The following is a 72,089-nucleotide window of genomic DNA, read 5'->3' as shown; positions in this document are numbered from 1 at the left end:
CAGCAAGCGAAGATGCAAGCATATTGAAGGCACATAGCACACAAGCAACGGAAAGCAAGCGAAAGAAAAGGGTGAACGAAAAAGGCAAACAAAGAAAAGGGCAAATTGGTGAAGTGGGGGAGAGGAGAACAAGAGGCAACTACCAAACAAAGTAAATGCAAGAGATGAGTTTGCGACACCTACTTGGATGAGTTCTTGACTTGATCCTCCTCCCCGGCAACGGCGCCAGAAATTCTTCTGATACGGCAACAAAATTCCCTCCCCGGCAACGCCAGGAATTCTTCTTGCTACTTCTCTTGTTTTCGTCGGTTTTTCCCTTGACGAGGAAAGGGTGATGCAGCACAGGAGCAGTAAGTATTTCCCTCAGTTTCAGAACCAAGGTATCGATCCAGAAGGAGGGTCTTGTCAAGTCCAGAGTACCTGCGCAAACACAAACGATCTTGCACCCAACGCTTCAAAGGGGTTGTCAATCCCTTCAAGATTGTTTGCAAAGTGAGATCTGAAGGCGAAGAGTGCAACGAAGTAAAAAGTGTAAGGCTGGAAATATGGTGTGGAGTAGACCCGGGGGCCATAGTGTTCACTAGAGGCTTCTCTCAAAGTAGCAAATATCACAGTGGGTGAACAAATTACTGTCGATCAATTGATAGAACCGCGCAAAGTCATGACGATATCTAACGCAATGATCATACATATAGGCATCACGTCCGAGACAAGTAGACCAATAATTTCTTCATCTACTACTATTACTCCACACATCGACCGCTGTCCAGCATGCATCTAGTGTATTGAGTTCATGATGAACAGAGTAACGCCTTAAGCAAGATGACATGATGTAGAGGGATAATCTCAAACCAATGATGAAAACCCCATCTTTTTACCCTTGATGGCAACAACACGATGCGTGCCTCGCTACCCCTTCTGTCACTGGGTGAGGTCACCGCACGGTATGAACCCAAAACCAAGCACTTCTCCCATTGCGAGAATCATAGATCTAGTTGGCCAAATAAAACCCACAACTCGAAGAGAATTACAAGGATATGAAATCATGTATAAGAGAGATCAGAAGAAACTCAAATAAGATTCATAGATAATCTGATCATAAATCCACAATTCATCGGATCTCGACAAACACACCGCAAAAGAAGATTACATCGGATAGATCTCCATGAAGATCATGGAGAACTTTGTATTGAAGATCCAAGAGAGGGAAGAAGCCATCTAGTTACTAGCTATGGACCCGTAGGTCTATGGTGAACTACTCACGCATCATCGGAGAGGTCATGGTGTTGATGAGGAAGCCCTCCTTATCCGAATCCCCCCTCCGGTAGGGCACCAGAACGTGCCCCAGATGGGATCTTGCGGAGACAGAAGCTTGAGACGGCGGAAAAGTACTTTCGATGATCTCCTGATTTTTTGTGGAATTTTTGGGGATATATAGGCGCAAACCCTAGGGCAGGGCAAAGGACGTCCAGGGGGCCCACAAGTCTGTGGGCCGCGGCCTCCCCCCTTGGCTGCGGGGTGGGGGCTAGTGGGGCCCCTGGGGCTCCCCTGCCTTGTCTCTCAAGTCTCCTAATCTTCTTCCTTACGGAAAAAATCTTTTCGGGGATTTTATTCCGTTTGCACTTCGTTTCAAAATCTCCTCCGAAAGGGGTCAAAAACATGGAAAAAAACAGGAACTGGCACTTGGCACTGAGTTAATAAGTTAGTCCCAAAAAATATATAAAAGGCACGCAAAACATCCAAAGTTTGACAAGATAATAGCATGAAACCATCAAAAATTATAGATACGTTGCAGACGTATCAAGCATCCCCAAGCTTAACTGTTGCTCGTCCTCGAGTAGGGAAGTGATAAAGAATGAATTTTTGATGTGGAATGCTACCTAGCATAGTTGTCCTTTGCAACTTCTTTCACGTGACATGAATGTTCCGATCCGTAAGATTCAAAACAATAGTTTGCTATTGACATGAAAACAATAATACTTCAAGCAAACTAGCAAGGTAATCATGAACTTTCAAAATAACAAGGCCAAGGAAAGTTAACCCTACAAAATCATATAGTCTGGCTATGCTCCATCATCCTCACACAACTAATGTAAATCATGCACAACCCCGGTATTGGCCAAGTAATTGTTTTCGCACTCTTACTTTCTCAAACTTTTTATAACTATCATGCAATACATGAGTGTGAGCCATGGATATAGAACTATAAGTGGAATAGAGTGTGGTGGTGGTTGTGAGACAAAAAGGAGGAGATGGTCACATTGACTCGGCGTATCAAAGGGATATGGAAATGCCCATTGATAGATATCGATGTGAATGAGTAGGGATTGCCATACAAGATATGCACTAGAGCTATAAGTATGTGAAATCTCGAAAGGAGAACTAGTGGGTGTGCATCCAACTTTATTGCTCACGAAGACCTAGGGCAATTTGAGGAAGCCCATCATTGGAATATAAAAGCCAAGTTTTATAATGAAGATTCCCACTAGCATATGGTGGTGACAAAGCAAGAAGCTCTCAATCATGAAGAACATGGTGCTATTATGAAGCACAAGTGTGGAAAAAGATAGTAGCATTGTCCCTTTTCTCTTTTTCTCTCTTTTTTCATTTGGGCTCTTAGGCCTCTCGTTTTTTGGGCTCTTTGGCCTCTCTTTTTTTCCTCACATGGGACAATGCTCTAATAATGATGATCATCACACTTTTATTTACTCATAGCTTCAAAGCTCACAATGATGATGACTCTATAGGAAATGCCTCCGGCAGTGTACCGGGATGTGCAACGATCTAGCATGGCGTATGACGTTGGAAACATCTCGCTAGCTATCTTACAATAATGCAATGGCAATATGAGAGTGACGGCACAAGTCATGAGATGGAACGGTGGGAGTTGCGTGGCAATATATCTCGGAATGGCTATGAAAATGCCATAGTAGGTAGGTATGGTGGCTGTTTTGAGGAAGGCATATGGTGGGTTTGTGTACCGGCGAGAATTGCGCGGCACTAGAGAGGTTAGCAATGGTGGAAGGTGAAAGTGCATCTATACCATGGACTCACATTAGTCATGAATAACTCACATACTTGTTACGAAAGTTTTTATTAGTAATCGAAACAAAGTGTTAAACGCATACTCCTAGGGGAAGGGTCGGTAGGTGTTAACCATCGTGCGATCCCGACCTCAACACAAAGGATGGCAATCAGTAGATCAATTATGCTCCGACTTCCTAACATAGCGGTTCACCATACGTGCATGCTACGGGAATCACTAACTTCAACTCAAGTATTTCTAGATTCACAACACCCTACTAACATAGCTCTTAATATTACCAAATCCACGTCTCAAAACTAATTGAGAGGAATCAAAACTTCACTTTCTACTCAATGCACATGAAGATGGAGGTCTTTTGCATCCTCTTTGGGTACCTATCACATTTGGGACTACTTTCATAGCATAAGCCAACTACGAAGTCACGCACCGCCGTGATCTAAAAGATATAAGTGAAGCACATAGAGCAAAAGTATCTAGCTCAAAAGATATAAGTGAAGCACTATGAGCATTCTAGCAAAATCATGATGAGTGCATGTCTCTCTCTCTCAAAAAGGTGTGCAGCAAGGATGATTGTGACACAACAAAAAGAAAAGACTCCTATGATACAAGTCGCTCCAAGCAAAACACATATCATGTGGTGAATAAAAATATAGCTCCAAGTAATGTTACCGATGGATTGAAGACGAAAGAGGGGAAGCCTTCCCGGGGCATCCCCAAGCTTAGGCTTTTTGGTGTCCTTGAATTTGGCTTGGGATGCCTTGGTCATCCCCAAGCTTAAGTTCTTTCCACTCCTTATCTCATCGTCCATGAGAACATCACCCAAAACTTGAAAACTTCACAACACAAAACTTAAACAGAAACTCGTGATAACATTAGCACAAGAAAACAAACTACCACTTCTTTTGGTACTGTAGCAAACTTGAATTCTATCTATATTGGTGTTGGGAACTGTATTATCACTTTTCCATGGCTAGTACCACCCGATACTAACCATAGTTTCATCAAAACAAGCAACCAACTCAACAAAAACAGAATCTATCAAAAACATACCAGTCTGTAGCAATTCGTATACTTCGTATACTTCTGGTACCTCAAAAAATCTGAAAAATTACGACTTTCTGGGCAAAAGGCATATCAACCAGCAACAATAAGAATCAACTCAAAATCTCTTTCTGAATAAAAACGAAAAAATCATCTCGTGAGCGAAAAGTTTCTGTCTTTTTCAGCAGGATTAAACAACCATTACCAAGACTAGTCATAAAGGTTTTGCTTGGCTCAAACACAAAAAGAAACACAAAAAAACAATCACAACAGAATTATGATGGTGTGGACGCAACAAAACAGAAAGGAAAAGATAAATTCATTGGGTTGCCTCCGAACAAGCGCTATTGTTTAACGCCCTTAGCTAGGCATTGATAATTCAATGATGCTCACACAAAAGACAAGAATTGAAGCACAACGAGAGCATCATAAAGCATGTGAAAATCACATCTAAGTATAACATACTTCCTATGAATAGGCATTTTATAGGAAAACAAATTGGCAAGACAACCAATAGTTACCAAATGCAAGGAAGAAGAAAGAGACAATAGCAATCTCAACATAACGAGAGGTAATTTGGTAACATGAAAGTCTCTACCACAATATTTTCCTCTCTCATAGCAATTACATGTGGGATCATAATCAAATTCAACAATGTAGCTATCACAAAGGATATTCTTTTCATGATCCACATGCATGCAAATTTGACGGTCTTTAAAAATAGTGGGATTATCATCAACTAAATTTATGACTTCTCCAAAACCATTTTCAATATTATTGCAACTATCATTGCAACAAGTAGTGGACAAAGCAAAACTAGCATCCCCAAGCTTAGGGTTTTGCATATTTTTAGCATGATTGTCATTAATAGAATTTATAATGAAATCATTGCAATCATGCTTTTCATTCAAAGAGCCCTCGTGAATCATTTCATAAATTTCTTCATCACGATTTTCAGATTCACGCATCTCAAACAAAACTCCAAAGAGAAAGTCAAGTGCACTCAACTCACTAGCAATTGGATCAACATAATTGGATCTCTTAAAGAGATTAGCAAGTGGGTGAGGATCCATATCACTAGATTTTCAACAAGCGAAGATGCAGGCATATTGAAGGCACATAGCACACAAGAAACGGAAAGCAAGCGAAAGAAAAGGGCGAAGGAAAAAGGCAAACGAAGAAAAGGGCAAATTGGTGAAGTGGGGGAGAGGAAAACGAGAGGCAACTGGCAAACAAAGTAAATGCAAGAGATGAGTTTGCGACACCTACTTGGATGAGTTCTTGACTTGATCCTCCTCCCCGACAATGGTGCGAGAAATTCTTCTGATACGGCAACAAAAGTCCTTCCCCGGCAACGCCAGGAATTCTTCTTGCTACTTCTCTTGTTTGCGTCGGATTTTCCCTTGACGAGGAAAGGGTGATGCAGCACAGGAGCAGTCAGTATTTCCCTCAGTTTGAGAACCAAGGTATCGATCTAGAAGGAGGGTCTCGTCAAGTCCAGAGTACCTGCGCAAACACAAACGAGCTTGCACCCAACGCTTCAAAGGGGTTGTCAATCCCTTCAAGATTGTTTGCAAAGTGAGATTCGAAGGCGGAAAGTGCAACGAAGTAAAAAGTGTAAGGCTGAAAATATGGTGTGGAGTAGACCCGGGGGCCATAGTGTTCACGGGAGGCTTCTCTCAAAGTAGCAAATATCACAGTGGGTGAACAAATTACTGTCGAGCAATTGATAGAACCACGCAAAGTCATGACGATATCTAAGGCAATGATCATACATATAGACATCACATCCGAGACAAGTAGACCGATACTTTCTGCATCTACTACTATTACTCCACACATCGACCGCTATCGAGCATGCATCTAGTGTATTGAGTTCATGACGAACACAGTAACGCCTTAAGCAAGATGACATGATGTAGAGGGATAATCTCAAACCAATGATGAAAACCCCATATTTTTACCCTTGATGGCAACAACACGATGTGTTCCTCGCTACCCCTTCTGTCATTGGGTGAGGTCACCGCACGGTATGAACCCAAAACCAAGCACTTATCCCATTGCAAGAATCATAGATCTAGCTGGCCATACAAAACCCACAACTCGAAGAGAATTACAAGGATATGAAATCATGCATAAGAGAGATCAGAAGAAACTCAAATAAGATTCATAGATAATCTGATCATAAATCCACAATTCATCGGATCTCGACAAACACACCGCAAAAAGAAGATTACATCAGATAGATCTCCATGAAGATCATGGATAACTTTGTATTGAAGATCCAAGAGAGAGAAGAAGCCATCTAGTTACTAGCTATGGACCCATAGGTCTATGGTGAACTACTCACGCATCATCGGAGAGGTCATGGTGTTGATGAAGAAGCCCTCCGTATCCGAATCCCCCTCCGGCAGGGCACCAGAACGTGCCCTAGATGGGAGCTTGCGGAGACAGAAGCTTGCGGCTGCGAAAAAGTACTTTCGATGATCTCTTGATTTTTTGTGGAATTTTTGGGGATATATAGGCGCAAACCCTAGGGCAAAGGACGTCCAGGGGGGCCACAAGCCTGTGGGCCGCGGCCTCCTGTTGGGGAACGTCGCATGGGAAATAAATAATTTCCTACGCGCACGAAGACCTATCATGGTGATGTCCATCTACGAGAGGGGATGAGTGATCTACGTACCCTTGTAGATCGTACAGCAGAAGTGTTTAGTGAACGCGGTTGATGTAGTGGGACGTCCTCACGTCCCTCGATCCGCCCCGCGAACAATCCCGCGATCAGTCCCACGATCTAGTACCGAACGGACGGCACCTCCGCGTTCAGCACACGTACAGCTCGACGATGATCTCGGCCTTCTTGATCCAGCAAGAGAGACAGAGAGGTAGAAGAGTTCTCCGGCAGCGTGACGGCGCTCCGGAGGTTGGTGATGACCTTGTCTCAGCAGGGCTCCGCCCGAGCTCCGCAGAAACGCGATCTAGAGGAAAAACCGTGGAGGTATGTGGTCGGGCTGCCGTGGAAAAGTCGTCTCAAATCATCCCTAAAACCTCTGTATATATAGGTGGGAGGGAGGGGACCTTGCCTTGGGGCCCAAGGGGGTCGGCCGAGTCCAAGGGGGGAGGACTCCCCCCCCCAAACCGAGTTGGACTTGGTTTGGTGGGAGGGAGTCCCCCTTCCTTCCCACCTCCTCCTTTTTTTTCTCTTGATTTTCTCTTCTTGGCGCATAGAGCCCTTTTGGGCTGTCCCACCAGCCCACTAAGGGCTGGTGTGCCACCCTCAAGGCCTATGGGCTTCCCCGGGGTGGGTTGCCCCCCCCCCAGTGAACTCCTGGAACCCATTCGTCATTCCCGGTACATTCCCGGTAACTCCAAAAACCTTCCAGTAATCAAATGAGGTCATCCTATATATCAATCTTCGTTTCCGGACCATTCCGGAAACCCTCGTGACGTCCGTGATCTCATCCGGGACTCCGAACAACATTCGGTAACCAACCATATAACTCAAATACACATAAAACAACGTTGAACCTTAAGTGTGCAGACCCTGCGGGTTCGAGAACTATGTAGACATGACCCGAGAGACTCCTTGGTCAATATCCAACAGCGGGACCTGGATGCCCATATTGGATCCTACATATTCTATGAAGATCTTATCGTTTGAACCTCAGTGCCAAGGATTCATATAATCCTGTATGTCATTCCCTTTGTCCTTCGGTATGTTACTTGCCCGAGATTTGATCGTCAGTATCCGTATACCTATTTCAATCTCGTTTACCGGCAAGTCTCTTTACTCGTTCCGTAATACAAGATCCCGCAACTTACACTAAGTTACATTGCTTGCAAGGCTTGTGTGTGATGTTGTATTACCGAGTGGGCCCCGAGATACCTCTCCGTCACACGGAGTGACAAATCCCAGTCTTGATCCATACTAACTCAACTAACACCTTCGGAGATGCCTGTAGAGCATCTTTATAGTCACCCAGTTATGTTGCGACGTTTGATACACACAAAACATTCCTCCGGTGTCAGTGAGTTATATGATCTCATGGTCATAGGAATAAATACTTGACACGCAGAAAACAGTAGCAACAAAATGACACGATCAACATGCTACGTCTATTAGTTTGGGTCTAGTCCATCACGTGATTCTCCTAATGACGTGATCCAGTTATCAAGTAACAACACCTTGTTCATAATCAGAAGACACTGACTATCTTTGATCAACTGGCTAGCCAACTAGAGGCTTGCTAGGGACGGTGTTTTGTCTATGTATCCACACATGTAAATGAGTCTTCATTCAATACAGTTATAGCATGGATAATAAACGATTATCTTGATACAGGAATTATAATAATAACTATATTTATTATTGCCTATAGGGCATAATTCCAACAGTCTCCCACTTGCACTAGAGTCAATAATCTAGCCCTCACATCACCATGTGTATTACATTGTAATAAATCTAACACCCATACAGTTCTGGTGTTGCTCATGTTTTGGCCGTGGAAGAGGTTTAGTCAGCGGGTCTGCTACATTCAGATCCGTGTGCACTTTGCATATATTCACGTCCTCTCCCTCGACGTAGTCGCGGATGAGGTTGAAGCGTCGTTTGATGTGTCTGGTCTTCTTGTAAAACCGTGGTTCCTTTGCTAAGGCAATAGCACCCGTGTTGTCACAGAACAAGGTTATTGGATTCAGTGTGCTTGGCACCACTCCAAGATCCGTCATGAACTGCTTCATCCAGACACCCTCCTTAGCCGCCTCCGAGGCAGCCATGTACTCCGCTTGACATGTAGAATCTGCTACGACGCTTTGCTTGGAACTGCACCAGCTTACCGCACCCCCATTAAGAATAAATACGTATCCGGTTTGCGACTTAGAGTCGTCCGGATCTGTGTCAAAGCTTGCATCGACGTAACCTTTTACGGCGAGCTCTTCGTCACCTCCATACACGAGAAACATCTCCTTAGTCCTTTTCAGGTACTTCAGGATATTCTTGACTGTTGTCCAGTGATCCACTCCTGGATTACTCTGGAACCTACCTGCCATACTTATGGCCAGGCTAACATCCGGTCTAGTGCACAGCATTGCATACATGATAGAACCTATGGCTGAAGCATAGGGGACGGAGCGCATATGCTCTCTATCTTCATCAGTTGTTGGGCACTGAGTCTTACTCAATCTCGTACCTTGTAGAACTGGTAAGAACCCTTTCTTGGACTGTTCCATTTTGAACCTCTTCAAAACTTTATCAAGGTATGTGCTTTGTGAAAGTCCTATCAGGCGTTTTGATCTATCCCTATAGATCTTAATGCCTAGAATGTAAGCAGCTTCTCCTAGGTCCTTCATAGAGAAACTTTTATTCAAGTAATCCTTTATGCTCTCTAAAAACTCCATGTTGTTTCCAATCAGCAATATGTCATCCACATATAATATTAAAAACGCCACAGAGCTCCCACTCACTTTCTTGTAAATACAAGATTCTCCAACCACTTGTATAAACCCAAATGCTTTGATCACCTCATCAAAGCGTTTGTTCCAACTCCGAGATGCTTGCACCAGTCCATAAATAGATCGCTGGAGCTTGCACACCTTGTTAGCATTCTTAGGATCGACAAAACCTTCGGGTTGTATCATATACAATTCTTCCTTAAGGAAACCGTTAAGGAACGCCGTTTTGACATCCATCTGCCAGATCTCGTAATCGAAAAATGCAGCTATTGCTAACATGATTCTGACGGACTTAAGCATCGCTACGGGTGAGAATGTCTCATCGTAGTCAACTCCTTGAACTTGTGAAAAACCCTTCGCCACAAGTCGAGCTTTATAAACGGTCACATTGCCGTCAGCATCCGTCTTCCTCTTAAAGATCCATTTGTTCTGAATAGCCTTGCGGCCCTCAGGTAGTACCTCCAAAGTCCACACTTTGTTCTCATACATGGATCCTATCTCGGATTTCATGGCCTCTAGCCATTTGTTGGAATCTGGGCCCACCATTGCTTCTTCATAATTTACAGGTTCATTGTTGTCTAACAACATGATTGATAAGACGGGATTACCGTACCACTCTGGAGCAGCACGTGGTCTCGTCGACCTGTGTGGTTCGACAGAAACTTGAACTGGAGTTTCATGATCATCATCATTAACTTCCTCCTCAACCGGCGTCGCAATGACAAAGGTTTCCCCTTGCCCTGCGCCACCATCCAGAGGGATGAGAGGTTCGACAACCTCGTCAAGTTCTATCTTCCTCCCACTCAATTCTCTCGAGAGAAACTCCTTCTCGAGAAAAGCTCAGTTTTTAGCAACAAACACTTTGCCCTCGGATTTGAGATAGAAGGTGTACCCAACTGTCTCTTTTGGGTAACCTATGAAGACGCACTTTTCCGCTTTGGGTTCCAGCTTTTCAGGCTGAAGCTTTTTGACATAAGCATTACATCCCCAAACTTTAAGAAACGACAACTTTGGCCTTTTGCCATACCACAGTTCGTATGGTGTCGTCTCAACGGATTTTGATGGTGCCCTATTTAAAGTGAATGCAGCTGTTTCTAATGCATAACCCCAAAATGATAACGGCAAATCAGTAAGAGACATCATAGATCGCACCATCTCTAATAGAGTACGATTACGACGTTCGGACACACCATTACTGTGGTGTTCCACGCGGTGTTAACTGTGAAACAATTCCACATTGTCTTAAGTGAGTACCAAACTCGAAACTCAGATATTCACCCCCACGATCAGACCGTAGGAACTTGATCTTCTTGTTACGATGATTTTCTACTTCACTCTGAAATTGTTTGAACTTTTCAAATGTTTCAGACTTGTGCTTCATCAAGTAGACATAACCATATCTACTTAAATCGTCAGTGAAGGTGAGAAAATAATGATATCTGCCGCGTGCCTCCACGCTCATCGGACCACACACATCGGTATGTATGATCTCCAACAAGTCACTTGCACGCTCCATTGTTCCGGAGAACGGAGTCTTAGTCATCTTGCCCATGAGGCATGGTTCGCACGTGTCTAGTGAATCAAAGTCAAGTGACTCCAAAAGTCCATCAGCATGGAGTTTCTTCATGCGCTTTACACCAATATGACCTAAGCGGCAGTGCCACAAAAATATGGCGCTATCATTGTTAACTCTAACTCTTTTGGTCTCAATGTTATGTATATGCGTATCGCTATCAAGATTCAGTATGAACAATCCTCTCACAATCGGTGCATGACCATAAAAGAAGTTACTCATAGAAATAGAACAACCATTATTCTCTGACTTAAAAGAGTAACCGTCTCGCAATAAACAAGATCCAGATATAATGTTCATGCTCAACGCAGGCACTAAATAACAATGATTTAAGTTCATCACTAATCCTGACGGTAACTAAAGTGACACTGTGCCGACGGCGATTGCATCAACCTTGGAACCATTTCCTACACGCATCGTCACTTCATCTTTCGCCAGCCTTCGCCTATTCCGCAGTTCCTGTTTCGAGTTGCAAATATGAGCAACAGAACCGGTATCGAATACCCAGGCACTACTATGAGAGCTGGTTAAGTACACATCAATAGCATGTATATCAAATATACCTGATTTTTCTTTGCCCGCCTTCTTATCTGCCAGATACTTGGGGCAATTGCGCTTCCAGTGACCCACACCCTTGCAATAGTAACACTCCGTTTCCGGCTTAGGTCCAGCTTTGGGTTTCTTCGTCAGATTGGCAACAGGCTTGCCGCTCTTCTTCGAATTGCCCTTCTTGCCTTTGCCGTTTCTCTTGAAACTAGTGGTCTTATTCACCATCAACACTTGATGCTCTTTACGGAGTTCAGACTCTGCGACTTTCAGCATCGCAAACAACTCGCCGGGAGACTTGTTCATCCCTTGCATGTTGTAGTTCAACACAAAGCCTTTATAGCTTGGCGGCAGTGATTGAAGGATTCTGTCAGTGATAGCTTCTTGCGGGAGTTCAATCCCCAGCTCAGCTAGACGGTTTGAGTACCCAGACATTTTGAGCACATGTTCACTGACAGATGAGTTTTCCTCCATCTTGCAAGCATAGAATTTATCGGAGGTCTCATACCTCTCGATCCGGGCGTTCTTCTGAAAGATAAATTCCAACTCCTGGAACATCTCAAATGCTCCATGACGCTCAAAGCGACGTTGAAGTCCCGGTTCTAAGCCATACAAGACTGCACATTGAACTATCGAGTAGTCCTCCTTACGTGCTAACCAAGCGTTCTTAGCATCCTGATCAGCCGTAGCGGGTGGTTCATCTCCTAACGCAGCATTAAGGACATAATCCTTCTTCCCATCTTGTAAGATTAGCTTAAGATTACGAGCCCAGTCTACAAAGTTGCTTCCATCATCTTTCAACTTAGCTTTCTCTAGGAACGTATTAAAATTCAGGATGACTGTCGCGTGAGCCATGATCTACAACACAAATATATTCAAAGTGGACTTATACTATGTTCAAGATAATTAGAGTTTAACTTAATCAAATTATACGCTAAAATCCCACTCAAAAAGTACATCTCTCTAGTCATTTGAGTGGTTCATGATCCACTTACACTAGCTCAAGTCCGATCATCACGTGAGTTGAGTATAGTTTCAGTGGTAAGCATCCCTATGCTAATCATATCATCTATATGATTCATGATCGACCTTTCGGTCTCATGTGTTCCGAGGCCATGTCTGCACATGCTAGGCTCGTCAAGCTTAACCCGAGTGTTCCGCGTGCGCAACTGTTTTGCACCCGTTGTATGTGAACGTTGAGTCTATCACACCCGATCATCACGTGGTGTCTCGAAACGACGAACTATAGCAACGGTGCACAGTCGGGGAGAACACAATTTCGTCTTGAAATTTTAGTGAGAGATCACCTCATAATGCTACTGTCGTTCTAAGCAAAATAAGGTGCATAAAAGGATTAACATCACATGCAATTCATAAGTGACATGATATGGCCATCATCACGTGCTTCTTGATCTCCATCACCAAAGCACCGGCACGATCTTCTTGTCACCGGCGCCACGCCATGATCTTCATCAACGTGTTGCCATCGGGGTTGTCGTGCTACTCATGTTATTACTACTAAAGCTACATCCTAGCAAAATAGTAAACGCATCTGCAAGCACAAACGTTAGTATAAAGACAACCCTATGGCTCCTGCCGGTTGCCGTACCATCGACGTGCAAGTCGATATTTTCTATTACAACATGATCATCTCATACATCCAATATATCACATCACATCGTTGGCCATATCACATCACAAGCATACCCTGCAAAAACAAGTTAGACGTCCTCTAATTTGTTGTTGCATGTTTTACGTGGTGACCATGGGTATCTAGTAGGATCGCATCTTACTTACGCAAACACCACAACGGAGATATATGAGTTGCTATTTAACCTCATCCAAGGACCTCCTTGGTCAAATCCGATTCAACTAAAGTTGGAGAAACTGACACTTGCCAGTCATCTTTGAGCAACGGAGTTACTCGTAACGATGAAACCAGTCTCTCGTAAGCGTACGAGTAATGTCGGTCCAAGCCGCTTCAATCCAACAATACCGCGGAATCAAGAAAAGACTAAGGAGGGCAGCAAAATGCACATCACCGCCCACAAAAACTTTTGTGTTCTACTCGAGAAGACATCTACGCATGAACCTAGCTCATGATGCCACTGTTGGGGAACGTCGCATGGGAAACAAAAAATTTCCTACGCGCACGAAGACCTATCATGGTGATGTCCATCTACGAGAGGGGATGAGTGATCTACGTACCCTTGTAGATCGTACAGCAGAAGCGTTTAGTGAACGCGGTTGATGTAGTGGAACGTCCTCACGTCCCTCGATCCGCCCCGCGAACAATCCCGCGATCAGTCCCACGATCTAGTACCGAACGGACGGCACCTCCGCGTTCAGCACACGTACAGCTCGACGATGATCTCGGCCTTCTTGATCCAGCAAGAGAGACGGAGAGGTAGAAGAGTTCTCCGGCAGCGTGACGGCGCTCCGGAGGTTGGTGATGACCTTGTCTCAGCAGGGCTCCGCCCGAGCTCCGCAGAAACACGATCTAGAGGAAAAACCGTGGAGGTATGTGGTCGGGCTGCCGTGGAAAAGTCGTCTCAAATCAGCCCTAAAACCTCCGTATATATAGGTGGGAGGGAGGGGACCTTGCCTTGGGGCCCAAGGGGGTCGGCCGAGTCCAAGGGGGGAGGACTCCCCCCCCCCAAACCGAGTTGGACTTGGTTTGGTGGGAGGGAGTCCCCCTTCCTTCCCACCTCCTCCTTTTTTTCTCTTGATTTTCTCTTCTTGGCGCATAGAGCCCTTTTGGGCTGTCCCACCAGCCCACTAAGGGCTGGTGTGCCACCCTCAAGGCCTATGGGCTTCCCCGGGGTGGGTTGCCCCTCCCCCCCCCCCGGTGAACTCCTAGAGCCCATTCGTCATTCCCGGTACATTCCCGGTAACTCCGAAAAACTTCCAGTAATCAAATGAGGTCATCCTATATATCAATCTTCGTTTCCGGACCATTCTGGAAACCCTCGTGACGTCCGTGATCTCATCCGGGACTCCGAACAACATTCGGTAACCAACCATATAACTCAAATACGCATAAAACAACGTTGAACCTTAAGTGTGCAGACCCTGCGGGTTCGAGAACTACGTAGACATGACCCGAGAGACTCTTTGGTCAATATCCAACAGCGGGACCTGGATGCCCATATTGGATCCTACATATTCTACGCAGATCTTATCGTTTGAACCTCAGTGCCAAGGATTCATATAATCCCGTATGTCATTCCCTTTGTCCTTCGGTATATTACTTGCCCGAGATTTGATCGTCAGTATCCGTATACCTATTTCAATCTCGTTTACCGGCAAGTCTCTTTACTCGTTCCGTAATACAAGATCCCGCAACTTACACTAAGTTACATTGCTTGCAAGGCTTGTGTGTGATGTTGTATTACCGAGTGGGCCCCGAGATACCTCTCCGTCACACGGAGTGACAAATCCCAGTCTTGATCCATACTAACTCAACTAACACCTTCGGAGATGCCTGTAGAGCATCTTTATAGTCACCCAGTTACGTTGCGACGTTTGATACACACAAAGCATTCCTCCGGTGTCAGTGAGTTATATGATCTCATGGTCATAGGAATAAATGTTTGACACGCAGAAAACAGTAGCAACAAAATGACACGATCGACATGCTACGTCTATTAGTTTGGGTCTAGTCCATCACGTGATTCTCCTAATGACGTGATACAGTTATCATGTAACAACACCTTGTTCATAATCAGAAGACACTGACTATCTTTGATCAACTGGCTAGCCAACTAGTGGCTTGCTAGGGACGGTGTTTTGTCTATGTATCCACACATGTAAATGAGTCTTCATTCAATACAATTATAGCATGGATAATAAACGATTATCTTGATACAGGAATTATAGTAATAACTATATTTATTATTGCCTCTAGGGCATAATTCCAACACCTCCCCCCTTGGCCGCGAGGTGGGGGCTTGTGGGGCCCCTCGAGCTCCCCTGCCTTGGCTCTCAAGTATCCTGATCTTCTTCCGTTGCGGAAAAATTCTTTTCGGGGATTTTATTCCGTTTGGACTCCGTTTCAAAATCTCCTCTGAAAGGGGTCAAAAACATGGAAAAAAACATGAACTGGCACTTGGCACTGAGTTAATAAGTTAGTCCCAAAAAATATATCAAAGGCATGCAAAACATCCAAAGTTTGACAAGATAATAGCATGAAACCATAAAAAATTATAGATACATTGGAGACGTATCAGCTTCCATCAGAACTGGGTTAACTTCATTATGCAATGTGTATCAACTGTCAAATACAAGGTACGTATTAATGGGGACGACAGTGAGAGCTTTACATCGACAAGGGGTTTGAGGCAGGGGATCCGTTGTCACCTTATCTGTTCCTGTTATGCACTGAAGGTTTGAATGCATTACTTACACACGCTGAGGATAGTGAACATATAGTGGGAGTGAAAGTATGTAGAGATGCCCCACCCATCACAAACCTACTCTTTGCGGATGATTCGTTGATTCTTATGAAGGCCAATAATGAGAGTGTGATAGCTCTCAAAACAGTACTAGATTCATACTGTGCGGCTTCGGGACAATTGGTTAGCGCAGATAAATCTAGCATCTTCTTCAGTCCTAATACGAAGGTGGAAGTCAGAATACAAGTGTGTACGACTCTGAATATGTGGACTAAGGCCCTGAATATCTGGGATTGCCAGCACATGTGGGATTAGACAAAACAGAATGTTTCCAATTTCTGGTCGAGAGTATTATTAAAAGAATTAGTGGTTGGAAGGAAAAACTTCTCTCTGTTGGAGGAAAGGGGATCCTGCTCAAAGCTGTTGTCCAAGCCATACCCACTTATGCAATGTCGGTCTTTAAAATTCCTAAAAAAATTGTAAAGGAATTATTAACGCGATAGCGCATTTCTGGTGGGAAGACGAGGAAAACCAGAGAAGGATGCATTGGATGGCCTGGTGGAAGATGTGTCTTCCGAAAGATGAAGGAGGAATGGGTTTTCGTGATATTCACTGTTTTAACTTAGCAATGCTCGCGAAACAGGCGTGGTGTCTCCTTGACAGCCCTGATTCTTTATGTGCTACTATCCTAAGGGCCAAATATTATCCTGATGGTGACCTCATGAATACTAAATTAAGGAAAGGGTCTTCCTTTACGTGGCAGAGTATTATAGCCGGGGTGAATACTCTAAAAAATGGTTATATCTCGCGTGTGGGGAATGGACAAAGTATATGAATCTGGGATGATGCTTGAATCCCGAATTGTGCTAATAGGAAAGTAGTAACACCAAAGGGTAGAATTTTGCTCTCTAAAGTGGTTGACCTAATTGACCCTATTACAAATAGTTGGGACGAAGACCTTATTACACACACATTGTGGCCTATTGATGCGCAGAGAATTCTCTCAATTCCATTGCCACTAAATGATATGCCAGACTTTATTGCGTGGAGCTATACGAAGAATGGTATGTTCTCAGTTAAATCTGCATATTTGATAGAATGGAACCATCAACATGAAGGTAAGTTAAGACATGCCAATGGGATGGATCGTTCAATGGTAAATCCTATTTGAGAAAAGATCTGGAAATTATCTTGCCTCGCAAAGGTTAAGATTTTCATCTGGCGTACACTACAGGGCACTCTTCCTTGTCGTGCTACGCTTGCAGATAGGCATATGAAAGTTTCACCAATCTGTCCTCAGTGTTCTGAGGGTCTTGAAGATACTAAGCATTTGCTCTTTCAGTGCTCTAAAGCACGGGAAATCTGGAAGAGATTAGGAATAGATGATATTATTGAGAAAGCTTGTGAGATTGATAGGGCTAGTGAGGCGGTATTGGAATATTTACTGCTTTTACCTGACCAAGAATTGAGGATTATGGGACGCCATAACGTTCATGAAATGATAGCAATTTCTACATGGTATTTATGGTGGGAAAGGCGAAAACTGGTGCATAACGAGAATACTCAGAATGTGCATATGATATCTATGGGTATATTGGCTCTAACAACAAATTTTGTCAATGCATCATCCCCAAAGGCATCCATTAGAAAAGAGGGATGGTCCCATCCACCTAGGGGTTTTGTAAAACTTAACGTCGATGCTTCTTTTGATCATGATCTGTTACGGGGTACGATGGGGGCGGTTCTTCGAGATGGCAAAGGAAATTTCATTGCAGGGGGTAATAGCAAGATTGACCACTGCTCGGATGTATTGATGGCTGAAGCAATGGCTCTCAGATTTGGTCTAACTCTAGCGCAAAAGGTGGGATGTAACCGTCTTATTATCAACTCGGACAATATGGAGGTTATTGAGACAATGAAGGAAGGAGGACGATCTGCGGGAGCGGCGGCGGCAATTTTTGATGATTGTTTCCATTTTGCTTGTGATTTTGTTGCTAGTAGATTTGAACATTGTAACAGAGAAGCTAATAAAGTAGCTCATGAATTTGCTAGATTAGCTAAATTTTCTAGGCCTTCTGACTGGTTTGATGAACCACGAGATGAAGTTGTATCGATTCTTTTAAACGATGTTTTGATTATATCTAATGAATAAAGATCTTGTTTTCCTCAAAACAAAAACAAGACAACGATAGGTGGGTCCTGGGGTATCCCACAAGTCGGTATATGAGCCATGTAATAGTCAACTACTTTGATCCGACCATTTTGAGCATTTTTTAATGTGTGCTTCAGGGCCGGGCCAGTAGTGGTACAAAATGTGCGGCCGCACAGGGCCCATAATTTTGGGGGCTCAAATTTTGCATATAGCCGTGGTAGTATTTCTCAAATAAAATCCTACATGCTTTATCTCAACCTGAGTTGAGGCCATCGAGCGCAGGAGCATTAGTGCTCGATCGATATTTCTCAAAAAAAAAAACTTGATCGATAATATAAAAACGCTATCGTCGGTCTTAAAAAAACGAAATGGCTACAAAAGTTCATCAGGATGGTCTCGTTTCTCGGTCTGAAGACCGCAACAACAATCGCGTCTACTTCGCTATAGGAAACAGGATCATCTCGTCAACTTCGCCGGCCCGGCCCTGGTGTGCTTAGTGAAGAAGCGGAAAAATAACGGATGTTAGGGTGGGGCAAAACGAGTAGTACTAAGCAATGAGGGGTTTAAAAATAGAAATCCAGAAAAAAGGCCAAACCGGTCAAACTATGACCAAACCTGAGCTGCCAGGCCAAAGCTAGGAACAAAATTGTTTGACCGAGGCGTATGCAAGAACCATTTCTTTTGTCGTTATACCTCCCAAGGCTAGTGGACTACAGCAAGCTGTGACTGGGACAGATGTATAATACGCATGACATGGCCCTATTTCTGGGAGGAAAATAAGAACGGGACCCACCTGGTCTTGAACTACACTGTCATTGAAAGAATTGCACAATTTTTTAGTCTCAAAAGAGAAGGCAACCAATGTACAAGAATACGTATGGCATTCTACCTTTAGTTTGGGATGTGCATGCCGACCTGCGGTCATGTGTGCAAGCTGGGTCATTCATTCTCCCCAGGAGTCAAAAGGCCAACCTGGCTATACTACTCTACTCTCCCCCAACCGAACCGAACCAAACCAAACAAGTCCCTTGATTGATGTGGATGACAACAACAACCACTCCTACAATTCCCGCCCCAGCCAACAATGTATTGTAACTCGTCGGCCACGCGCACACGCACGCACAGCGCATGGGGAAGACGTCGTGGAGCGCATTGTTCGGCCTCGGCTGCTTCAGCTCCCAACGCGACCACGCCAGCGACGACTCCCGACCGCCCAGGCCGGCGCCGCTGCCTAAGGATGACGGCCTTAAAGCAGGCAGCGGCGTGACGCCGTCGCCGGAGGACCTGTCGGCGTCGCTTGCGGGCTGCGGGGTGGAGCCGTTTACGGTGGACGAGCTCCGGACGGCGACGCGGGATTTCTCGAACAGCAACTACGTCGGCGAGGGCGGGTTCGGGCCGGTGTACAAGGGTTATGTCAACGAGCGGCTCAAGCCCGGCGTGGGCGCCCAGGCAGTCGCCGTCAAGCTGCTCGACCTCGAGGGCTCGCAAGGACACAAAGAATGGCTGGTAAGTCGGTCGTTCTTTTTTTTTCGAAAATTAAACCTGAAGCTTCTTTTATTTTTTTGGTTTCTATGCACATACCACATATGGGTTCACATGCCTAGAGGAGCAGTAGCTACTCGCGTGGTTGGTTTGTACTCCATCCATTCTTAAATATAATTTCTTTTTTAAAAATTCAATAGAAAACTACATATGAAGCAATATAAGGGGTGTTTGTTTACAAAAAAAAATTAATGTATGGACTAAAAAAAATCTCTTTTAGTCCCATCTAAACCAAACATACACTACAAGAAATTTGTTCATTGTTGACCTTCCATTTTGATCACTAGATCGTCATTATTTATGTTTTATGACCTTTTTATGACTAAATTCAAAAGGTCAACAGTTGGCCGTCAATAATGAACAAACTTGACCTTTAAAAAAATTGGTCGTAGATCTCTATTGACCAAAAAAATTGTTTGGTCATTATCCATTTGTCTGAGCCACGTAGGATCTAATGTGGTTGAGATGACGTGACATTGCTAGTGACCAAATAAAATCATCATTAATTTTATAGCTGAGTTCACGAATCTAGCCTACATGGGCCTGGCCTAATATCTATTTTATTAAGAATGTCTGATTTGTTGGGTTGATCCATTATTTTGCAAGAAGCAAGCATATCTCAAGAGAGGCCCATTAAAAAATAAGTACAACAGAATAAAAGGTTGCAGATAAACTGTATATTTTATTTCAACAGCACATCACATTAAATACAATATATCATACATCGACTGCTCTACACATCAAGGTTCAAGGCTCAATAAGTGCACATCAAAATAATTTTACAAGTGTACATTAAAATAGTTCTACAAGTGTGCATAGCAAAATGACCCAACAAGTGCACAATCGCACATCAACATAGTTCTACAAAGATTGGATGAGAAGCACAAATTTTAGTTGATCGCACATAACATGAATGAGAAACGAAGCTTCTTGTGCCCTCCTTTTGCCGTCCGCTTCTTTTGTGTGCTTCATATCATCCTGGTAATTCAAATGATCAAACATAAGAAAGCATACAAAATATGAGCAAACGAAAGACAAATGGTGATTTTACATTCATCGGTGAGACTTGAAAGTTCACATTAATGAACCGAAACACATGACACTAAGATATGCTCCTATAGAAATTACAGATCTTGCAATATTGTTCTTGCGTTATCTCTCAACACTTTGTGCAAAAAAAGCACACATCAATAACTTCGAAGATCAAGATATGTGAATCATGTATCTTTAACATAGTACAATAAGCAACACAGCCATGAGCAGCACAATACAACACAACTCACAAACAACCAAACTGATTGCAAACTATAAGTTGACCTCAACACAAACAACATATGCATCCAAAGTATACACGGCAAAAACACAACCTCATATGTAAAACTTAACATAATTCATCAGTTTGAGTCTAAGGAGTAACAATCAACCATTTCATGTAGTGATCTCAACCTTTATTGTTGATGAGGAAAAGGCTAACAACTAGTTACAGAAATAAACTATTTGAATAATCTTCTCAAAAGAGTCTCAGCGATTTGCATTAACTATTGACATGGTTGCAGAAACTTTAGTAGTAAAGAGGGTAGCATGTTTCTTTAGTCTGTACTTGACTGGAATTACAATGTGAAGCACATGAACAAATCCGACAAACAAGCAACCCCATAAACGCTCACTTGAATCTTGTTTATACTTTTCTTACAGAACAACATGTGGGGGGAGAGCATTACCTTGATGGGATCTCAGTAGAAGCATACAACCTAGACAATGTAGACTAAATCTAGAGAATTTTTTTTACTTGTCCACAAGGGTGAGATTGACCTACACATTGCCAAACAACCCTTGCAATCACTTAGTTCAGATCTTCCCTACAAGGTGATGAGCATTCCACTACAGCAAACCAATAGAAATAAAAATCAAAATACAACCACTTTTAAGGAGACTACTACAAGGCAAGTTTAGCTAATATGACTTCCACAACATGCAAGAAAAAGACATATGATGGGGAACCCTTGAGAAATATATAATGAGCAGAGTATTCAAAGAAGGTCATATCTTCCACACAAGACTGATCAGAACAAGAAATATTCAAGTCTAGCTACTAATTTATTACTGAGTCACATAGCATCATAGGAGAAAAAAAATGGTTCAAGTTTAACTATGACATACATATAGGCTAAGGAATAGTAAGTCACAACCAAAAGCATTTTTACTTCAATTTATTTGCACATGCAAAATCATCAGGTGCTCACAGTTTAGATCAGGCAAGGAAAATTTGTAGCTCTCCACTATCGCTGGCCTGACTACACTCGTTCACTTTGCAGCCACTGATCATCTAAGTTATGCATGTTTGCAACTGCTATGAAACAGCTAGCTAGCTAATTTACGTCGTTGTAAACATGCACCACCCAAATATTGTCACAATATTTGCAGTACAAAAAAATACTTTGATCTATCAAAACTGTTGTTTCTAGTACTATGGACAAAAATACTGCAGCTTATCAATATTACAATTTCTGTACTACTTTGTTGTCAAACACAGCCGAAGTCTGCAATCTGCTTATTTAAAGGCAATTTTTCATGTGGACTTAATTCCTAAGTATCTCTTTAAGAGATGGACTGGACTAACATTCACATAAATTATGTACAAATAAAAATGATACAGTGATGGGTGGCTAACAAAAAGGGTTGATCAACATTAAAAAAATGTAAGCAGAACTACGTACACGTAAGGTTTTAAATAGCGGATTATGGATTTGGGTCGACATAGCGGATTACGGATTGCGGGCGCTGTTGCGGATGCTATGTCCTCATAGAAAAGTAACTCATATGTGTTTGCCATTATATACGTACGTGAGAGTACGCCATATAGATCCTAGCACTTTGCTTGCTAGCTTGTAAAACTGGCATAACCAAACAGGGGCCTTACGGAGAGATAGAAACTTACACACGATAAACAACATCCTCCTTACAAAACCCTCATCCTAGCAAATAATTCCACAAGTTGGTACATCCTAATTAAGTTTTCATGCATGTCGGTCTGGCAAGATGCAGGAAAGCAAGCTCCTCAAAATGACAACTATCCAAGTCTGAAAAGGTTGATAGGTTAATTACTAAGTAAGCACAGATCCACAGCGAGGCATGCACAAACATCTATAAGTGTCGATGCAAAACAAAGTATTGCAGAAGCAGGACAAACAATACTCCAAGCTCTGAAAAAAATAACAATTATACAATGAGATGAACAAACTATTCTCCCATGCTCTGAAAACATAATGAGATGGTACATAAGTGCTTTATTTTTGGCAACACTAATATAAGATGTGATAGGTCTAGATAAAAAATACCTCTTGAATTCTTGCACAACCATGATTTTCATCAAATATTCCTAACTTCGCATAATTAGTGAGCAGAGGAACAGTTCGAGGGAGATTCTACCCGCCGCAGTGGTTCGTCGTGGCCGTGCTTGAGCTCGGGCAGGATCTATTGGTCGCCCTAGGAGCAGACCGCTCGGGCCCCTCCTCCTCGAGCGGAGGAGCGCCGGCGGCTAGGTGCGCCCCTCCTCCTCCTCCTCCTCCTCGAGCAGGGCAAGGTCGATGCCTCCTTCCGTCGTCGCCGTATACACGCCATGGTGACCTACAACAAAGGGGTGGAGAGGAGAAGGTGAGGTGAGGAGTAAAGGGTGGATCTGGGCGTGGAAGGATGGGAAGGCGCTACCTTGTCAATGCCAGTGACGTATCACGTGAGCTCCGGCCTCGCCATCGTTGGTTGTGGCAGATTCCGGCAAAGAAACCCTAGTCGAAGGCGAGGGTGCGGGCCGTGAGGTGTGGATCTGGACGGAGGGAAGGGAAGGGGAGATCTTGGGGAGCTCGGGGTGATGTTGCACGTGGCCGGAGCTCGTCGGAGCCGGCCTGTATGGGTGGTGGCGGCGACAGCGAGGAGATAGTGGGTTGGGAAGGATAAGTTCGTGAGAGAGACAGAGAGATTGGTGCGGTGGCTTCTCCTTTTTTATACTTTTCTTCTTTAGATGGATGGATGGATGGGTGGATGGTGGGATTGCTGGGAATGGATGGTAGGATGTTTGCAATATCATCAATCCGTGACACGGTTGACTCCACCAATGAGAACTAAGGATATGCAATTGTGTGTTTTTACTTTTGAGAATTTAGCATATTTTTTACCGCATGTAAGGTCAGAGGCTTGGTCCCTCATGTCACTTGCTGGAGGTTGATGCCTGGGTTCCACATGTCAGTGTTGGTTCAAACTTAATACACCTAACACATGGACATGAATCGTTGGGAAAATGTTGATGTGGCTTGACACATGGACACACCACGTTGGTGAAATTAGTAAGGTGTCTGACCACGTCATTTTGAAGCATGGTGAACTAGTAGCCATGCTATATAAATTGGTTGTGATCGGTTAAACTATAGGTGTACATCAGTGTTGTCTATGTTATGACCATTTTGCATAAGAAAATTCGACCTTTCTTATGAAAATGGTCATTACAATTTACGACCTGGACCCTTCCAAACGGCTTACGACCATCTGTCGTAAAATGGTCATAGATTTATGACCAATGCACCCACGGTCACTACCATAAGGTCACATTTTAACATATTTTTTGTAGTGATAAGGGACTTTTAGGGACTAAAGGTGGGCATTTGGGACTAAAGAAATAAGTCCCTAAGGGAGAGTCTTTTTGGGACTTTTTAGGACTTTTTCCAACAGTGCCCCTGCTTTTAGCATGTCATTTAATAACCTCTAGCCCATTAGTAGGTGTAACATGGTCTTTTAGCATGTCATTTAATAACCTCTAGTCCATATTTAGTCCGTGGAACCAAACGGATAGGGACTAGGGACTTTTTAGTTGGGACTAAAAAAGTCATAGGATTTTTTAAACAAACAGGGCCTAAGTCTTTTAGGCATGTGCCAATGCAAATCTCTTAGCACAGTTTCATAGTCATTTTGCTTATGTGGCACTGTATTTAAGGAAGAGAGATAGTAAGGTTGTATCTTAGCTAACATACAACCTTGGCACGTGGCCACATGCAAAAAAGAGGTGCTAACCCAATCACATGCATGCATGAGCCACAAATCATTAAATTTACATACAACACATAAGATACAATGCATTGTACTAGTTGATTCTTATGTTTTTATTACGCATATGATTACGTGCTAAGAGATGATGCATTGGCACATGCCTTAGAGTATGTTTACATACATCCGTATGTAGTCTCTTAGTGAAATATTTAAAAGACTTATATTTAAGAACGTAGGGAGTAGTAATTTGAAAGCCTATGAACACGCCTTTTAATGCACGTGTTTATGGCATTGTCCTGTTGTTTCACTCCTTCTATCAATACAAAGATACACTAACTAGGCGTATTTACGAAAAAAAGAACGGAGGGAGTAGCAATATAAAAGCTTGTGTACGACTTATAAGAGGTGGCCTTTATGGTGTAATTTTGGAGGATGGATAGGAGTGCTTCCTTGTTCAACCCTAATAAAAATGTCTTCCCTGGTTGGCATTCGGTGTAATTTTTATTACTAATGTGAAACTTCCATCAATTTTGACACTAGTCAAACTCCTCCCTACGGGCGGCTCACGGAAAATGATAAGTGCTTAACGCATTGTGTCTAGAGTGCCTCCTTCTTTGGTGGGGGATCCAAGCCGTATCAATGAAGTTATGGAAGTCTCTCACACCACTAGACATCAAAGTATGTTTTTGGCTTGCACTCAAGAACCATCTTCGACGGATCACCTTGTGGAGACGCTGCTCTCGCACCCTACATGCTATGATTTTTGTTGCTAGGAGCCGGAAGAGGTGGATCATGTGCTTCTGAAGTGCGCGTTTGTGTGAGGGAATTGGTATCATATCTTGCTTCCTATCAAATGACGGTGCCTTCAATTTTCTCTTTTCGACGAACTATGGCAAGTACCACGACACTGCTCGAGTGTTATAAGAAAGTCAATTCATTGGTGATGTCACGCCCAAGATGCGACCCTATCCTTAATTTGGCACGAAGGCCTCGTCAGGGATAGAAGCGCATCTCGTCGTGTCGCAAGAATGGATATCGTTACAAGAACATGTACTGAAAAGAAGAGATATATAGAAGAGTTGGCTTACACTCGCCACAAGTTACATCAGAGTCACATCAGTACATTACATAATCATCAAGAGTAAGAGCAGGGTCCGACTACGGACGAAAACAAACGAGAAAAATAAGAACGACGTCCATCCTTGCTATCCCAGGCTGCCGGCCTGGAACCCATCCTAGATCGATGAAGAAGAAGAAGAAGAAGCAACTCCAAATGAACAATCAACGCGCTCGCGTCAAGTAACCTTTACCTGTACCTACAACTGGTGTTGTAGTAATCTGTGAGCCACAGGGGGACTCAGCAATCTCATTTCCAAAGGTATCAAGACTAGCAAAGCTTAATGGGTGAGGCATGGTTAAGTGGTGAGCTTGCAGCAGCGGCTAAGCATATATTTGGTGGCTAAACTTACGAGTACAAGAAATAAGAGGGGGAAGATCTACGCATAACGGACCTGAACTACTGATGATCAAATGAATGATCCTGAACACCTACCTACGTCAGACATAACCCCACCGTGTCCTCAATCGGAGAAGGAACTCACGAAAGAGACAGTCACGGTTACGCACACAGTTGGCATGTTTTAATTAAGTTAAGTTCAAGTTATCTAGAACCAGTGTTAAACAAAGTTTCCACGTTGCCACATAACCGCGGGCACGGCTTTCCGAAAGATTTAACCATGCAGGGGTGCTCCAACTAGTCCATCACAAATTACCACAAGCCGCATAGAAATCCTCAATCACGAAGCTCGCGATCTCGTCGGATTCCCTAGTGGAAAACCTCAACTCTGAGATTACCCAAAGCATCACCGGAATCCCGATGCACAAGTTATCTCGTCAAAGGTAAAACTAATCCAGCAGGGCCGCCCGGCGTGTCGACGATCCCGATAGGAGCCGCATATCTCGTTCTCAGGACACGACGGATGGAACTAGCTACGGGTGCCAAACCTCGAGTTTCCCCGTGGTGGCCCCGCAGGCAGACCGTTTGGGACTAATACCATCAGCACTGGCCCCCCCTGTTTATGTAAAATTACTCCTCGGGTTCATGACGCACTATGCATTTCAATATTAACAAAATTATTATGTTGGGCAAATGTAGAACCAATGTTGGGCCTTGCCAGACCAACTTTAATCTAAAACGAATTATCAAGGGGGTCCCCATAACAACCCCGATCGTGTTAGGAGCGCTCGTTTATGGAACATAACACCGGTAGCCGAAACTAAGGGGGCAAAGGTGGAACAAAACACCAGGCTAGAAAGGCCGAGCCTTCCTCCTTTTACCAAGTATATAGATGCATTAAATTAAATATCATTAATATGGTGATATAACTAGGAACCCATGTTTTCACATGGAAGCATCTGCACCTGCAACTAGCAACGTTAACAACATGGTAAGCAAGCAGTAACATAGCCAATCAGTGGTTTGCTAGGTCGAACAGGTTGAAGGTTATCATGGCATTGTTGAGAGGCTGATATTTAACAAGTGGTAGGTAACAAGACATAATCGATAGAAGCGGCAAACTAGCATGGCAATGATAGTAATGGTATCTGGGGAAATGATCATCTTGCGTGAGATCCCGCTTGGAAGAAGAACAACTCGGTGGAGTCGGCAAACCATCGTAGTCGAACGGGTCCTCACTTCCGACACGCTTGCGGAACTCTATCGAGACGAAGGAAACCGGAAACAAGAATCAACACACGATATACACCACACGATGCAAGACACACATGATGCATGAACGTTCTAATGCAAGGCATGACAATCACAACGATCAAACACTACACATTAAGTGAAGCTCGGTATGCACCGGGTTACATATCGACGAAACTCCACGTTTATTTATTTAGTTCTATCCCGATTAGATACACGACAATATTAAATGTTAGTAAACATGGCTCGAGGGTGAAGCACAAATTAATCTACCTAGCTAGGCATTTTAAATGAGGCCGGAAATGACATATAGCATCTCCGAAATGACCCCACGTGTTAAATTCTAATTCAGTCCAGATTTGTCCTAATCACATTTTAAATTTGTTAAACGTCGAAACAAAGTGGTTCACGTGAAACAACATGTCGTTCTAGCCCATTTACATATATGGCTCATCTCCAGCGGAGCTACGGATAAATAGCTATGACCTAAACCGTTTTCAACACGTCGACACGCAAACCGATGCAAACAGCACGCTAACAGTTTTAAACGTGCATGAGAGTTGAAAAAAATATTAATCTACGTGAAATTATATACGCTTAACATATCTAACTTATTCCGATCCGACGCATGGTTTGAAATCTACGGGGGTTTGAAAACAATACGCAATTTTTCTGAAATCTAGCAAAATCCTAATGCAGCAAAAAAGAAGACACGGGAAACAATTATGGGGCAAAGCTGGGATTCGAACCCCAGACCCCTGCGTTGAATCCAGGGCACTAACCAGTTGGTCTGGCTCCTGTTGTGTGAACTAACAGGGCCTCGAAGTTAAGTGAACCGAGGCAGAAACTAATATGCAAAGGGTAAAATTCGTGAAAAATAGAAATGAATCCACGGGGACTTGAACCCACGATCTCCTGGTCGATTAGAGCAGCGCTACCCAACTCGGCTATGCATGGCTCAGTGTTAAATTGCTGCCCGAACTCCACAAATACAAAGCAAAACGCGGGCCTTCTTCCCCACGAACACAAACAGGTAACGTACCTGCAGAACTGGCGTCTACAGACCTTGGAGTGCGGAACCCGGTCAGGGATGGCGCGAGCGGAGGGGGGGTTCGAGGGCCGGCAGGTCTAAGGCGGCCTCGGGTCCGGGCAGGGGAGGTGGACCCATGGAGGCGAGGTCCCTCGGGCTCCCATGGTTCCCTGCAGCAACAAGAAGGAGAGGGAGAGATAAGAAGAAAAGCAGGACAGGTAGCTCGTCAGAGACTGCAGGGGCGGCGCTGACGGGGATCTTCACCAGCGGGCAGGGCAGATCCGGACGACGGGGCCCGTTCCCGAGGCTGTAGGCGTCGGGCGCAGCTATCGTGATCTACGGCGGCGGCGACGGTCTCCTGTTTTTCTCCTCGCAGAAGAAACGAGCAGAGGGAAAGATGAGAAAAAGAGATTGGGAACAGGGAGAGAAGGAATAGAAGGAAGAGAGCAGGGAGACGGAGAAGGAAGGGACTCGGATCCGGCCTGCGGAGCTCCGGCTGCCGGCAGCTTGCCGGAATGACGGCGGTCAGGGAGGATGCGGGCACGGGGCAGTGGCCTCGATCCAATCTGGATCGAGCATGGCTTGCCTGTGCTGGTTGACTGGTTGGTTGGCACAAAAATCTGAGGAGCGGTGGCGGCTAGGGATGGGACAACCCTCCTATATTTTAGGGTTAGGTGCTATATATATATAGTTGGGTTAGAGATAGGTTCATCGGACCCTCTGATCTAGAACGGGTGGTCGAGAAGATTAGTTTAGGGGCTGCAATGGACAAACCGAAGACGATTTGCGGCAAAACGGGGTTGATCCGGATCCAACGGTCACAACCGCCGGGTTCGGATTCCGGGAGGTTTTCGGACTGGGCTGCGCGTAGGGTCGATGCACTGTGCAGAGTGGCTAGGCATAGAAGAGGGGGAAAACGGGCAACCCGGTGACAGAGTTTGAAATACCGAAACGTCCGACTATTGACCGGCTATAGTGCCGCTATATAATAAACGGCACGGGTAACAAACGAGCTCCGATCGCAATGAAATTTGATAGACGGCCTACCTACACTAAATCAAGACCGCACGCCAAGTTACAGCCCAATCGGAGAAAGTTTTATACACGTTATAAAAACAAGGTCTTGACGATGCCGCGACGCGTGCGTGTGTGGTTGTTCTCGAAACGCTCAACGACGATAATGGAGAGAACCCGCAACTAATAACGGATGCAGGATTTGAAAACGGGCGGCAACGGGATGCCGATGCAATGCAGATGATGCGAATGATGCAATGATGATGCCACAAATAAAATAAGCCACACGACGAAAACGGAATAGAAGGGGAATCTTCTGGAACGTCGGCATCGGGCTGTCACAACTCTCCTACACTACAAGAGGATCTCGCCCCGAGATCCAAGAATGAAAGGGGGAGAGGAAAAGAAAGAACAAGAGGTAAAATTTAGTCGCTTCTTTGACAAACGAGTGAAACCAACGATCCTTGAAGGTTGCAAGCGATGAGGAATGATATGTGGAAGAAGCAAGAATTCACGGAAAATTTCGGCAGCACTTCGGTAGGAAAATGGGACAAAAAATTCGATAAGAAGAGAGAATTATACAACATTCACAACAAACAAGTAAAATAGAGCAAGGGACACCATGACCTTGATAGAACAACATGATAGACCCAAAAGAGCAACATCACAATGCCTCCGGAACAATAGAATATGAACTAGCTCAAGCAGAAGAAGAGAATGAAGAAAAGAATGACAACTATCAGCACCATAGGATTGAAGAGCCTCCGGACAGAGAATTGACATAGTAGTTGGAAAACCAACAACGAAAAGAACAAGATAGTAGTGGGCTTATGGAGACCTTTTCAAACAACGAGTTGACAACCAACCACTAATAGAAACAAGATTGGTTGAAAGCAAGATATGAAAGCTTCTTACACCAAGAGGACACATTGAGAACTTGGATTAATGACAAGCACCATGATAGCATAATCCATAGGAAAAAAACTTTAGGTGAAATCCAAACCAAGATAGCTCAATGAAGAAATCATGGGTTGAAAATATCTCACGATCATAGAATTGATGGATTTAATTATCTCATTCTTGAAAGGAAAACTCTTCGAGGCTCCTACACTAACAAGAATGCTATAATACCACCTCAAAGGATAACGGAAGAACAAATGCACCGAAAATGGAAGAGAAAGAATACTTGAGGTATTCCAACAGGAATCTTGAAGAACACTTCAGAATGAATGAAATCTTGATGAACCACCAAGAAGGACCTCCGTATACAAATGAATGATGCAACGATATGAAGGTAGAAAAGAATAAGATTATGACCTTGCCAAGATTTAGATGAAGCATCACAAAGAGATACTTACAAGAACTTAGAACTCCGGAAAAGAAAGATAAGCACCTGAGAAAAGAATCGATATCAAGAGCCACTCCGGAAGAAGAATTCAGATTACTATGAACATGAATACGAATTATGTTATGCTTATCCTTCATCAAGTTTAATTGATGACAAGCAATGGATTTAGCATACAACTTATTCCGCTTGAAAGAATCTTAAAGAGATACAGAGATAAGCACCGCTTGAAGCATAATTGCAGGAAGCACCGGTAAGAATTCACTGTTGAATGCAAAACCAAGAATCAATGGAGAAACATGAGAACAAAGAGATCATGAGCCACCTGAGAGAAAAACTAGAACAAGGCACCGGAATAACCGAGAGACGAACGAAGAGACCACAATGGAGAAGAAGTGAGGATGAAAGCTGAAAGCTGAGAACGAAGATTCTTCTGAAATGATGGCCTTCGGAGGATCGAGAATGAAAACAACTCAGAAAACCACCGGATAGCGAGAAATGGATTCTCATGACTGGAACAAATTTAAGATGATAACATAAAGCTGAAATGACGAATATCCAAGAGAATAGACCAAGATTGAGAGAAACACTCCTTCGAATTTGCAAGCTGAGAATGATGACGAGGAACAACACCAATAATAGCCGAGACACTCCGGAATAAAGAAGAATGGAAGGTTGAGGCAATATGAGAATTAATTCAAATAGATCTTGACGAAGGGATATGACTGATGGAAATCATACTTACGTCATAGTTGAAAAGAATTAATGATCTCTGGGAAAAGATTAAAAGAGACATATAAGACCCTGGGAAAAACATGTGGGTTATGGGCCCACTCGAAGAAACCACCATTAGAAAAGATTGCTTAGAAGAGAGATAATGCACCGGTAAAAAGAAAACTAGATGAGGTTAGCACCTCGAAATAACTGAAGAATTGAAAACAAGAAACTCTGAGACATCTGCAACGCACCGGATGAAAAGAGAGGAATGAATAACCAAGATAGGCTGAAAGAATCTCCAACATGAAAGAGAATTACAAGGATAATTAGGATATGATGAACACGGATACCTGAATAAAATTCACCGGAAAAGATGACAAGAATGAATAAAGATCAACACGAAGCTCCTGAGAATCTTCACAATGAATCACCGGATGAGACACGGAATAAAATATAGCGGAAGCACAATGAAATGAATGAGCTTGGATGAAAATTGAATCACCGAAGAAAAGGGTGGGAGGGCGGGAAAAACAAAGATGACTTGGAACAGATGAGATGAACTCCGACAAGAATTTAGAGATTGATCTTGGACAATTGGAGATGATTGAGTTCACTTGGAGAGAAACACACCGGTAAGGATGGAATTGATGAGCCAATTGATAGAGCAAAAGAATTAATACTCTCATAAAAATATGAGAACACCTCTTAGAAAAAAATCTGAAATCACCACTTGACATCGAAGCAACTTGAATTACCATATTCAACAAAACAAAGGATGAGGCTTGCAATTAGCCAGAACAAACTCATGAGAAAGATTTCGTCCGATATTTTCATGGACAGGATCGCACGGGCTCGATTTTCCAGTAGCCATCAAGTGCAAGGCAGTGCACCCGACAAACGAAGCATCCCCGAGTCGTAGCAAGCTACAAGGACTCTTTAAGACACAACGTGTACCGCTGTAAGTCGACCATGAACAAACGAATCCACTAGATGTCGAACCCCAACATAACATCATGCATTTGTTGGAAGATTGTCCTATAAGCAACTACTTGAATTCCCACCTATGAATTCCCGAAATATCTGGTCATGCAATCTGGTACACGGATACAAGGAGTAATAACACACAACTCCTATACTAACCTGTCACTTGTATCACATCCGTCAACACTCGACCAGAATCTCGGACCTTCATCTACAACAGACCCTCGTGATCACAACGATACAAAGTATGGCAGTACTCCCGAACAATCTGCACCAGTAATGGGGACATCGGGGTTATCTCGCCACTACTAGTATTGAAGCAATTACGAACATCCTTCGTTCTGAGATACTAAGAAATCTGAATGAAAACGATGTGCTCAAGAATCCCGTAGAGCTCAACTACCCTGAGACTCAAAGTAGATAGGAGGCACCAAGACAGAACTCCGTCACATCGGCATCATATAGATTCCAAAAATATCCGCGTGATCCTAAATTTTTTTTTGAGTGAGAAGAGGAGTAGAATAAATTATTACGTCAAGATTCCTCACCAGAGCATAGACGAGGAGAAAAAAGAATCCTACTCTCCGATATATAACTAAGACTCAAATAGTTTTTCACTAGACTCGACTCGGCCAAGTTCGATCAATCAAGGGGGCTCCTAGGTCGGTACGGCTCTGATACCAACTTGTCACGCCCAAGATGCAACCCTATCCTTAATTTGGCACGAAGGCCTCGTCAGGGATAGAAGCGCATCTCGTCGTGTCGCAAGAATGGATATCGTTACAAGTACATGTACTGAAAAGAAGAGATATATAAAAGAGTTGGCTTACACTCGCCACAAGTTACATCAGAGTCACATCAGTACATTACATAATCATCAAGAGTAAGAGCAGGGTCTGACTACGTACGAAAACAAACAAGAAAAATAAGAACGACGTCCATCCTTGCTATCCCAGGCTGCCGGCCTGGAACCCATCCTAGATCGATGAAGAAGAATAAGAAGCAACTCCAAATGAACAATCAACGCGCTCGCGTCAAGTAACCTTTACCTGTACCTGCAACTGGTGTTGTAGTAATCTGTGAGCCACAGGGGGACTCAGCAATCTCATTTCCAAAGGTATCAAGACTAGCAAAGCTTAATGGGTGAGGCATGGTTAAGTGGTGAGGTTGCAGCAGCGGCTAAGCATATATTTGGTGGCTAAACTTACGAGTACAAGAAATAAGAGGGGGAAGATCTACGCATAACGGACGTGAACTACTGATGATCAAATGAATGATCCTGAACACCTACCTACGTCAGACATAACCCCGCCGTGTCCTCGATCGGAGAAGGAACTCACGAAAGAGACAGTCACGGTTACGCACACAGTTGGCATGTTTTAATTAAGTTAAGTTCAAGTTATCTAGAACCAGTGTTAAACAAAGTTTCCACGTTGCCACATAACCGCGGGCACAGCTTTCCGAAAGATTTAACCATGCAGGGGTGCTCCAACTAGTCCATCACAAATTACCACAAGCCGCATAGAAATCCTCAATCACGAAGCTCGCGATCTCGTCGGATTCCCTAGTGGAAAACCTCAACTCTGAGATTACCCAAAGCATCACCGGAATCCCGGTGCACAAGATATCTCGTCAAAGGTAAAACTAATCCAGCAAGGCCGCCCGGCGTGTCGACGATCCCGATAGGAGCCGCGTATCTCGTTCTCAGGACACGACGGATGGAACTAGCTACGGGTGCCAAACCTCGAGTTTCCCCGTGGTGGCCCCGCAGGCAGACCGTTTGGGACCAACACCATCAGCACTGGCCCCCCTGTTTATGTAAAATTACTCCTCGGGTTCATGACGCCCTATGCATTTCAATATTAACAAAATTATTATGTTGGGCAAATGTAGAACCAATGTTGGGCCTTGCCAGACCAGCTTTAATCTAAAACGAATTATCAAGGGGGTCCCCATAACAACCCCGATCGTGTTAGGAGCGCTCGTTTATGGAACATAACACCGGTAGCCGAAACTAAGGGGGCAAAGGTGGAACAAAACACCAGGCTAGAAAGGCCGAGCCTTCCTCCTTTTACCAAGTATATAGATGCATTAAATTAAATAGCATTAATATGGTGATATAACTAGGAACCCATGTTTTCACATGGAAGCATCTGCACCTGCAACTAGCAACGTTAACAACATGGTAAGCAAGCAGTAACATAGCCAATCAGTGGTTTGCTAGGTCGAACAGGTTGAAGGTTATCATGGCATTGTTGAGAGGCTGATATTTAACAAGTGGTAGGTAACAAGACATAATCGATAGAGGCGGCAAACTAGCATGGCAATGATAGTAATGGTATCTGGGGAAATGATCATCTTGCGTGAGATCCCGCTTGGAAGAAGAACAACTCGGTGGAGTCGGCAAACCATCGTAGTCGAACGGGTCCTCACTTCCGACACGCTTGCGGAACTCTATCGAGACGAAGGAAACCGGAAACAAGAATCAACACACGATATACACCACACGATGCAAGACACACATGATGCATGAACGTTCTAATGCAAGGCATGACAATCACAACGATCAAACACTACACATTAAGTGAAGCTCGGTATGCACCGGGTTACATATCGACGAAACTCCACGTTTATTTATTTAGTTCTATCCCGATTAGATACACGACAATATTAAATGTTAGTAAACATGGCTCGAGGGTGAAGCACAAATTAATCTACCTAGCTAGGCATTTTAAATGAGGCCGGAAATGACATATAGCATCTCCGAAATGACCCCACGTGTTAAATTCTAATTCAGTCCAGATTTGTCCTAATCAAATTTTAAATTTGTTAAACGTCGAAACAAAGTGGTTCACGTGAAACAACATGTCGTTCTAGCCCATTTACATATATGGCTCATCTCCAGCGGAGCTACGGATAAATAGCTATGACCTAAACCGTGTTCAACACGTCGACACGCAAACCGATGCAAACAGCACGCTAACAGTTTTAAACGTGCATGAGAGTTGAAAAAAATATTAATCTACGTGAAATTCTATACGCTTAACATATCTAACTTATTCCGATCCGACGCATGGTTTGAAATCTACGGGGGTTTGAAAACAATACGCAATTTTTCTGAAATCTAGCAAAATCCTAATGCAGCAAAAAAGAAGACACGGGAAACAATTATGGGGCAAAGCTGGGATTCGAACCCCAGACCCCTGCGTTGAATCCAGGGCACTAACCAGTTGGTCTGGCTCCTGTTGTGTGAACTAACAGGGCCTCGAAGTTAAGTGAACCGAGGCAGAAACTAATATGCAAAGGGTAAAATTCGTGAAAAATAGAAATGAATCCACGGGGACTTGAACCCACGATCTCCTGGTCGATTAGAGCAGCGCTACCCAACTCGGCTATGCATGGCTCAGTGTTAAATTGCTGCCCGAACTCCACAAATACAAAGAAAAACGCGGGCCTTCTTCCCCACGAACACAAACAGGTAACGTACCTGCAGAACTGGCGTCTACAGACCTTGGAGTGCGGAACCCGGTCAGGGATGGCGCGAGCGGAGGGGGGGTTCGAGGGCCGGCAGGTCTAAGGCGGCCTCGGGTCCGGGCAGGGGAGGTGGACCCATGGAGGCGAGGTCCCTCGGGCTCCCATGGTTCCCTGCAGCAACAAGAAGGAGAGGGAGAGATAAGAAGAAAAGCAGGACAGGTAGCTCGTCAGAGACTGCAGGGGCGGCGCTGACGGGGATCTTCACCAGCGGGCAGGGCAGATCCGGACGACGGGGCCCGTTCCCGAGGCTGTAGGCGTCGGGCGCAGCTATCGTGATCTACGGCGGCGGCGACGGCCTCCCGTTTTTCTCCTGGCAGAAGAAACGAGCAGAGGGAAAGATGAGAAAAAGAGATTGGGAACAGGGAGAGAAGGAATAGAAGGAAGAGAGCAGGGAGACGGAGAAGGAAGGGACTCGGATCCGGCCTGCGGAGCTCCGGCTGCCGGCAGCTTGCCGGAATGACGGCGGTCATGGAGGATGCGGGCACGGGGCACTGGCCTCGATCCAATCTGGATCGAGCATGGCTTGCCTGTGCTGGTTGACTGGTTGGTTGGCACAAAAATCTGAGGAGCGGTGGCGGCTAGGGATGGGACAACCCTCCTATATTTTAGGGTTAGGTGCTATATATATATAGTTGGGTTAGAGATAGGTTCATCGGACCCTCTGATCTAGAACGGGTGGTCGAGAAGATTAGTTTAGGGGCTGCAATGGACAAACCGAAGACGATTTGCGGCAAAACGGGGTTGATCCGGATCCAACGGTCACAACCGTCGGGTTCGGATTCCGGGAGGTTTTCGGACTGGGCTGCGCGTAGGGTCGATGCACTGTGCAGAGTGGCTAGGCATAGAAGAGGGGGAAAACGGGCAACCCGGTGACAGAGTTTGAAATACCGAAACGTCCGACTATTGACCGGCTATAGTGCCGCTATATAATAAACGGCACGGGTAACAAACGAGCTCCGATCGCAATGAAATTTGATAGACGGCCTACCTACACTAAATCAAGACCGCACGCCAAGTTACAGCCCAATCGGAGAAAGTTTTATACACGTTATAAAAACAAGGTCTTGACGATGCCGCGACGCGTGCGTGTGTGGTTGTTCTCGAAACGCTCAACGACGATAATGGAGAGAACCCGCAACTAATAACGGATGCAGGATTTGAAAACGGGCGGCAACGGGATGCCGATGCAATGCAGATGATGCGAATGATGCAATGATGATGCCACAAATAAAATAAGCCACACGACGAAAACGGAATAGAAGGGGAATCTTCTGGAACGTCGGCATCGGGCTGTCACAACTCTCCTACACTACAAGAGGATCTCGCCCCGAGATCCAAGAATGAAAGGGGGAGAGGAAAAGAAAGAACAAGAGGTAAAATTTAGTCGCTTCTTTGACAAACGAGTGAAACCAACGATCCTTGAAGGTTGCAAGCGATGAGGAATGATATGTGGAAGAAGCAAGAATTCACGGAAAATTTCGGCAGCACTTCGGTAGGAAAATGGGACAAAAAATTCGATAAGAAGAGAGAATTATACAACATTCACAACAAACAAGTAAAATAGAGCAAGGGACACCATGACCTTGATAGAACAACATGATAGACCCAAAAGAGCAACATCACAATGCCTCCGGAACAATAGAATATGAACTAGCTCAAGCAGAAGAAGAGAATGAAGAAAAGAATGACAACTATCAGCACCATAGGATTGAAGAGCCTCCGGACAGAGAATTGACATAGTAGTTGGAAAACCAACAACGAAAAGAACAAGATAGTAGTGGGCTTATGGAGACCTTTTCAAACAACGAGTTGACAACCAACCACTAATAGAAACAAGATTGGTTGAAAGCAAGATATGAAAGCTTCTTACACCAAGAGGACACATTGAGAACTTGGATTAATGACAAGCACCATGATAGCATAATCCATAGGAAAAAAACTTTAGGTGAAATCCAAACCAAGATAGCTCAATGAAGAAATCATGGGTTGAAAATATCTCACGATCATAGAATTGATGGATTTAATTATCTCATTCTTGAAAGGAAAACTCTTCGAGGCTCCTACACTAACAAGAATGCTATAATACCACCTCAAAGGATAACGGAAGAACAAATGCACCGAAAATGGAAGAGAAAGAATACTTGAGGTATTCCAACAGGAATCTTGAAGAACACTTCAGAATGAATGAAATCTTGATGAACCACCAAGAAGGACCTCCGTATACAAATGAATGATGCAACGATATGAAGGTAGAAAAGAATAAGATTATGACCTTGCCAAGATTTAGATGAAGCATCACAAAGAGATACTTACAAGAACTTAGAACTCCGGAAAAGAAAGATAAGCACCTGAGAAAAGAATCGATATCAAGAGCCACTCCGGAAGAAGAATTCAGATTACTATGAACATGAATACGAATTATGTTATGCTTATCCTTCATCAAGTTTAATTGATGACAAGCAATGGATTTAGCATACAACTTATTCCGCTTGAAAGAATCTTAAAGAGATACAGAGATAAGCACCGCTTGAAGCATAATTGCAGGAAGCACCGGTAAGAATTCACTGTTGAATGCAAAACCAAGAATCAATGGAGAAACATGAGAACAAAGAGATCATGAGCCACCTGAGAGAAAAACTAGAACAAGGCACCGGAATAACCGAGAGACGAACGAAGAGACCACAATGGAGAAGAAGTGAGGATGAAAGCTGAAAGCTGAGAACGAAGATTCTTCTGAAATGATGGCCTTCGGAGGATCGAGAATGAAAACAACTCAGAAAACCACCGGATAGCGAGAAATGGATTCTCATGACTGGAAAAAATTTAAGATGATAACATAAAGCTGAAATGACGAATATCCAAGAGAATAGACCAAGATTGAGAGAAACACTCCTTCGAATTTGCAAGCTGAGAATGATGACGAGGAACAACACCAATAATAGCCGAGACACTCCGGAATAAAGAAGAATGGAAGGTTGAGGCAATATGAGAATTAATTCAAATAGATCTTGACGAAGGGATATGACTGATGGAAATCATACTTACGTCATAGTTGAAAAGAATTAATGATCTCTGGGAAAAGATTAAAAGAGACATATAAGACCCTGGGAAAAACATGTGGGTTATGGGCCCACTCGAAGAAACCACCATTAGAAAAGATTGCTTAGAAGAGAGATAATGCACCGGTAAAAAGAAAACTAGATGAGGTTAGCACCTCGAAATAACTGAAGAATTGAAAACAAGAAACTCTGAGACATCTGCAACGCACCGGATGAAAAGAGAGGAATGAATAACCAAGATAGGCTGAAAGAATCTCCAACATGAAAGAGAATTACAAGGATAATTAGGATATGATGAACACGGATACCTGAATAAAATTCACCGGAAAAGATGACAAGAATGAATAAAGATCAACACGAAGCTCCTGAGAATCTTCACAATGAATCACCGGATGAGACACGGAAGAAAATATAGCGGAAGCACAATGAAATGAATGCGCTTGGATGAAAATTGAATCACCGAAGAAAAGGGTGGGAGGGCGGGAAAAACAAAGATGACTTGGAACAGATGAGATGAACTCCGACAAGAATTTAGAGATTGATCTTGGACAATTGGAGATGATTGAGTTCACTTGGAGAGAAACACACCGGTAAGGATGGAATTGATGAGCCAATTGATAGAGCAAAAGAATTAATACTCTCATAAAAATATGAGAACACCTCTTAGAAAAAAATCTGAAATCACCACTTGACATCGAAGCAACTTGAATTACCATATTCAACAAAACAAAGGATGAGGCTTGCAATTAGCCAGAACAAACTCATGAGAAAGATTTCGTCCGATATTTTCATGGACAGGATCGCACGGGCTCGATTTTCCAGTAGCCATCAAGTGCAAGGCAGTGCACCCGACAAACGAAGCATCCCTGAGTCGTAGCAAGCTACAAGGACTCTTTAAGACACAACGTGTACCGCTGTAAGTCGACCATGAACAAACGAATCCACTAGATGTCGAACCCCAACATAACATCATGCATTTGTTGGAAGATTGTCCTATAAGCAACTACTTGAATTCCCACCTATGAATTCCCGAAATATCTGGTCATGCAATCTGGTACACGGATACAAGGAGTAATAACACACAACTCCTATACTAACCTGTCACTTGTATCACATCCGTCAACACTCGACCAGAATCTCGGACCTTCATCTACAACAGACCCTCGTGATCACAACGATACAAAGTATGGCAGTACTCCCGAACAATCTGCACCAGTAATGGGGACATCGGGGTTATCTCGCCACTACTAGTATTGAAGCAATTACGAACATCCTTCGTTCTGAGATACTAAGAAATCTGAATGAAAACGATGTGCTCAAGAATCCCGTAGAGCTCAACTACCCTGAGACTCAAAGTAGATAGGAGGCACCAAGACAGAACTCCGTCACATCGGCATCATATAGATTCCAAAAATATCCGCGTGATCCTAAATTTTTTTTTGAGTGAGAAGAGGAGTAGAATAAATTATTACGTCAAGATTCCTCACCAGAGCATAGACGAGGAGAAAAAAGAATCCTACTCTCCGATATATAACTAAGACTCAAATAGTTTTTCACTAGACTCGACTCGGCCAAGTTCGATCAATCAAGGGGGCTCCTAGGTCGGTACGGCTCTGATACCAACTTGTCACGCCCAAGATGCAACCCTATCCTTAATTTGGCACGAAGGCCTCGTCAGGGATAGAAGCGCATCTCGTCGTGTCGCAAGAATGGATATCGTTACAAGTACATGTACTGAAAAGAAGAGATATATAAAAGAGTTGGCTTACACTCGCCACAAGTTACATCAGAGTCACATCAGTACATTACATAATCATCAAGAGTAAGAGCAGGGTCTGACTACGTACGAAAACAAACAAGAAAAATAAGAACGACGTCCATCCTTGCTATCCCAGGCTGCCGGCCTGGAACCCATCCTAGATCGATGAAGAAGAATAAGAAGCAACTCCAAATGAACAATCAACGCGCTCGCGTCAAGTAACCTTTACCTGTACCTGCAACTGGTGTTGTAGTAATCTGTGAGCCACAGGGGGACTCAGCAATCTCATTTCCAAAGGTATCAAGACTAGCAAAGCTTAATGGGTGAGGCATGGTTAAGTGGTGAGGTTGCAGCAGCGGCTAAGCATATATTTGGTGGCTAAACTTACGAGTACAAGAAATAAGAGGGGGAAGATCTACGCATAACGGACGTGAACTACTGATGATCAAATGAATGATCCTGAACACCTACCTACGTCAGACATAACCCCGCCGTGTCCTCGATCGGAGAAGGAACTCACGAAAGAGACAGTCACGGTTACGCACACAGTTGGCATGTTTTAATTAAGTTAAGTTCAAGTTATCTAGAACCAGTGTTAAACAAAGTTTCCACGTTGCCACATAACCGCGGGCACAGCTTTCCGAAAGATTTAACCATGCAGGGGTGCTCCAACTAGTCCATCACAAATTACCACAAGCCGCATAGAAATCCTCAATCACGAAGCTCGCGATCTCGTCGGATTCCCTAGTGGAAAACCTCAACTCTGAGATTACCCAAAGCATCACCGGAATCCCGGTGCACAAGATATCTCGTCAAAGGTAAAACTAATCCAGCAAGGCCGCCCGGCGTGTCGACGATCCCGATAGGAGCCGCGTATCTCGTTCTCAGGACACGACGGATGGAACTAGCTACGGGTGCCAAACCTCGAGTTTCCCCGTGGTGGCCCCGCAGGCAGACCGTTTGGGACCAACACCATCAGCACTGGCCCCCCTGTTTATGTAAAATTACTCCTCGGGTTCATGACGCCCTATGCATTTCAATATTAACAAAATTATTATGTTGGGCAAATGTAGAACCAATGTTGGGCCTTGCCAGACCAGCTTTAATCTAAAACGAATTATCAAGGGGGTCCCCATAACAACCCCGATCGTGTTAGGAGCGCTCGTTTATGGAACATAACACCGGTAGCCGAAACTAAGGGGGCAAAGGTGGAACAAAACACCAGGCTAGAAAGGCCGAGCCTTCCTCCTTTTACCAAGTATATAGATGCATTAAATTAAATAGCATTAATATGGTGATATAACTAGGAACCCATGTTTTCACATGGAAGCATCTGCACCTGCAACTAGCAACGTTAACAACATGGTAAGCAAGCAGTAACATAGCCAATCAGTGGTTTGCTAGGTCGAACAGGTTGAAGGTTATCATGGCATTGTTGAGAGGCTGATATTTAACAAGTGGTAGGTAACAAGACATAATCGATAGAGGCGGCAAACTAGCATGGCAATGATAGTAATGGTATCTGGGGAAATGATCATCTTGCGTGAGATCCCGCTTGGAAGAAGAACAACTCGGTGGAGTCGGCAAACCATCGTAGTCGAACGGGTCCTCACTTCCGACACGCTTGCGGAACTCTATCGAGACGAAGGAAACCGGAAACAAGAATCAACACACGATATACACCACACGATGCAAGACACACATGATGCATGAACGTTCTAATGCAAGGCATGACAATCACAACGATCAAACACTACACATTAAGTGAAGCTCGGTATGCACCGGGTTACATATCGACGAAACTCCACGTTTATTTATTTAGTTCTATCCCGATTAGATACACGACAATATTAAATGTTAGTAAACATGGCTCGAGGGTGAAGCACAAATTAATCTACCTAGCTAGGCATTTTAAATGAGGCCGGAAATGACATATAGCATCTCCGAAATGACCCCACGTGTTAAATTCTAATTCAGTCCAGATTTGTCCTAATCAAATTTTAAATTTGTTAAACGTCGAAACAAAGTGGTTCACGTGAAACAACATGTCGTTCTAGCCCATTTACATATATGGCTCATCTCCAGCGGAGCTACGGATAAATAGCTATGACCTAAACCGTTTTCAACACGTCGACACGCAAACCGATGCAAACAGCACGCTAACAGTTTTAAACGTGCATGAGAGTTGAAAAAAATATTAATCTACGTGAAATTCTATACGCTTAACATATCTAACTTATTCCGATCCGACGCATGGTTTGAAATCTACGGGGGTTTGAAAACAATACGCAATTTTTCTGAAATCTAGCAAAATCCTAATGCAGCAAAAAAGAAGACACGGGAAACAATTATGGGGCAAAGCTTGGATTCGAACCCCAGACCCCTGCGTTGAATCCAGGGCACTAACCAGTTGGTCTGGCTCCTGTTGTGTGAACTAACAGGGCCTCGAAGTTAAGTGAACCGAGGCAGAAACTAATATGCAAAGGGTAAAATTCGTGAAAAATAGAAATGAATCCACGGGGACTTGAACCCACGATCTCCTGGTCGATTAGAGCAGCGCTACCCAACTCGGCTATGCATGGCTCAGTGTTAAATTGCTGCCCGAACTCCACAAATACAAAGCAAAACGCGGGCCTTCTTCCCCACGAACACAAACAGGTAACGTACCTGCAGAACTGGCGTCTACAGACCTTGGAGTGCGGAACCCGGTCAGGGATGGCGCGAGCGGAGGGGGGGTTCGAGGGCCGACAGGTCTAAGGCGGCCTCGGGTCCGGGCAGGGGAGGTGGACCCATGGAGGCGAGGTCCCTTGGGCTCCCATGGTTCCCTGCAGCAACAAGAAGGAGAGGGAGAGATAAGAGGAAAAGTAGGACAGGTAGCTCGTCAGAGACTGCAGGGGCGGCGCCGACGGGGATCTTCACCAGCGGGCAGGGCAGATCCGGACGACGGGGCCCGTTCCCGAGGCTGTAGGCGTCGGGCGCAGCTATCGTGATCTACGGCGGCGGCGACGGTCTCCCGTTTTTCTCCTGGCAGAAGAAAAGAGCAGAGGGAAAGATGAGAAAAAGAGCTTGGGAACAGGGAGAGAAGGAATAGAAGGAAGAGAGCAGGGAGACGGAGAAGGAAGGGACTCGGATCTGGCCTGCGGAGCTCCGGCTGCCGGCAGCTTGCCGGAATGACGGCGGTCATGGAGGATGCGGGCACGGGGCAGTGGCCTCGATCCAATCTGGATCGAGCATGGCTTGCCTGTGCTGGTTGACTGGTTGGTTGGCACAAAAATCTGAGGAGCGGTGGCGGCTAGGGATGGGACAACCCTCCTATATTTTAGGGTTTATATATATATATATATAGTTGGGTTAGAGATAGGTTCATTGGACCCTCTGATCTAGAACGGGTGGTCTAGAAGATTAGGTTAGGGGCTGCAATGGACAAACCGAAGACGATTTGCGGCAAAACGGGGTTGATCCGGATCCAATGGTCACGACCGCCGGGTTCGGGTTCCGGGAGGTTTTCGGACTGGGCTGCGCGTAGGGTCGATGCACTGTGCAGAGGGGTTAGGCATAGAAGAGGGGGGAAACGGGCAACCCGGTGACAGAGTTTGAAATAGCAAAACGTCCGACTATTGACCGGCTATAGTGCCGCTATATAATAAACGGCACGGGTAACAAACGAGCTTCGATCGCGATGAAATTTGATAGACAGCCTACCTACACTAAATCAAGACCGCACGCCAAGTTACAGCCCAATCGGAGAAAGTTTTATACACGTTATAAAAACAAGGTCTTGACGATGCCGTGACGCGTGCGTGTGTGGTTGTTCTCGAAACGCTCAACGACGATAACGGAGAGAACCCGCAACTAATAACGAATGCAGGTTTTGAAAACGGGCGGCAACAGGATGCCGATGCAATGCAGATTATGCGAATGATGCAATGATGATGCCACAAATAAAATAAGCCACACGACGAAGACGGAATAGAAGGGGGATCTTCTGGAACGTCGGCATCGGGCTGTCACAGGTGATCATCACTCTCGGCTTCATTTAGTTAGAGTGTAATAAACACGTATTTGAGAAGATTGCTTCACTGTTGTCTCTGGTCATTGCATGGATTAACACAGAGTTCTTGTGGGAAGTAAGTGCGTAAAAAGTGCAGTTGTGCACCCATATATCCTAACACTCCTATGTTTTTTGGGGGGAGGTGGTTGATTCTAGCTTGTGACCGTTTGACATGTTTCTCATGTTAAACCTTCTCCTGTCTAAATACAAAAGGCACCGGTGAAAAATCTAAAGCAGAACATAATGTTTTCAATGGAGTGCATTGGTGGTCGTCTAGTGGTTGCAACTAGGGTTGAAAGAAAGTGGGGTGTCTGAGGGTGCTCGAAGTGGCTGAGCGAAGGCCTTTACCAATATATCGGGCCGTTGAGAGTGGCACAAACGAGCGATGTCCCCTCTTTGGATGTTGCGTCAAGGATCCATATCTCTTTATTTTTCTAGGTCGATTAACATGTTGTAACAAGTGGGGCTGTAGTTGTGCACGTGGAAGGTCTATTGACGGGGCTAGCAGCGATGACACATTTGGACCCGGTCCCTTCCATGGAGGCAGCGTTACGAGACCTTGTTTCTCTCCTCGGATCTTGCCAACTCGTAAGAGTAATGGGTATGTTTGGATCTTGCCCATGGTTTCCCTGCCAATGATGGGCGCGCAAATAATTTGCCGTAGGATTCCACAAGGAATCACCAAAAAGATAGTGATGTATTGAACAGAAGGAGTTGTTGGGCTGGGGGTGAGCCAAATAATCAAACGATATCCGAACAGACACCCACGCTACGGTCAATGCCAAATATTTGGTCACGCGAATTGGGTCTGCAATCCAAACAACCTCATTGTCTTCTCAACAGACTCCTACATGGTTGTGTGGGAAAAGCACGTCGAATGCTCTCGTGTGGGTTGTCGGTTGTCGTGATATGGTGTTGGGGGCCATCCAGACGATGTATGTGTGGGTGCGTTTTCCATTTTTTTAACCTTGTGTGAAAAGAATCATAGTTTTTTAAGTTCAATTTTTCAAAAGTTTGAAGTTTTGGAAGTAAAAAAATGTTCAAATTCTAAAATCCGGAAGTCCATAATTCCAAAAGTTGAAATACTGAAAGTTCCAAAATCTCAAAAGTTTTAAAAAATTAAAGTTGGGGAAAAATATTAGAAAGTCGGTATTACAATTTTTGAAAGTGCCATTTAAAAAAAAGGAACTTTCCATTTTGGAGTTGTCCATGGATCGTGCCCTTGCTGCATGACAGACGCCCGCCAGAAATCCTTGCACATGTCTTCATCTATGGGGCAGCGGCAACAATTGCTTGTATTATTTGGCGGGCCATCATATATTTTTGCTTGGAATTTTGCACATTTTAACTATTACTACAACATGTTGGCACCCATCAATCCAAGCCCAATAGGTAGGGTCCGCCTTCCAGGATGGAGTGGGGTGATGTTGTGTGTGGTTGGGACGCTTCCACAAGGGAAGAACATTTAATTCAAAAAAGGATTGTTTATTTCCCTAGCTCTTACTATCTTTCATTCAACATATATGGCATTCGTTGAAGCTATTCATGTTTCAGTTTGGGCTTATATTCTTTTCTTTTGATATGCGATCATGTTTCATGCCTTGTAACCTAATTACTCCGCTGCTTACTATAGCCGATTTAAGATTCACTATTTTAGAATTAGGTGTAATGTATTTTATCTAAAAACATGTTTATCCAGAAAAAAGATTGACAAGTCGGAATAACACAACTTTTGTTTCGGTCTTTACGGTATATCTTCTACTCAAATACCTTGAAGTTTTCATTACTATAGCTTTTCTAGAAAAGAAGGCTTGCATCCAAGTGGCTACTAGCATATGGGTTAGTCACGACATTTAGAATGGTTACATCTCCTATAACACATTTGTAGTGTACAACGTGAGAGAACTACATTGCAGTTATAACTCTCACGGTGCAAACTTCTAGTGTCCTATTAATTTTGTTCTTTCACATAATGATGAGAGTGATAAAAGGTGGAGAATATCTTCAGTTTGCTTCCAAATTTGAGGAGATACAACCTTCTCCTTTCTTCAGATTCATTATTTTTGAAGGATCAAAGATGTCAACTTAGAGGATGGGGGTTTAAATAAGTGACTACGAATGATGCTATTTTTCTTGCAAATTAGCGGAAATGTGAATAAAGGAAGGTATCTAGATATGCAACTACTTAGAACCCGATATGAAGAACTACTCGAAAGCTAATTACTCTAAGTGCAATGAAGAGAAATGGTACAATTAACAGAAGACAGATACAAAGATTAGTCCCCAACACTTTTTTTGGGGGGAGCTAATCTGGATTTGGGAGGCAGTGGCCCGACAAAGACATGATACCAAGTCATAATTTCTTTTCTATGATCCCAAAACATCAGTTATTCGGGCTAATGATGCAGGGGGGTTGAACTTACTAAGAACACGATGTCTTCAACAAGGTGAACTGAGATCTATCTCTCCTAGATGCCAAAGTGGAGGACGAAGGCGTGGCTACCTATACTCACTTTATTTCCGAGGTCGTACGCAAACTTCATCAGTATTGAAGAATATCATCACTCGAAATGGCATTACGGCGACACTATTATCATATGATCAATGCGAGAAGAAATGTGGTGGATATGGAGTTGGAAGCGGTAAAGGTGTGGATTTTGTACTGAGATGCAATTAAGGTGGGGAGGAGAAGACAAACAAGACAGAGAAGATGGTCTACAGTGATATTACTATAAGGAGGGGGTCACATAAGGAGGGAGTCTCCAACGTGGAAAAATATTGGTACCACCACTAGTGTGGCAACATCTAAAGATGGTGATTCTGATGATGACGTACTTACCCTATCAAGAGAGCAGTTGAGTGATGCGTAAATATTATATAAAGTGATATCTTATCAGGTGACGTTAACAAAGGATGGTTCACTTGCTACAAGTCTGGTTATTTCGGAGTATCAAGGCCATGATGTGCCTCGGTGCATTATGGCCAATTGAAATATTAAGAACAAAACCAAAGGCGGTGTTGACCATGTACTAAGGATGTTATACATGTGCCAAAGGTTCAAAGAAATCTATTTTTGCTTAGATAACTCCATAGCGATGGTTATGTCTACAAGGCAGACATGGACATGAAAACCAAGAGGAGCAAGAAGGACAAGCAAGTTCTGATGAAGGGAAAGAGGACCAAGAACAATTTAACAATTGTTGTAAGTGGAGCTATGGAGAAATCAGGTGTGGTGATATTATCGGTTGAGACAATCACATCTAAAATGGGGAACTTGGCGGCCGACTCATGCGAGCTAGCAAACAAGAGAACACCCAAGTCTAACCATACACATGTGTTTGGGAGAAGACAAGAAGTTCAAATTGGTGAAGGACATATTCGCGAGGTGGCGTTTGCTGGAATTAGTGTCGATTACACGTGCATGGCTACATATCAATTTTCAAGGTGGTGATTGCATCCCTACTTCTTGCCCGATGAACAACTGTTGTTCTAGCATTCATTGGCGGGACTTAGCCGCCACAAACTTACCTCAATACCTTGTTGCAGGCGTTGTCTACTTGTTGTTGCAATGCCTTCATTGGTTGGTCTTGACAGCTAGGATGAATCCTTGTCCTTGCCGTCTCCGGCTGGACATGGTGACGATGACATGAGGATGGGTATCCTTTGAAGGCATTGTCGTCGAACAAGTTAACTTTGTCATAAGTGTTAGTTTCATATCTTGTAATGTGTCTGCTATAGTTGTCTAAGTCTTGTATGGAGCTTGCTGGTGTCTTTGGCTTATTTGTCTTGCATCAACTTTAGTAAAGATAGTTGTGTGCATTGCGGTCATATAGAGGCCTATGGTTCAAACTTTCTTTTTGATGAAAATGAAACATCTATACATATATAAAGGGTTAGGTGTTTCAGTCGAACATGTATAAACCATGCCTATTATACAAATTCATGGAGGATAACCAAAATACACTAAACGAAGTTGGTCGGAAAGACAGGGGAACATGAGGGGGACAATCTAGATCCAGTTGTCGATATGTACTATGTTGATTGAGTGCAGGGAAACACCTATATCATGCTCAGAGAATCCGATGTTCGATGAGCCTTGTTTGTAAAATATCGTCTCATCATCTACATTCTTCAATGTTTTGGCCGTGTGAATTTTAACAACTTTGTCAACTATGTTAAACTGCAAGACAATTTTTATTTAAAAAAAACTTTATCTTTTTTTGAAGCGAAAAACCGTAGGACAATAGTTTTACCGTATATTTTATAAATAATAAAAAATTGCAGATAGATGCAGGCTGAAATCGTTCTTCTCGGACAACTGAGGCATCCACACCTGGTCAAGCTGATCGGCTACTGCTGCGAGGATGAGCACAGGCTCCTCGTTTATGAGTTCATGGCGAGAGGTAGCCTGGAGAAGCATCTCTACAAGAGTATGCCAAATTCTACAGCCTCCTGTTTTTTTTCTGGTAAATAAGCATACTAGTAGCACTTTGTTGCATGTATACACGTAAGAAGACTAACACTGATGAAACAAAGTCAAATTGTTAATGCATTTCTAACAACGATATACTTCCTTCGTTTCTAAATATTTGGTTTTTAGAAATTCAACTATGTACTGTATATAAAACAAAATAAAAGAATCTACATTCTAACTTATGTCTATATATACATCCGTATTTAGTTTATGATAAAAAAATAAAGATAAATATTTAGAAACGGAGGAAGTACATGGTCACACTACTGCCGACCCATACCTCATATGACGTGGTTAACTAACGAGCTTCTGTTGATGGGGAAACTGCAGGGTACACAACATCATTGCCGTGGTCAACGCGGCTGAAGATAGCAATTGGAGCTGCCAAAGGTTTGGCCTTCCTCCATGACGCTACCAAGCCCATCATCTATCGTGACTTCAAGACCTCCAACATACTACTCGACTCGGTACACACTTGGCTCTCGTGTAGATGTAGATCATGTCGCAAATTACGACTATAGTTAGTTGTGACTATAGACAGATGGACACTACCATCACAACATTGGTGGCAAATTACTACTGTGGCAAACTACTACTCCCTCCGTTCCTTTCTCTTAGAAAAGTACTCCCTACGTTTCTAAATATAAGTTTTTTGAAGGTTTTATTAAAAGAACCACATATAAATGTATATAAACATATTTTAGAGCATAGATTCATTTATTTTATTTCGTATGTAGTTCTTTAGTAAAATATCTAAAAAGGCTTATATTTAAAAATCGGATGGAGTAGTATTAGTTTTTTTTCATGTTGTGGCAAACTACTGGTGATTGACTGGCTTAAATATTGCAGAATTACAAAGCGAAGCTTTCTGATTTTGGGCTAGCCAAGAATGGGCCAGACGGAGACGAGACACACGTCTCCACTCGAGTTATGGGCACACAGGGCTACGCTGCACCGGAGTATATCATGACTGGTACATAGACTTGATATAAAACCCCTAAAAATACATAGACTTGACAACATTAAACAAAAGTTTTCCAAAGCCGTGCGATTAATACATTATTTTTAACACGTAGAGTACGCGTTTTTTCCCTCTTACTAGGTCATCTAACAACGAAGAGCGATGTATATAGTTTTGGTGTGGTGCTGCTGGAGCTTTTGACGGGGCGAAAGGTGGTGGACAAGAACCGGCCGCCCCGGGAACAGAGCCTCATCGAGTGGGCGCGGCCATACTGCCTCCATGACTCATCCCGTCGGCTAGACCGTGCCATAGACCGAAGCCTAGATGGGCAGTACTCGGCTCTCGCCGCCCAAAAGGCTGCCGCCGTGGCATATCGATGCCTGAGCGTCAGCCCAAAGTCTCGACCCCGGATGTCAGCCGTCGTGGAGGCCCTGGAGCCATTGCTTGCTATGGACGATGGCGTCGTAGAACCGTTCGTGTACACCGCACCGCAAGAGAACAAATGACTACAGCTGATGCCGTGTAACAGCTCGCATGGCATGCTCTACAAAAAAACAATATTTGAAATAAGCCATATATGTGAACAAAAGGAATTATAGTGCTATTTTTTTGCAAGAAATAGATATACTATTGGATGAATTTGTATATAATCAAATAGGTAATCCTCAATGATTTATTTCTCTCAGACTTAAAATGTCAGATCATCATACAACTATTCGTGGAAAAAGGGCTCACCTCAGCATACATCCATGTATGAAGAAAGGTCCACTCAAAATGCAACCATGCAATAAAATTATTCTATTCTATTCCTCCGTTTCTAAATATAAGACATTTTAGAAATTCCACTACAAACTACATACGGATGTACATAGACATATTTTATAATGTAAATTCACTCATTTTGCTCGGTATGTAGTCTTTTAGTGAAAACTCTAAAAGGTCTTATATTTAGGAACGGAGGCAGTATTATTAAGCTACATATATTCAGTAACTATTTGAAAACTATACTATTCAAATACAATAATATCATATGTATTTTACTCTCATTTATCATATTATATATCAAAATATTCAAGTTTTGTACTTCCTTCGTCCGGAAATACTTGTCCTAGAAATGCATGTATCTATACTTATTTTAGTTATAAATACATTCATTTTACTCGTTCTTAGGACAAGTATTTCCGGACGGAGGGAGTATAAAATATCTCCATTGAAGTATGTTGCAATTAATATCTTCTATTTTACACACAAAAGATTGCACCGAAAAAATTGCGATTAAAGTAAAAAAAATGAAAGAAGAAATAGATCACTCAAAAATAAAAAATAAAAATAGCCTCAAACCGGAAAAGAACTAACACCTCGTTTGACTCCTATGAATTAGATATAGAATTCAAGAATTAAAATTGAATTCTTGAAAAATGAGAACTTGGTTACCACAAGAACTGAAATGATAAATTCCAAACCTAAATGAAGTGAGGAGGGTATGATCAAATAAATTATTTACTTTCGGCTAATAAAAATGGAATAATTGTCAATTATTTTGCTCGCGAGATAATTGTCTTCACCGGTTCTTTTTTATTTAGCTTAGGAAAATATCAAACTGAAATTAATGTGATTTATCTCACCTAGTTGTCAACATCTCCTATTAGATCGATACTAATGATGTGGAAGACTTATACTCATCATTTGTAAGTGGAAATACATTAGCATACAATTTAATCACACACCTAGTATAATTTCAAGAATTTAAAAATAGGGCATTCATCAATACATTCATGACTCATTAGATATAAGAAGAATCTTCCTTCAACCGGAAAGAAGCATGATTGTCCATTTTTTATTCAAACGAGAAATTAACTAGAGAAAAATGATGAGGGATACAAAGGGCCTCAAAGTCGATGCAAGCTAAACATGCTAAGTCAGTTGAATTCATTTAGTCTCCTTTTCATTGATAATGGTGTTCTTCGCACGCGCGGGTAGGGTGATGTTGGTATAGCGTGTCGAGAAGGAGTATGTTGGTTGCCTCCAAGTCCGTGATGCAAAGCTTGTACGTTGCATCGTCTCTTATCGGTCCGCTATGATCTTCGGACTTGTTAGCGGCATAGTCCAGGTCTTCTTATCGGATGGTCATACTTTCACTAGTGCAACCTCTCAATGGTGCTAGCATAATTGAATATATAACCATCGGTCAATGTGCGACAAAGAATCACTCCAAAGTTCCGATCTAGTGGAGAATATAAGATGAAATTGGTGTATGTAGTAGAACCACCTCAAAGTTATCCTTTACGATCAATCTATTGAGCTATTCATATAAGTGCCACAAACATCCCTAGAGTTCATACTAGAATAAAACCCATGATATGCATCAACCAACTCAAATGTCACCTAGATACTCCAATGTCACCACAAGTATCCATGAGTTGATTATTCTAGATGCATCAAACAATTACAGATTTATCATATTCAATCCAACCCAAAGAACTTTGATACGTCTCCGTCCTATCTACTTTTCCAAACTCTTTTGCCCTTGTTTTGGACTCTAATTTGCATGATTTTAATGGAACTAACCCGGACTAACGCTCTTTTCAGCAGAATTGCCATGGTGTTGTTTTTCCGCATAAATAAAAGTTCTCGGAATGACCTGGAAATTTACGAGGATTTTTTTTGTAGAATATATAAAAAATACTGGCGCAAGAATCAACCAGAGGAGTGGAGCGAGGAATCCACAAGCCCATCAGGCGCGACCCCCCCTCGCCGCGCCTAGCAGGCTTGTGGGGCCCTCGGAGCTCCGCCGCCTCCAACTCCAGCTCTATTTAGTCCCTTTCGTCCGAAAAAAAATCAAGGAGAAGAGTTCATCGCGTTTTACGATACGGAGGCACCGCCACCACCTGTTCTTCCTCTTGAGGGCAGATCTGGAGTCCGTTCTGGGCTCCGGAGAGGGGAGATCGTCGTCATCGTCATCACCAACCTTCCTTCATCGCCAATTCCATGATGCTCTTCACCGTTTGTGAGTAATCTCATCGTAGGCTTCCTGGACGGTGATGGGTTGGATGAGATCTATCATGTAATCGAGTTAGTTTTGATGGGGATTGATCCCTAGTATCCACTATGTTCTGAGATTGATGTTGCTATTACTTTGCCATGCTTAATGCTTGTCACTAGGGCCCGAGTGCCATGATTTCAGATCTGAACCTATTATGTTCTTGTCAATATATGTGTGTTCTTGATCCTATCTTGCAAGTTGTAGTCACCTACTATGTGTTATGACCCGGCAACCCCGGAGTGACAATAGCCGGAACCACTGCCGGAGATGACCATAGTATGAGGAGTTCATGTATTCACTAAGTGCTAATGCTTTGTTCCGGTTCTCTATTAAAAGGAGAACCTTAATATCCCGTAGTTTCCATTAGGACCCCGCTGCCACGGGAGGGATGGACAATAGATGTCATGCAAGTTATTTTCCCTAAGCATGTATGACTTCATACGAAATACATGCCTACATTACATTGACGAACTGGAGCTAGTTACATATCTCCCCATGTTATAACTGTTGCATGATGAATGTCATCTGGCATAATTATCCATCACCGATCCAATGCCTACGAGTTTTTCCTACTGGTCCTTGCTACGTTACTTTGCTGCTATTGTTGTCGTTGCTGCTACTGTTACTCTGTCGCTACTGCTGTCACTGCTACTATTGTTACCGCTACTGCTGTCACTACTGCTACTGTTACCGTTGCTACTGTTGCTATCACACCACTTTGCTACTGATACTTTGCTGCAGATACTAAGTCTTTCAGGTGTGGTTGAATTGACAACTCAACTGCTAATACTCGAGAATATTCTTTGGCTTCCCCTTGTGTCGAATCAACAAATTTGGGTTGAATACTCTACCCTCGAAAATTGTTGCGATCCCCTATACTTGTGGGTTATCAAGACTATTTTCTCGCGCCGTTGCCGGGGAGGCATAGCTCTATTCTCTGAGTCACTTGGGATTTACGTCTGTTGATCACTATGAGGAATCCGAGAGATCCAAAAACTAAAGTCTTGCCTGCAACTACGAGGACAGGTAAGGAACTGCCATCTAGCTCTGCACTTGATTCACCTTCTGTTATGAGTAAGTTTGCGACACCACCTCCTGCTAGAAATTTCGATGTGTCGCCTGTGCTTGATGATGCTACTTCTGCTATCCTTGATGCTTGTGATGATGCTTTGCTTGATACTGCTTTGCCACTAGGTGCATTCTTTGATGCACAAATTGCTAGAGTTGCTGCTAGATGTGATGATACTTCTGAAACTGTTGAAATTATTGTAGTAGAACCTACTATTTCACCTATTAGAACTAGCTCTCCTAGATATGAATTGTCTGATATGCCTGAGGGTTACGTTATGGAGGGAGAGGTAGCTGAGGACTTTCTTGCTTGTAAGGATAGCTATGATCTTGAGAAATTACTGCGCAAGTGGAAAGAAAAATCTTTGCACGCTAGGATGAAATACGACCCGAAGTTTGATACTTCGCATATCTTTGTGACCGATAAGGATTATGAATTCTCTGTCGACCCTGAGTTAATCACTCTGGTCGAATCTGATCTTTTTCATGGTTATGAGTCTGAAACGGTTGTAGCACATCTTACTAAGCTGCACGATATAGCCACCCTATTCACGAGTGAGGAAAAGATCCGCCACTACTATATCCTTAAGATGTTTCCTTTCTCGCTAAAGGATGATGCTAAGACTTGGTTCACTTCTCTTTCTCCTGGTTGCGTGCGTAGTCCCCAGGATAGGATCTACTACTTCTCTGGGAAATATTTTCCTGCCCATAAGAAACAAGCTGCCTTGCAGGAAATATACAACTTTGTGCAAGTTAAAGAAGAGAGTCTCCCACAAGCTTGGGGGAGGCTCGTCCAGCTACTGAATGCTTTGCCTGATCACCCTCTTGAGAAGAATGAAATACTTGATATCTTCTATAATGGACTAACCGATGCTTCTAAGGACCACCTAGATAGTTGTGATGGTTGTGTTTTCAGGGAACGAACTTTAGAACAAGCTGAGATCCTATTGAATAATATCTTGTGCAATGAGAATGCTTGGACTATTCCCGAACCACCTCCAAATCCAACTCCGAAGAAAAGAGGTATTCTATTCCTCAGTCCTGAAGATATGCAAGAAGCTAAGAAATCTATGTGAGAGAAAGGCATTAAATCTAAAGATGTCAAAATCTACCACCTATCGAAGAGATCCATGGTCTTGATAACCCAACACAGGTAGTAGAGGTAAATTCTCTTTGTAGATTCAATGAGAGTGATATTCCTTTTGATAAACCCGCTAGCTTATGCCTGGATGAATTTGATAACTTTGTTGCCAAACAACAAAGTTTCAATGATTATGTTAGCACACAATTGGAACAGAATGCTCGCATGCTTAGTCATTTAAGTGCTTGTGTGGATAGAAATATCAATGATCTTAAGCTTTTAAGTAAACATGCCTCTATGGTTACTACTCAAGTAGAACAAGTACTTAAGGCTCAAAATGACTTGCTCAATGAGATGAATGACAATTCTGTTAGAGTCATCACTAGAGGCGGTAGAATGACCCAGGAACCTTTGTATCCTGAGGGTCATCCTAAGAGAATTGAACAAGATTCTCAAGGAGTTAGCACTGATGCACCTAGTCATCCTAGAAAGAAAAAGAAAGATGATAGGAATTTGCACGCTAGCAACCCCGTTGCTGTTACACCCGAGAGTCCAAACAATGTCTCTGTTTCTGATGCCGAAACACAATCTGGTGATGAACATGAGCCTAATGATAATATTGATAGTGGTTTTCATGATGATGCTCAACCTAGCAATGATAAGGATGTGGAGATTGAACCTGTTGATCTTGATAACCCACAGCCTAAGAATTGGAGATACGATAAGAACGATTTCATTGCTAGGAAGCATGGTAAAGAAAGGGAGCCATGGGTTCAGAAACCCATGCCCTTTCCTCCCAAACCATCCAAGAAAAAGGATGATGAGGATTTTGAGCGCTTTGTTGAAATGATTAGACCTGTCTTTCTGCAAATGCGTTTGACAGATATGCTCAAAATGTCTCCTTATGCTAAGTACGTGAAGGATATTGTGACTAATAAGAGGAGGATACCTGAGGTTGAGATTTCCACCATGCTCTCTAATTACACCTTCAAGGGTGGAACTCCTAAGAAACTAGGTGATCCCGGAGTGCCCACTATACCTTGCTCCATTAAAGGAAACTACGTTAGAACTGCTTTATGCGACCTTGGAGCTGGTGTTAGTGTTATGCCTCTCTCTCTTTATCGTAGGCTTGAACTGGATAAGTTGACATCCACTGAAATCTCTCTACAAATGGCCAACAAATCAACTGATTTCCCTATCGGCATTTGCGAGTGCCTGTTGTGGTTGCTAACGTCACTATCTTAACAGACTTTGTTATTCTGGATATTCCCGAGGATGATGCCATGGCGGTCATCCTTGGAAGACCCTTTTTAAACACTGCAGGGGCTGTTATTGATTGCAACAAAGGCAATTTCACTTTCCATGTCAATGGTAATGAGAATACGGTGCACTTTCCGAAGAAACAATATCGAGTACATTGCATCAATGCTATTGGAAAAACTTCATCGATTCTTATTGGGAGCTTTGAATGCCCTATACCTACTGTTAAGATGAAGTATGGTTTGCTTGTTGGGGATATGCACATCCCCATTGTTGGGGATATTACCGGTTAATAACCCGCCCTAGTTGGGCCGGGTCACTGAATCAGGCGATTCACCTGAGCGTGATTCGGGCCTTGGCCTGGCAAGGCCGAAAGTTGGGTGGCGGTTTACAATTTCCAGAAGGTCTCCAAGCTTTGGAAGATGGTGACTTGGAGATCGTAGAGATCACGATTTGTAGGAAGGAAAGTACCCTTGTAAACCCTAGGGACTCGACATGTATATAAAGGCGAGTCCCAGGGAAGCAGAGGAGAGGTTAGAAATCATCGAGTGCTAGGTTTGGCAACTTACGCCCTCCTTGTAATCAAAACCACATCAATACAACTCAAAGCAGGACGTAGGCTTTTACCTCCTCACGAGGGGCCGAACCTGGGTAAATCGCCGTGTCTCTCCTACTCAACCCCTTTGAGTCGCCACCAAGGTACGATGGCTCCAGTACTACGTCCTTTCACGAGGACATCTGCTGTGACAAAACCACGACAGTTGGCGCCCACCGTGGGGCCTACGCACGGTGGAGTTGAGTTCTCAAAGGGAGCCCTACCAGGGTTTGGGAGTTACGCGACGGGGCTCATGACCCGGAGCCGCCGCGGGAAGACCTACATCAACAACCAGCAATGGGGGCCCGAAGCGGATTCGATCGAATCTGGTTACAGGGTCCCCTTCGGCAAGATCAACATCTTCATCGGCATGATCGGATCATCCGTGCCTGAGCCGGTCATCTCCACCGACATCGTCGAGCCGGCCAGGTACGTCCGTCCAGTAGTGACACAAAATCTGACTCGCCCGGTCTTTGTCGGGTTCACGCAGGGATCGGAGGAGCCAGAACGCTCGGCGACCCAGGAAACTACACCAATCAACTCTGATGACGAATCATCCATGGGCGATTCAAATTCAATCCGGTCTCTACATGGGGATTGTCTTGGGGGCTTGTCGCTGGCCATGGACCCCGAAGTCCTTGACCAAACCCGCCGCCAGATCGCCATTTATATGGCGGGGGCGACTCAACCCTCGCAAAACCCTACAGGAGGCGATGGAACCGGCGAGACGTCTAGAAGCCCGGCCGCTGTCCTGGTGGAATTAGCAACGAAGATCACAAGGCTGATGGCGACTCCCCTCACACTAGAAAACCAGGAGGAGATAAACGCGGAGCTGGCGGAACTCAGAGAGGCAGTGGAAAAGGCTCATCGGGATGCCGAGGTGGAGTCCGCCAGGATCGAGACTCGGCAAGCTCAAATTGTGGCCGAAAGGATGCGCTTAAATACTGACAACTGGCGGCTCGAAAGACACCAGCACGCATCCGACGCCGTCCATTAACGGAGACACCAAGGTCGCCTGCCCCATGATCTCAACCCGACCCGCCTGTTCGACACTCCACGAACCCCTGGGGCGGGAGCCTCCCCAGGGGGAGGACCGGGTCAACCGCCTAACCCGCCGGTTCAGACGGCTGAGGATCGCATTCCCCGATTCCGGGCACCTCAAGGCCACTTTTCCAACCCGGTGGACAACGTCCTTGCTGCAACTCGCCATCTGGAATCCCTTCCGATTCACAGCAACGCTCGTGCCGAGATAGAAGAAAGGAACGCCATTGAGATGTTGAAGACGGCGGTGGTTCAAAATGCCTAGTTCTCACATAGCCTAGATAGGTTGCATTCCACTCCCCAGGCGAGTTACACCAGGAGTCGGCCAGAGGACCAGCCCACCGTGAACAGCGGGCCGCGACCCGTCCCTCAGGACAACCCGCCTGATCATCAAAACCCGCCGGGCCGGGATCTCCCGAACACCCAAGTCGCCCCGGCCCCTCTCGTCGGGAGCGGTGGGCGAGTGGGGGTGCCATGCTTGCCCCCGCCCTTCGTAACGAAAGGATGCCCAAAGATTTGAAGGGACCAAGAAAGGTGCCTAACTACACCCCGGACCTTGAGCCGGCATTGTGGGTCGAGAGTTATGAAATCGCCATGGACATGCTCGACGTAAACGAGGCAGTTTGCGCAAGATACTTCATGATGATGCTCGAGGGGTCAGCATGTACTTGGTTGAAAAACTTACCTCCCAACTCCATCCAGACCTGGGCCGAGTTGAAAGAGCGATTCATCAAAAACTTCCGAGGAACTTGCAATCGTCCGATGACGATCGTCGATCTGCAGCAGTGTGTTCAGCGCCCTTATGAGTCGGCCCAGTATTGGTCACGGCGGGTTGCAGAAATTATCCATTCATCAGATGGTATTACGGCGGCTCAGGCTATGTTGATCCTCGAGCAGAATTGCCATTACGAACCCTTGGTGCAAAAATTGGGGCGACTCAAGCGAAAGTTCCAAGACATGGGAGAGTTGATGGACACCCTCACTAGGTACGCTGAAGCGGATGACACCAAAGATCCTGGTGAGGACGGTAAGGCTAATTCGCCCAAGAAGGGCGAGTCATCCAAAAATCATACCCAGTTCCAGGGACGTAACCGCCACAATCAAGGAGCCAATGGCAAGCGAAGACCGCAAGAGGAGCCCTCGGATTTAGTCGCCAATACCAACGCCAACAGTGGCAACCAACGCCAGAAGAAAAACAGGGGCTTTAGCGGGAAGAGGCCGCATAACTATGAAGAGATACTCAAAGGCCCTTGCCCGCACCATGCCACGGTAGACGGTCCGGCGACTCACTCCTGGGAGAACTGCTTCGTAATGCGGGAGTTTCGGGCGGAGGAGATCAAGAAAAGCCAAAACGATGACCCGGAACAACGCCAGGAGCAGTTTGCCGCACCCAACCAACGACAGAACCCCTTTGGCGGTTTTCCCGAACAGGGGCCTCAGGGAGGCCCGCAGCCAAGCAGCAGTCAGTATCCAGTACACCATCAACGGCGGTATAACCCGCCAGGAGCCTTTCAGCAGCCGCCCCCGCAGGGGGCTCCGCAGGGTCAGGATGACAACGGAGGTTTGTGCAGCAATCCCAAACAGTTAAGCAATGGGTAGTATCACGTTTTCACCACCAATGCTTGCAGACGTGGTAAGAAGGTGAGTCACCGGGCGTACAGTGTGTCTGAGCCGGCGCTTCTCAGGTACCTCCACTGGACTGAACAGACCATATCGTGGAGTAGGGAGGATCACCCGCCAAGAGTTGACAATCCTGGCGATTTAGCGTTGGTCGTGGCTCCCCAAGTTGGGGGCTACACCCTGTCCAAAGTGCTAATGGATGGTGGTAGCAGCATTAATATCTTATATTTTGACACTTTCCAAAGGATGAACCAATTGGAAAAGGACCTCATGCCTTCAACCACGGTTTTCCACGGAATCGTCCTGGGCAAGTCGGCCTACCCCATAGGCCGAGTCAGACTCACAGTGGCGTTTGGAACAGCACAGAATTACAGGTTCGAGTCACTGATATTCGAGGTGGTCAAATTGAAAAGCCCCTACCATGCGTTATTTGGGTGGCCGGCTTACGCCCGTTTCATGGCTCGCCCGTGCTATGTTTACCTTAAGCTCAAGATTCCCGGTCCCAAGGGACCCATCATGGTCGATGGGGATAGAAGGATTGCAAGGGAATGTGAAGAAGGGGACGCGGCTTATGCGGAAGTCGCCTGCGCTACAGAGGAGCTCAAACACCATCGGGCCAGTGTTGACCCGGCGGACATGTCACCCCTAAAGAAGCCAACGACAGATGTTGAGTCGCCCCTCAAGTTCAAGCCAACGGATGACACTAAGACAATCGATTTCGTTCCCGACGATTCATCCAAGCAGTTCACCATCCGGACGGGTTTGGATCCCAAATAGGAAAGCGCGCTCATCGAATTCATCCGTGAGAATCGGGACATCTTCGCATGGAAACCTTCTGATATGCCTGGTGTGCCGAGAGAATTCGCTGAGCACCATCTTAATGTTGACCCAAAGGCAAAACCCATCCAGCAGTATCTTCACAGGTTTAACGAGGAGCGGCGCAAGGCGATCGGGGAAGAGGTCGCCCGTCTCTTAGCCGCCGGATTCATCGTGGATGTTTTCCACCCCAAATGGCTGGCTAACCCGGTTTTGGTACTCAAGAAGAACGGTACCTTCCGTATGTGCATTGATTACACAGACCTCAACAGAGCTTGTCCGAAAGATCCCTTCGCTCTTCCCCGCATCGACCAGATCATTGACTCGGTGGCGGGATGCGAACGATTGTGCTTTTTGGACGCCTACTCAGGATATCACCAGATCAAGATGGCCGTGGAGGATCAAGAGAAAACAGCTTTTATAACCCCCTTTGGGGATTTTTTCTATGTGTCCATGCCTTTTGGACTCAAGAGTGCGGGGGCGACTTATCAGCGCTGCATCCAGAATTGCCTTCGCAGCCAAATTGGTCACAACGTCCACGCCTATGTCGACGATAGTGTGATCAAAACCCGCCAGGGGGAGACGCTACTGGAGGATCTCAAGGAAACTTTTGATAATCTGCGGGTATATCAGATGAAGCTGAATCCCACCAAGTGTATTTTTGGTGTTCCTGCAGGGAAATTGTTGGGCTTCCTGGTGTCGGAGCGTGGCATTGAAGCTAACCCGGACAAAATCGAAGCAGTTACATCCCTTGGAAAGCCGGTGAACGTTAATCAAGTTCAACGACTGGCGGGTCGCATTGCGGCTCTAAGTCACTTCGTAAGTCGCCTGGGTGAAAAGGCGATTCCTCTTTATCAGTTACTAAAGAAATCTGACCGGTTTGTTTGGACAAATGAGGTAGACGAGGCACTCGAAGCCTTGAAACGGCAATTGGTTAACCCGTCGGTCCTGGCCGCCCCGACTGAAAAAGAGCCCATGCTTCTGTATATTGCGGCAAATTCCAAAGCAGTGAGTGTGGCAGTGGTTGTTGAAAGAAAGGAGGAAGGGAAGGAGTACCCAGTGCAACGCCCGGTGTATTTTATCAACGAGGTGCTAACCCTTTCCAAGCAACGGTACCCACACCGGCAGAAGTTAGTGTATGGGGTGTTTATGGCGAGTCGGAAACTTAAGCATTATTTCCAAGAACACCCTATCACAGTGGTTAGCTCTGCCCCCCTTGGGGACATCATCCAGAATCGGGAGGCAACAGGGCGGATTGCCAAGTAGGCGATTGAACTTGGGCTGCATCACGTGCAGTACACCCCCCGCACGGCCACCAAGTCTCAGGCTTTAGTTGATTTCGTCAATGACTAGACGAAGTTGCAGGCTCCGGAAGACAGGCCTGACCTTACTTACTGGACTATTTATTTTGATGGATCTAGACAGCTGGAAGGCTCGGGGGCTGGTGTGGTATTGGTATCCCCTCAAGGAGATAAATTCTGTTATGTTCTCCGACTCATGTTCCCATGCACTAACAATGCTGCGGAATACGAAGCTTTGCTTCACGGCTTGCGACTCGCCAAGGAGATGAATCTAACGCGAGTCAGGTGTTTTGACGACTCTGATTTGGTGGCGCAGCAAGTTTCGGGTACCTGGGATTCTCGGGACCCCATGATGGCGGCTTACAGAAGAGCTGTGTCTGACGTGGCGGGTCATTTTCATGGTTATCAGGTGGACCACATTGATCGGCGCCTCAACGAGGCGGCTGACGCCCTCTCACGACTTGGTTCCCAGCGAAAGCCAGTTCCTCCCAATGTTTTTCTGGATATTTTGCATAAACCATCTGTGATTTTACCTTTGGAGGAGGAGTTGGCAATACCAGATCCTGAGTCTCAGCTCGTGGCGGCTCTCCACGTCACGCCGGATTGGGTTCTTCCCTATCTCGCTTATCTCGCCCGGGGCGAGTTACCAACAGACGAAGTTTCGGCCCTTCAAATCGTTCGGCGCAGCAAATCCATGGTGATCATCAATGGCGAGTTATATAAACGGAGCGTCTTTGGAGTCTTTCAACGATGCGTTTCCTCCGAAGAAGGATGCATAATCTTAAATGACATTCATTCCGGAGACTGTGGGCATCATGCCGGGTCACGCTCTCTGGTGTCAAAAGCATTCCGTCATGGTTTCTTTTGGCTGACGGCTCATGCAGATGCAGAAGATATAGTTTGTCGATGCGAGGGATGCCAGCGTTATGGACGACAGGCTCATGTGTCGGCTCAAGAATTAAGAATGATTCCCATCACTTGGCCTTTTGCGGTCTGGGGGTTAGACATGGTCGGCCCCTTTAAAATGTCATCCAACAAGAAAACACATTTGCTGGTGGCGGTTGATAAGTTCACCAAGTGGGTTGAGGCGGAACCTATTGGAAATTGCGATGCGGAGACAGCGGTCAAGTTCTTGAAGAAGCTGATCTTCCGGTTTGGATATCCACATAGTATCATTACTGATAATGGTACTAACCTGTCCCAAGGGGCGATGCAGGAGTTTTGCCGTCGAGAGCATATCCGGCTTGATGTTTCTGCGGTTGCTCACCCACAATCTAATGGGCAGGCGGAACGGGCGAATCAGGAGGTCTTACGAGGAATTAAGCCCCGACTCATGGTTCCCCTGGAGAAAACCCCAGGATGTTGGGTCGAAGAATTGCCTTCAGTGCCGTGGAGTATCCGGACCACCCCGAACCGGTCCACGGGTTTTACCCCTTTCTTTTTGGTCTACGGAGCAGAAGTCGTTCTTCCTACTGACATATGGGTCAGAAAAATGATAGATTTAGCTTTAGTTTCTCCTGTTTTCTGCTTCTTGCGTCCCGTAGAAAAGTGTCCCGAAAATAAAAGTTCTCCGAATGCCGTGAAAATCAAGTATGATTTTTTCTGGAATTTTTGAAAAATTCTGAGACGGGGAGCTAGTCAGGGGGATGCACGAGTGGGCAACAAGCCCAGGAGGCGCGGGCACCCCCCCCCTTGCCGCGCCTACCAGGCTTGTGGGGCCCACGTGTCCCCCCTCCAATTATTCCAGCTCCCATCTCCTTTCCTACCTCCTGAAAAATTCATTCTACAGCTCAAACCCGTGTTCTTGCTCTTCTTGCTGCGATTTTCGATCTCCTTGTGCAAAGCCCCATTCACCAAACTGTTTTGGGGGAATTGTTCCTTGGTATGTGACTCCTCCATTGGTCCAATTAGTTTTTGCTCTAGTGCCTTATTCGTTGCGTATTTTTGCTACCTTGGTGACCCTGTTCTTGAGCTTTGCATGCTAATTTTAGCTGGTCCCAAGTAGTTTTGATGCGTGATATGGCCTCTAGGCACTTGTCGAAGTAGTTGCTATGAGTTTCGTTGAGCCTTGTTCACTTTTCCTTTGAGTTACTAAAAATTTCAGAAAAGGAAGATGTTCAGGAGAAACTATCATGGTGGTTCCTCAAGCAAGAGGGGTCCCCGTCTCGCGATTCGGGAACCCAATCCTTACCAACGGAGGAACGCACAGGTACAACCATGTGAATGGCCTTCTCATGAATTCATGATTGATGAAGGTTTCAAAGACGAGTTTGATACACTTGTTCACAATGTTGGACTTGAAGAATTCATCTCCGATAAATGTGAACAGTATACTACTCTCACTGCCTCTTCTGTTCGTAGATTCAAATTTTCAACTAGCCGTGACACATATGTACTGTTTGATATCTATGCAAATCGTATACCATGGATTTAGAGGATTGCAATAGAATTTGCAAGATACCTGATTGGGGTAGTCTCAGTGATCCTCCTAAATCTTCGGTTAGGGATTTTTTTCTAGTATAATTGTTGGAGAAACTAGAGATATTATCCAGGCTACCATGGGGAGCATTCATTTTCCTGCCTTGCATTACTTTGCCCTCTTCATAGGTAGATGCATTAACGGCAAGATCGAGCATTGTCACCTCTGCGCACCTGACCTTAGTATTTTTAAGAGCGCAGTAACGGGTGATAGAAGTTTCAACATGGGAGCTATAATAGCAAGGAGGCTGAATAATAATGCTAATGAAGGGGATTTCTTTGGTGGGATCTATGCCACTCCAATAGCAATTTTTCTTGGAGTACCCATCCGCTAAGGAGATCCCCCGCTCCATACAGCTTTCCTTGATCGCGCCGCTATGACACGCTATCAGTTCCTTGAGAGGGATAATGAATCCCTCCTATACCGGTTAATATTTAACCGACAGCATGTTTTCCACATTACCCTTCCTACTCCTGCCTTCTTTGACTTTCAGGTAAAACGGAGATATTACATAACCAGAGGAGAGGCATAGGAGTATGAGAGGGAGGCAAAGGTTGCTCGCCTCCGTGAGGCAGCTATTCAGGAGGTAGCTGTCGCGCTCCTGTACAACCCCCATTATGATTTTGGATATCGCCCGGACCAGCCATGGGAGTAGACCAACTTAGGCCAAAAGCCTAAGCTTGGGGGAGTACGTGTTTCTCACTGACTTTATATTCTTGCTTACGCTTTCACTTTGTTAGTCGGTGTTCACACTTTGACACTCTATCATCCATGCTAGTTTATTTCTTTCTCTCGTTTTCTTCTCGTATGTTTGTCTAGTTTGAGAAAACCCAAAAAAGATTTCTCGTTCTTCTTTTGCTTGTTGGGAGCTTTCCCGTGTAAATAGTTTCCTTTTTCTTTGGGTCAAGGTAGAAGACCATGGTTACAATGTTTAGTGGCTCTCGCATGCATATCTGTTTATCTGTCAAAGAGCCATATTACTTTGTCTTCTCCTTTGTGTTTGCTTGCAGATTCCAGCTTAGTCCAATGCACGAGCACTCTTTATTATTGTTCACATCATTCGGTCATGCAAGTGAAAGGCAATAATGACGATATATGATGAAGTGACTGATCCTGGAAAAGCTGGTATGAACTTGATCTATTTTGTTTTTGTAAATATGACTAGTTCATCGTTCCTAATTCAGCTTTGTTGTGAGAGAAACATGTTTGCAATGACAACTTAGAGATCATAGTTTCTGATGCCATGCTTAATTAGCTAGGAGCTTATAATGGTTTGTCTTGGATGCCAACATGAATTGTGAGATGATTATGATGTAGTATGATAGGATGGTATCCTCCTTTGAATGATTCAACTGGCTTGACTTGGCTCATGTTTACGCATGTAGTTGAAACAAAATCAACATAGGCTCTATGATATTCATGTTCATGGTGATTTATGTCCTACTCATGCTTGCACTCAATGTTGGTTAATCTCAATGCATATTGATGACTATTGTCGCTCTCTAGTTGGTCGCTTCCCAGTTTTTTGCTAGCCTTCACTTGTACTAAGCGGGAATACTTCTTGTGCATCCACTTCCATAAACCCAAAGTTGTTCCATATGAGTCCACCATACCTACCTATATGCGGTATCTACCTGCCGTTCCAAGTAAATTTGCATGTGCCACTCTCTAAACCTTCAAGTAATAATCTGTTTTGCATGCCCGAACCGCTCATGTGGTGACAAGGGGCGATCAGTATATTCCATGCTAGGCGTGTTATCCTCGATATGTGTTTATTCACTATCACTCATGAGAAAGGGGCCGGTAATTGGAATGCCCAGTTCCATGCTCAAATCGAAAAGATAATTGAAAACAAAACCCCCTGGATTGTTGTTGGTATGGACGGCACCCGAGTATTCGGCTAGTCGTGGAGTGTGATTGATGAGTGGTGGGGGAGTCAAAACTTTACTTTTCTGTTTGGGAACCGCCTATAGTATGTGTAGCATGGAAGATCGTGAAAACTCTTGGTCATTGCGTTGACAATGAAAGCATGCCACCCAAAATTATTTATCTCTGTCTTCAAAGCTTGAGCTCTGGCACCTCTGCAAATCAATGCTTCCCTCTGCGAAGGGCCTATCTATTTATGTTTCTGTTGAGTCATCCTCTTCTTTCAAAAACCACCAATTAGAGAGCACCTCTGTCATTTTTATGCTTTGCTATTAATTGATATTGAGTATGACTGTGACTGGATCTTCTTTGCCATGAATTACAATGTTCAGTCAGCCCTTGGTCTTTGAAGGTGCTCTGCATTTATGTTTTGCCGTCTCTGTCATTTTTATGCTTTGCTATTACTTTACATTGAGGTCATGATGATGTTCTGCCGAGTGGGCCCAGAGATACCTCTGCGTCACACGGAGTGACAAATCCCGATCTCGATTCGTACCAACCCAACAGACACTTTCAGAGATACCCGTCGTGCGCCTTTATAGTCACCCAGTTACGTTGTGACGTTTGATACACCCAAAGCACTCCTACGGTATCCGGGAGTTGCACAATCTCACGGTCGAAGGAAAAGACACTTGAGATTAGAAAAGCTTTAGCATACGAACAATACGATCTAGTGCTATGCTTAGGATTGGGTCTTGTCCATCACATCATTCTCCCAATGATGTGATCCCGTTATCAATGACATCTAATGCCCATGATCAGGAAACCATGATCATCTATTGACTAACGAGCTAGCCAACTAGAGGCTTGCTAGGGACACATTGTGATCTATTTATTTATTACTGTTTCCTGTTAATACAATTATAGCATGAACAATAGACGATTATCATGAACAAGGAAATATGATAATAACCATTTTATTATTGCCTCTAGGGCATATTTCCAACAGTCTCCCACCTGCACTAGAGTCAATAATCTAGTTACATTGTGATGTATCGAACACCCATAGCATTATGGTGTTGATCATGTTTTGCTTGTGGAAGAGGTTTAGTCAACGGGTCTGCAATATTCAGATCCGTGTGTACTTTACAAATATCTATCACTCCACTCTGGACATGGTCCTGGATGGAGTTGTAGCGGCGTTTGATGTGCTTCGTCTTCCGGTGAAACCTGGGCTCCTTGGCTATGGCAATGTCCCCAGTGTTATCACAGAAGAGTGTCATTGGACCCGACGCGCTAGGAACCACTCCAAGGTCGGTGATGAGCTCCTTCATCCAAATTCCTTCATGAGCCGCTTCTGAAGCAGCTATGTACTCCGCTTCACATGTATATGCTGCCACGACTTCTTGCTTGCTGCTGCACCAGCTCACTGCCCCACCATTCAACACATATACGTATCCGGTCTGTGACTTAGAGTCATCCGGATCTATGTCGAAGCTAGCGTCGACGTAACCCTTTACGACGAGCTCTTCGTCACCTCCATAAACGAGAAACATTTCCTTAGTCCTTTTGAGGTACTTAAGGATATTCTTGACCGTTGTCCAGTGTTCCATACCGGGATCACTTTGGTACCTCCCTACCAAGCTTATGGCAAGGTTTATATCAGGTCTGGTACACAGCATGGCATACATTAGAGAGCCCACGGCTGATGCGTAGGGGACATAACTCATCTTCTCTCTATCTGATGCCGTGGTCGGCGACTGAGCCTTACTCAATCTCATACCTTGCAAAACTGGCAAGAACCCCTTCTTTGAGTTTTCCATATTGAACTTCTTTAATATCTTGTCAAGGTATGTACTTTGCGAAAGACCTATGAGGCGTCTCGATCTATCTCTATAGATCTTGATGCCTAATATGTATGTAGCTTCTCCAAGGTCCTTCATTGAAAAACTCTTGTTCAAATAGGCCTTTATGCTCTCCAACATTTCTGTATTGTTCCCCATCAATAATATGTCATCCACATACAGTATGAGGAAAGCTATAGAGCTCCCACTCACTTTCTTGTACAGACAGGCTTCTCCGTAAACCTGTATGAACCCAAACGCTTTAATCACCACATTAAAGCGAATGTTTCAACTCCGAGATGCTTGCACCAGCCCATAGATGGAGCGCTGGAGCTTGCACACTTTGTTAGCACCCTTAGGGTCGACAAAACCTTCTGGTTGCATCATATACAACTCTTCCTTAAGGTTCCCGTTAAGGAACGCTGTTTTGACGTCCATTTGCCAAATTTCATAATCATAAAAGGCGGCAATTGCTAACATGATTCGGACTGATTTCAGGTTCGCTACGGGAGAGAAAGTCTCTTTGTAGTCAACTCCTTGAATTTGTCGAAAACCCTTTGCGACAAGTCGAGCTTTGTAAACGGTTACATTACCGTTTGCATCAGTCTTCTTCTTGAAGATCCATTTATTTTCTATGGCTCGCCGGTCATCGGGCAAGTCCACCAAAGTCCATACTTTGTTCTCATACATGGATCATATCTCGGATTTCATAGCCTCAAGCCATTTGTTGGAATCCGGGCCCGCCATTGCTTCTTCATAGTTCGAGGGCTCACCGTTGTCTAACAACATGATTTCCATCACAGGGTTGCCGTACCACTCTGGTGCGGAGCGTGCCCTTGTGGACCTTCGCGGTTCAGTAGTAACTTGATCCAAAGCTTCATGATCATCATCATTAACTTCCTCTTCAGTTGGTGTAGGCGCCACAGGAACAACTTCCCGCGCTGCGCTACTATCCTGTTCGAGAGGGGGTGTAATTACCTCATCAAGTTTTACCTTCCTCCCACTTACTTCTTTCGAGAGAAACTCTTTCTCTAGAAAGGATCCGTTCTTGGCAACAAAGGTTTTACCTTCAGATCTAAGATAGAAGGTATACCCAATAGTTTCCTTAGGGTATCCTATGAATACGCATTTCTCCGCTTTGGGTTCGAGCTTTTCTGGTTGAAGTTTCTTCACATAAGCATGGCAGCCCCAAACTTTAAGAAATGACAACTTAGGTTTCTTGCCAAACAATAGTTCATACGGTGTCGTCTCAACGGATTTAGACGGTGCCCTATTTAAAGTGAATGTTGCAGTTTCTAATGCGTATCCCCAAAGTGATAGCGGTAAGTCGGTAAGAGACATCATAGATCGTACCATATCTAATAAAGTGCGATTACGACGTCCAGACACTCCGTTGCGTTGCGGTGTGCCAGGCGGCGTCAGTTGTGAAACGATTCCACACTTCCTTTGGTGTGTGCCAAACTCGTGACTCAAATATTCTCCTCCACGATCAGATCGTAGACATTTAATTTTTCTGTCACGTTGATTCTCAACTTCACTCTGAAATTCCTTGAAGTTTTAAAATGTCTCAGATTTGTGCTTCATCAAGTAGATATACCCATACTTGCTCAAATCATCGGTGAGAGTGAGAACATAACGATAGCCACCGCGAGCTTCAACGTTCATTGGACCACACACATCAGTATGTATTATTTCCAATAAGTCGGTTGCTCTCTCCATTATTCCTGAGAATGGAGTCTTAGTCATCTTGCCCATGAGGCACGGTTCGCATGTGTCAAATGATTCAAAGTCAAGAGACTCTAATAGTCCATCAGTATGGAGCTTCTTCATGCGCTTAACGCCGATATGACCAAGGCGGCAGTGCCATAGGTATGTGGGACTATCATTATCAACTTTACATCTTTTGGTACTCACAGTATGAATATGTGTAACATCACGATCGAGATTCATCAAGAATAAACCATTCACCAGCGGAGCATGACCATAAAACATATCACTCATATAAATAGAACAACCATTATTCTCTGGCTTAAATGAGTAGCCGTCTCGCATTAAGCAAGACCCTGATACAATATTCATGCTCAAAGCTGGTACTAAATAACAATTATTAAGGTTTAAAACTAATCCCGACGTAGATGTAGAGGTAGCGTGCCGACGACGATCACATCAACTTTGGAACCATTCCCTACGCGCATCGTCACCTCGTCCTTGGCCAGTCTCCGCTTATTCCGCAGTTCCTGCTTTGAGTTGGAAATGTGAGCAACAACACCGGTATCAAATACCCAGGAGCTACTACGAGCGCTGGTAAGGTACACATCAATAACATGTATATCACATATACCTTTAACGTTGCTGGCCTTCTTGTCCGCTAAGTATTTGGGACAGTTCCGCTTCCAGTGACCTTTTCCCTTGCAATAGAAGCACTCAGTCTCAGGCATGGGTCCATTCTTTTTCTTCTTCCCAGCATCTGGCTTACCGGGCGCGGCAACAGCTTTGCCGTCTTTCTTGATGTTCTTCTTACCCTTGCCCTTCTTGAAACTAGTGGTCTTGTTGACCATCAACACTTGATGCTCTTTCTTGATTTCTACTTCCACAGACTTGAGCATCGAGTACAACTCGGGAATGGTCTTCTCCATCCCTTGCATGTTGTAGTTAAGCACAAAGCCTTTGTAGCTTGGTGGGAGAGACTGGAGGATTCTATCAATTATAGCATCATCCGGAAGTTCGACTCAAAGTGAAGTCGGACGACCATGTAACCCAGACATTTTGAGTATGTGCTCACTGACAGAACTGTTCTCCTCCATCTTACAGCTAAAGAACTTGTCGGAGACTTCATATCTCTCGACACGGGCATGAGCTTGAAAAACTAGCTTCAGCTCCTGGAACATCTCATATGCCCCGTGTTGCTCAAAACGCCTTTGGAGCCCCGTTTCTAAACTGTATAACATGCCACACCTAACCAGAGAGTAGTCATCACTCCGCGTTTGCCAGACGTTCAGAATGTCCTGGGCTGCCGCGGGAGCGGGAGGTCACCTAGCGGCGCATCAAGGACATAAGCCTTTTTAGCTGCTTCAAGGATGAGCTTCAAGTTGGGAACCCTGTCCGCATAGTTGCTACCATCATCTTTCAGCTTGTTTTTCTCTAGGAATGCGTTCAAATTGAGGTTGACGTTGGCCATCTACAATATTTATAAAGACAACTTTTAGACTAAGTTCATGACAATTAAGTTCATTTAATCAAATTAAGTATGAACTCCCACTTAAATTGACATCCCTCTAGTCATCTAAGTGATACATGATCCATGTCGACTAACCCGTGTCCGATCATCACGTGAGACGGACTAGTCACCATGGTGAGCAACTTCATGCTGATCGTATTCAACCATACGACTCATCTTCGACCTTTCAGTATCTTGTATTCGAGGTCATGTCTGTACATGCTAAGCTCGCCGAGTCAACCTAGGTGTTTCGCATGTGTAAATCTGGCTTACACCCGTTGTATGCGAACGTTAGAATCTATCACACCCGATCATCACGTGGTGCTTCGAGACAACGAACCTTCGCAACGGTGCACACTTAGGGGAATACGTTCTCGAAATTTTAAGAGGGATCATCTTATTATGCTACCGTCATTCTAAGCAATAAGATGTAAAACATGGTAAACA

At 44.3% G+C, this 72,089-nt stretch overlaps 1 protein-coding gene across 4 annotated transcripts; it reads left to right on the top strand.

Annotated features, from left to right (window-relative positions):
• Positions 1 to 19,148: 19,148 nt before the first annotated feature.
• On the top strand, positions 19,149 to 51,071 carry LOC123449200 (serine/threonine-protein kinase RIPK-like). Of its 4 annotated transcripts, none has more exons than XM_045126331.1 (5): positions 19,149 to 19,706; positions 49,271 to 49,442; positions 49,781 to 49,917; positions 50,300 to 50,423; positions 50,553 to 51,071. In XM_045126331.1, the coding sequence occupies exons 1-5, from the start codon at positions 19,329 to 19,331 to the stop codon at positions 50,915 to 50,917; spliced, it is 1,176 nt and encodes a 391-aa protein (XP_044982266.1). In that variant the 5' UTR covers positions 19,149 to 19,328; the 3' UTR covers positions 50,918 to 51,071. The 4 variants fall into 4 exon arrangements, with proteins under 4 accessions (XP_044982266.1, XP_044982267.1, XP_044982265.1 ...); XM_045126332.1 differs by having other exon boundaries at positions 49,265 to 49,406; XM_045126330.1 differs by having other exon boundaries at positions 49,265 to 49,442.
• Positions 51,072 to 72,089: the final 21,018 nt, after the last annotated feature.

This window comes from Hordeum vulgare, chromosome 4H, assembly GCF_904849725.1.
Source record: "Hordeum vulgare subsp. vulgare chromosome 4H, MorexV3_pseudomolecules_assembly, whole genome shotgun sequence".
NCBI classification, from domain to species: Eukaryota; Viridiplantae; Streptophyta; class Magnoliopsida; order Poales; family Poaceae; genus Hordeum; species Hordeum vulgare.
This window is presented reverse-complemented; position numbering and strand designations above follow the sequence as displayed.

Bases quoted from the DNA above. Each gene is read 5' to 3' on its own strand.
- LOC123449200 (XM_045126330.1), top strand. From the start codon at position 19,329: ATGGGGAAGACGTCGTGGAGCGCATTGTTCGGCCTCGGCTGCTTCAGC. The intron at 19,707-49,264 runs GTAAGTCGGTCG...AATTGCAGATAG, and splicing joins AAGGACACAAAGAATGGCTG to ATGCAGGCTGAAATCGTTCT. The intron at 49,443-49,780 runs GTAAATAAGCAT...GGGAAACTGCAG, and splicing joins AGCCTCCTGTTTTTTTTCTG to GGTACACAACATCATTGCCG.